The following is a 66,222-nucleotide window of genomic DNA, read 5'->3' as shown; positions in this document are numbered from 1 at the left end:
CGATTTTAGAGGGTGAAAATCTTATCTGAAATATGAGATTTGTGTTTTATAATAAATATTGATATGTGGCAACTGAGAATCTTATCCGAAATTTGAGAGGTGAATTTTATAATAAATATGGACATGTGGAAACCGAAAATTGTATCCGAAAAATTCATTTGAATTATGATATATGAATTTTATAATAAATATTGACATGTGGCAACCGAAAATCTTTTCCAAATTAATCGTTTAAGTAAAAAAAAAAAAAGTTAAAGTGAATAGTATTTGCCCTTTGCCATGGCAATGGATGGAAACATAACAAGCCTTTTGCAAGTTTGTTACTATTCATATGAATAGTAACAGCCATTGCCTTGCCCTTTGCCATGGCAAATGGGTGGAAGTGCTCTAAAGTAAAAGCCCTTAGACATGTTAGTGAGTTGGAGGTCTGGAGTTCGAACCCTACTCCCTCCAACTTTTGCTGATTTTTGGAAAAAAAGACAGCAAGCTCTGGGTTTGGGCCAATGTCTTCTTTTGTTTTCAACTATAAAAAAGCCCACCACTCAAACTCTTCTCTCTCCTTTTCTTTTGTAGCGGTTAATGGCAGAAATAGTCTCCGAAAGACACCGATCGAAGTAGAAATAGTTGGTTTTATAGGCGGTGCGGTGGTGGTTAGTACATTTTCCATACTGCAAACTCGTGGTTGATTGCTGGTTTTGCCTTCTCAAGTTGGTAACCGAACCGATTCCACACCTACATTTCTAATAAGCCAATTTTCTTGTTGATACTTTTAACATCTATTTGTTAATGGTGGAAGAACATATAAGCTTCCTTAGGTAGGGCCAAAAGAATGTGTACTTATATTTAGCCCATCGCACTAAAGACCATTTCATGCTCCACCATATATTTCATCTGTCCTATCCAAAACATATGAGTTTGCTAGTCGTTCGGTTGGGAAAACCTATAAAATTATATTTACTTATTCGTAATGGGTATCGGAATCATTTCAATTTTTTTTTACATGGTTCGTTACTTCTCCTACATTTACCCACACAAGGGCGAACCCAGGAAATTTTATAGGGGTGGACTAGTATTTTTTAATGGAAGATCCATTATATTACCTTTTTTTTCTTTAGGTTTACATGGTTTTTTGATGAGGGGTTTACATGGTTAATTGGCTATACGCAATAGGTTTTTTTATTTTAATTTTTTTATATGTAAAGAAAATGAGTGGTAGCAACTATTTCTTAATTAACAATTTTTATATTTTATGGGAGTACACATAGACGTAGGGAGTGCAGTCTATAGATCTACAATTGCACAATCACAAGCTACAAGCATTCAACAAAACCAAGAGACAACTTAGACTATATAAAAGCAAAGATCAAGTAATGAATAGATTAAATTAGAAAAATGACAAGTCATCAATAAAATCCTAGCAAATTGCATAAGAAAAAAATTCCCAAAATTGAACACCCAAACTCTAAATCATAAAAGGCTAACAATAACAATTGAAATTGGGAATTAAATAAAAAGTAAGAGAGAAACTTACTAATATTAAAGAACCCATTGGATATAGGTTGATACAATTTTAAAGAGGAGGAGACCTACTACTTCTAAGCTCTCAAGTTCAAATATAAAGTTATAGCTTACATGGGTGGGTAATAGAAAAACATGATTTTTGATGCGTGTGGGTGCCTCTAGAGATGAAATCTTACGGTTGTAATAGGCTAATTTCAACAAAAAGAGGTGGACTATTTTTAATTAACTTGGGTTTAACTTATAAAATTAAGGGAAATTTGCATGAATACCACCTGAACTTTTACGCATGTGCGGCATTACCACCTGAACTTTTAATTTTTGTTATTAACCACCTGAACTTTGTAAAGTGTCGAAATTTACCACCTACATCTAACTCCATTAAATTTTCCGTTAACTCAGTTTAATTTATAACTAAAAAACGTTTTAAAACTAAAATAAAATTTTCTTGTTTTTTTGAAAAACCAACCTAGTTATCTCACAACCTCCCCCACTGCCCACCTAGTAGTCTCGTCCCCTACCCTCCCACTTAACTCCCATCCTTACTTCATATCTCAACCAAAGCCAAAAAGATTTATTATCGGTTTTTGAAGAATTGATGGCCAAATTAAATGAATTAGTCTCACACCGCCATGGATGAATTAGTCTCGGAACGTTGATGATTCCCTCCTGGTTCTCTACCTTTAGAAACCACAAAAAACTCACATTCACTTGTTACCTAATGAAAAAATATCCTTATACAGAAAATCCAATATATCTATTTGATATTAAAGAAATGTATTAAAATCTTCCTACAAAATTATAAAAGGCCATGAATCCACGGATATGGCAAATCACAAAACTGCACTCTCACCATTCACCTCACATATATAAAAGGCCATATGAGTCCATGGATATGGCAAATCACAAAATTGCACTTTCACCATTCACCATACATATATATATATATACTGCACAGAGAGAGAGAGAGAGAGAGAGAGAGAGAGAGAGAGAGAGAGAGAGAGAGAGAGAGAGAGAGAGAGAGAGAGAGGAGTTTTTATGCAAAGGGTTAGAGGGTAGGGAGAAGGGATGTGAGGCGATGGGTTTTAAGTGGGGGGAGGAGGCTGCTGCGAAGTAGAAGAGAAAAGTTGTTAGAAGGGGTGGGAGAGGTGGGATAATTAGGTTATTTCTTCTTCTTTTCTAATATTGTTAATTATACTGAATTGACAAAATTATCCTTTAGCAAATAACAGATATGCAATTTGTGACATGACTTAACGGAAATTTTAACAGAGTTAGGTGTAGGTGGTAAATTGCAACACTTTACATAGTTTAGGTGGTTAATAGTAAAAATTAATAGTATAGGTGGTAGTCATGCACATACCTAAAAATTCAGGTGGTATTTATGCAAATTTCCCTAAAATTAATATTAAATTTTTTTCACCTCCAAATTTAGCACTGGGCTAGAGCCCACTCTAGCCCATGCCTAGATCCGTCCTTGTACCTACACATACAGATTTAAAAAAAATTATGAGTTCCATGGTAAAATTTGTAATCAATACCCTCAAGACTAAGAATCAGATGAACTAGGGGCAGTAGTTGATCCAATTCCAATTCCTTATTCCCAAATTCTTAAGTTCCTCAATTAATGACTTCCCCTATTCTTTATAAGTAAACATGCCATAAGTAATTGTTGGTATGACTTGAGCTTAGATGCATATAAAATTGAAGAGTGATGCTAAATGAACCCTAAAATTAACTGAGTACACCCTATGATCTAAGTACACCCTAATATTTAAATCAAAATGTAAAATTAACTAAATACACCCTATTTAACTACACAAAATACCCTTGGTACACCCTAATAAACTATATCACATCTCATTTGCCACGTCATATTTTAATTTCTTCTAAAGCTTTTTTTCTTCACATTAAAAGGAGTCAATTTGAACAAATCTGGTTTTTTTTTGTTCTGCAAATTCCTATATATTTTTTTTTTGTTCTCATCTCAATGGGGTTTTGATTTAGTCTTCAAATAACGAATTTGTTCAAATTGGTTTGACAGCAAGCCATATGGGTCTAATAGCTACTTCAAACTTGATTCAAATGAAAACTAATTCCCAAATGCCTTCTTATATTTGAACTTTAGATCCAACTAATATCTTCAATGATTGTTATGAATAGTTACATGGTCTTCCACTTTCAGATTTGGTCTCTTAATAATTCCCTTAACTTTCATCTCTAATGGAGGAGTTGTTGGGCAGCAATGGAGGGCTGTTGGTCGGTAAAGGAAGGAGCAAAGGAACGAACATTCAACAATACCTCTTTGCACCACCGCAAATGCTCACTGTCGTCAACATCAAGTGGTACGAATACGTTTGATTAGGGTTGGATATGGGTGAGTAGGGTGTACTTATTAAAATTATATTTGTTTCACAATTAAATATACCCTTTTTGGTAATTTTATATTAGGGTAAATTAGTCATTCAATAAATAGTTTGGTAGTAGGGTGTACTCAGTTAATTTTAGGGTTCATTTAGCAGCACTCAAAATTGAAACTCTCTATATATGTGTATTAAAAAAATTATATATAACTTTTTTTTATACACATATAGAGAGTTTCAATTGAGAATTCTCTAAAATAAGTCTGTTCGAGAGACATTTTATGGGGTCCACTCTCTATGTGCCATTGAAATATAGGGAGGACTCTCTATAGAAAAGAAATAGAGTCTCTCTCTCTCTCCACTTGCGCCATCCATAATCCTGTCATGATCTTTGACATGGAACTATTGTCTCAACAATTTAAAATCAAAGATGCAAATTCATAAATGAAAGTTAATTTGCCACAAGTATTGCAATTGAAAATATTAGACGTGCCTTCCAACTAATGAGGAAGGTCCGTGTGTGAGAGAGAGAGGAAAAGAGAGTGAGGGGCAACAAAATTGGCTTGCAGTAGTGGGTCGGGGAGGGGGTGGTTGCTGCGATGGGATTTTTCATTTTTCATTTTTTTTATTTTAAAAGTATTGAATACATATTATAAGGTGCAAATGGTGAGTTTTAGTAATAATACAATTATGCTGAAGTGGACTTATTAAAATTCATTAGATCAATCTCATGATTAGCATTCTTTTAAATGCGTAGAAATGCATCGATACTAAATGCAGAGGTTCGGAATCCGTTTGAGACAATCCAACTAACACCCGTTAGTTAAAAGTTCATAAGTTGACCACAATCATGATTACTAACTAATTATAATGAATTAGCAATAATGAATAAGTCAAATAATTAATTTGATTAATTACGGGACTAAATCATTCTAGTCGTACGATGAGTAATAGTTAATCATCTAACTTAAGTAGGAATTGGATGAATGACTCAATTATTGACTTTACCGTAATCATGCGCATTGGATCACATAGATGCAAAGGAGAATGAGTTCCATTTCGTACTAAAATAGATGCATAAACAACAATATTGCGGATATAGATAATGGGCATGCATGCTTATATATGTTATATGTTAGTGCAATTTATAATTTATTATTATTTTGTAAAAATTTTAAAATTTAAATGTATGTTTGGCCAACTCTGGCTCGAAAAAGCCATCGTGCATATATGTAAGAAACTATATTTGGAAACTGGATGCAATTTCATTTTAAAAATACAAAATCCAAAGTTAGGGGTAAGCTTCTCTATGTGTTTATAAGCTGTAAATATGATCGTAACTTGGCCTCTTCCTGTAAGAAAGCTGTTGAGGTCCAAAAAATCCAAGGCTGAGCCCAAATATATTTCCTGCCCAGTACGACACCTAACTTGGGAATAAACCCAACTTGGGTATGCAAGAGTTCGTCATATGCGCTTGCACATGTGCCACGCCAAGCAAATACGTAACCCACCACGCAGAAAGGTCGTGACAAGCCCGTAAATTGTACTGGCTCTATAAATCTGTGCTTATTATCTCGTCGAGTGCCATTTGGCCCGGCTATAGCCCATTACAATACGGCAAAGCTCGAGCACAAGCACGCCAAATAACACGCAATGCCAAGCGGAAAACCTTTATTTTGGCACCAAGCCACGCTACAAGCTTAAGTGAGCCCAAGCCACGCAAATGTCTGGGGCTTGTTGAGCGAGTTGTGGTATGGATGGTTACGAGTATTCATGAGGCCATTGAAGGTTCAAGGAATGGAAGTTTTAGGCTGTTTTGGAGCACCAAAACTCAAGCCTATTTCTTGAGCCCAAACATATGGGTAAGCATGTGAGAGAGAAAAAGTGGCCCAATGCCTTAGGAAAATATTCAATGGTTTGCAACACTTGGAAAAATCCCACATCAGCCAAAACATCAAGCACCTTGTCAAAAAACAAAGCAAATAAGCTACTTACAGCAGCTTGACCAAACCAAGACAAACTCATAGGCAGCTAGAAGTTAAATACCAATGACCTAATACCTTAGAAAATAACTCATCCCAACAACTTATAAAATATTTAGCATCGTGTAAAATATCTAGCGTTGTCAAAAAAGCCTCAGAACCAAGTCAAATGGTAAGCCATTGCAAAAACCAAAGGAAATTCATATGCACAGGATGTTGGAGAGAGGAATACCCTTCAGACCAACGCCCCTACCCATCTTTCTTTCTTCTGCAAGCTCTAATAGGAAAACCAGGAAGAAAAGTGGGTGGCGCCTCACCCACATGAAGAAGCCTAGCTGCGTGAAAATCTTGGAACTCCAAAAAGCTTCGTGCCTATACGCTCAGGCTGGGAAAGTTTCACCAAATACGATTGAATGAAAGAAAGTGAAGGAAAAGGGAGAGGGTGGTTTGATAGGGTTCCATTGCCTATAAAAGGAGGCACCTTCTACCCAGCAAACAGACGATCCAGGAGCGCGACCAAGCTTTTGTCAAGCGGCTGGAAATTTACTCAAGACACCCCACTCTCTATTTCCATCTCTCTCTCTCTCTCTTCCTTAGCCAAAATCCCACAAAATTTCTCTTTCCCCTTGCTCTGAACCTTTGTTTTCCATAAGAAAAAGAAATCCAAGCTCTTTCTCTCTATTGCTAAACTCATGAAGACTTAGCTCTCATGCCACAAGATTCTTAAGCCAAACCATATTACTAATCTGTCACAATCGTTTGATTTATTGGTGAAAGGAATCAAAGTGTTTTATAAGGCTCCACGAACCTTTCAAAACATTCTTAGGGCCTGGTTCTTGAACTCAAGCACATGGGCAACTTTATCCATCCTCTTTTTACGGTAGCCCAAACCCATTCGTCAAGCTGTTGGAACAAAAAGCCCCCTACAAAAGCATCACGTTTTCTGTACATTTGAATTTTAAAATAATCCTCACTTTCTTTTGAGCACAATAATATAAAATAGTATATGTGTAGTTAATTACTAGGTAGGAACCTTCGTGACATGCAAGTTATTTTAAGTTATTCTATTTTTTATTGAAACGATATTGGAAAAAGGGGATTCAAATCTAAAACTTCAGATTAAAAAATAATTGCTCTTAACCACTTGAGTTACAACAACCACCTTCTAATCTTTACATTTTGTTTATAAGTATAACAACAAAATCTACTAAGAGCCTTGCCCACACCATAATGCTCATTGCTCATTCTCCCCTTCTTAGATTAAGTTGTCACACAACTTATGTAACAAGCCTTATGGGTTGAAGCCCAATAGATCCAAGCACAATGGGCCTAAAATCTTGAAACTCATTTTAAGACCCAATCTAACATCATATGTTTTCTTAATTAATTCCTTAATTAATTTTGACTTAAAAATCAATTAAACCTAATTGACTCCGTTGAGTTAATCATCTTTATTAATATTTTCAAAACTGCAGTGAGTAGTTAGAACTCTTTTTTTATTTTTATTTTTATTTTTTGAATTCAACCGTTTTTTTTAATTCTCCATATTAGTGAGGACTATCATGGTCAATCCTTAATTAAGGTTTTCATAAGTCATGAATAACATGTAACAACATCGCATGGCTGTCAAATATAAGTAGAATGATAGATAACCTATTTAGTTCGAATTGCAATGAAATTCTATATTTCTCTAATTCAACACTACCACGTTATTAGGCACTAGCCTCTCTGCACGCACTTCTGTGCCTGCGAGAGGGTTTAAATTTATTTTAGAATTAAAAAAGATAATGGGTAGTTGTGTTCCATAAAAATAGGATCAATTATCTAATTTTTCTTTTAATTTTAATTTTTTTAAATATGAAAAAGTGTGAATTTACCATATTATTCTCATTTAATTAATAATTTCAATTCTTAATGTTTGCATTAACCAAGGGCATTTTCTGGTATTTTGAATGTTTCACCATTCTCTGCCTTTTGCTTTATATATATAGATGAATAATTCATGTAAAGCCCCTAATGTGACTCCCTAACTTCATATGATTCTTATGATCATGAAAATTATTAGAAACATTCAATACTCGAGCCAGAGATTTTCCGAATCATATTTTAGAGTATTCTCACTCTTCATTAAAGGACAAAAATTCCTTGTTGTAGAATTGTGTGCCTTTATCAATCAATTAATTAATTACTACAACAATACATGAGGCACACCGTTGATGAGAACATATATATTGCTTTATCAAATTAAGATCAGCGACGTAGTCATAGGATTGTTTTGTCTTGGGTCTAAGGACAACTTTCCATGATTGCAACTCAGAGTTCTTGTTTGACAGGTAAGTAAAATGACATGTCTTGGACCCGGGCTACGGTGGAAATCCCGCGGCCGGTACGTGAGAAAATAAAATAAAATAAAAAGGGACGAAACATGGTTTTAAAATAAACTTATCTTATAAAAATAGCTCAAAAATCTTACGAGTGTACTAAAAATAAATAAAGCTCTACCACTCTCATCTAATTCAACCTTAGCTGGTTTAGTCTTTGTCTTGCCCACTAAATCAGTTGAAAAATAAACAGAGTGAGGGATGAGCAACCACCGCTAAGTGAGTAGATTATGTAATATGCCAGTCAAGCAATGTCGTTTTACACATTCTAGAAAATATTATAAAAATATACATCATTCCAGATCATATCACATCATTACTTCATATCTTGGTTATCTTTCATGTCATGTAACCCACCACGTGACCCCTATTGGCCTCACAACCATACGTCCCTGTGTGTTACATCTATCCCTCGAATACCCCAACACTGAGTTCTCATGTTCCATGACTAACACATAGTACTTCACAAATATTCCAATCAATATATATATATATATATATATATATATAGAGAGAGAGAGAGAGAGAGAGAGAGAGAGAGAGATCCCTCAAATAACTTATTTGAGGGACACCCTTGTAGGGCCCACTTCGCATCGTATTCTATTAATCCAAACCATTTATTTTTTAGATAATCATTCAAAGATATCTCTACAAAAAATAACTTGAATCTGATATCATTTGACCACTCAATTTAGTTATTGAAATTTTAGTACTTTCTTGAAGCACCGTGTTCATTGATTTTGTAGGACACAATTGGATGTCAAAACGGTTTCTGATTTGTCTAATTTTTTGCAAGGATGATCTATGAATGTAGACTTAAAAAATAGATGATTTAGATCGTTGAAAAAAAATTCATATAGGAAACCCTAAAGGGTGTCCCTCAATAGAAGGCGACTGTTGCACCAAATTAGACATGCTAGATTTGAAATAGAGAGATATTTGGAAATAAAACAAATCCATGATAATTCATAATTTATCACAAAATAAGAAGTTTTAGAACACATTACATAAACTACTCACCTCGACAACGAGAACCCTAAAGAAATGGCAAAATAACCCATCAACCAATCTCCAGGAATTTCATAACTACTATTTCTCTCTCTCTCTCTTCCTACGCAAGTTACTCCCATCTGCATGTATGTCGACTCCATTTTGGAACTCTCTAATAATTCCTACTTTCTTTCTTCTTTTCCTCTTATTTTTCATGCAAACTGTGAGGCAATTGATGATATGCTGAACTCCAACCTTAGCCGATTGTCCTTCACGTCAACAGCTCCAACTTGGAAAGCCAGCTCAAGCTTGATTGCATGTAACATTGATGCCAACACAAACGCTTAAAGCCACCTCCTACTAAAGCAACATTCACCTCATGCTTCTTTGATAAACTCTTACCAAATGTCTCTTTTAAGCACTACAAAAAAAAAAAGGCTAATTGGCATCGGGGAAAGCCTTTTACTGTAAACAACATCGGTTACTTCAACCCAATTGATGCCTTAAGGGCGCTTCCATCAGTGAAACTCTTGCCATGGCAAGGGGGGGGGGGGGGGGGGCTATGACTGACACTATTCATGTGAATAGTGTCTGCCCTTGCCAAAAGTAAGTTGCACTTCCAGCAGTTGCTATAGCAAAGGTCAAGTACTATTCAAATTTTTGTTTTTTTTCACAAATTTGTTTACCTAAACAATTAATTTGGACAATATTTTCGGATGAGATTTTCTGATAAAATATTTGAATAAAATTTTTGGTTTCAAATTTCAGATAATTTTTTTTTTTCAAATTTCAAATAAATTTCATTTGAATTTCAAATTTCAGATAAATTTCATATGAATTTCAAATTTCGTATAATGATAGAGAAAAATTAAACTTGAAAGTGAAAAAAATATTGAGTAGAAAGTGAATAATAGTTGGAGAAGGAGAAGATGTATGAGGATTTGTTGTTAAAAGTGAAGAGTAGGGATTGGTTTTTATAGAAAAAAATGCAGTATTTTTTTTAAAATTTTCTGAATTTTTTTCATAATTTTTTGCATTGAAAAATTCCAGGCCGTTGGATTGGATGACAAAACGAATCGGAAAGACCAGAAGACGCCACATGGCATAGAGTCGTTGGCGGAAAGCTGACGCGCGCGTTGCAAATTTTTTTAACGTTGGCGCGTCACGCGCCAACAGTAAAAAAAATTCAAATCTTCCTGCTAACGTCATGCTAGCGTCAGCAATGACGTCAACTGCGCCTTCATGCTCGCACTCGGGCTCCCACCGCCTTCGGGCCAGCCCTGGCTCGTGGACCCCACCTCTTGCTTGGGCCAGCCTTTGCTGCTGGAATCCCATTTTGGGCTCTTCTGCCCCCCAGCCCGAGCCTTAGGGGGCTCTAAATTTTTTTAAGGTTGGTGCGTCACGCGCCAACAGTAAAAAAAATTCAAATCTTCCTGCTGACATCATGCTGGCGTCAACAATGACGTCAGCCGCGCCTTCATGCTCGCACTCGGGCTCCCCCTGCCTTCGGGCCAGCCCAGGCTCGTGGACCTCACCTCCTGCCCGGGCCAGCTTTTGCTGTTGGAATCCCATTTTGGGCTCTTCTCCCCCCCAGCCCGAGCCTTAGGGGGCTGCTGGAAGTGGCCTAATTGTTGGTTTTAAAACATTTTTAAGAAGTTCATTTGAATATTAAACATACAATTAATCAAATTAATTGCAGCGGAAGAATATGGTGGTTGTTTAAATTCAAAACAAAACTTCTTCCAAGTATCTTAAGCCATGAACATTGATATGATTTCATAAATGGAAAAAAGAAGAGAAATGATAAGATCTAATTACCCTTGAAGCAATTGTATGAACCAATTTGTGTTTGGTCTTCTCTTGATGATTTCCTCTTTGTTGATCTCCTCTTTGATCTTTGATCTTTCTCCTCCATGTGAGCCACAAAAGGATATGGTCTCTAAGCCTCCACACCAATGGAACCTTGAGATGAGAAAAAAATCTTGAGAATATTTGGATGCTAGTGCAAGATTCTCAAGATTAGTTTCAATCTAAACCACTTTGAAAGATGAAAGTGTTTCACTTTTGAAAACTCTCTTTTATCTCTCTTTGATCTCCCAAACCTATTTGGTTGATGTTGGATTGTGTTTGTGTGTGAATGAGCTTATGGAAACAATTCCCATACACATTCACTTAAGCATTTTCGGCCAAACCCCATTGGGCTTCCAAAATTGGGTCCTATGACACTTAAACCATAATATTTAGGTGTCTTAAGCCCTTGGGCTTGATACCCAACTATTTGGGCTTCCCGTTAACTATTACCGAGGCCCAAATACGTTTTTACACGTAGTAAATCATCAACATCAAATCAATCAAATTGATTTCCTCATTCTCATTTGTATTACTCAAAGTTAACCATTTAAGGTGTGCGATCCATTAGGTTCTAATTAGCAAGGTAGTGGGAAAATATTAAAACTCTTTCTAACCAACTGGAATTAAAACCCCTTTTTAATTCTTCCTTTATTTGGATCGATCACAATCAATCCTAGGACTTCCACAAGCCAAGAGTGACATCTAGCAATATATCAAGGCTACCCAAGCTAACCAGAATAGATGAAGAACCTATTCAGTTGAAATTGCAATGCAATACGGTCCTTCTCTTATACAATGTTTCAAATCATATTATTAGGGTACGGATTGATTATGTCAAACCCCTAATATGATTTATAACCTCATATTATTCAAAAGAACATGATTAAGAACAACTTTCTAAATCAAGCTCAAAATACTTTGGCCAAAGATTTGTTGAATCACATCTTGAAACATTCTCCTTTATCGAAAGTAGAGATTCCTTATTGTACATTCACATGCCCCTATGATGAATTAAGAGATCCCAACAACACTTAAGACAAATCTTTTACGGCTTGCCTTTAAGAGCTATCAAAGATCAATAACGCATCATAGGACAACCATGATGGCTCAGGTCTAAGGACTAATTTGCATTATTGCAACTATGAGTTCTCGTTTGACATATAGATAAATACTCCATACGAGAACTACGGTTGATCGCGTTCAGTGTACTCATTCACTAATGAGCACCCACATACTTGTATTAGTGTCAACTACACAAATGGTTTGAGACTAACCATCCTCCCAATTGAGCATACATAATATGTGCTAATCTTGACGGTTTATCAATGCCCATTTGATAACCTATGATTAGGAACATTTTGGGATGCTACAGTTAGAGATTAAAGGTCTCCTGAATCTAATCTTCTTTAGATTACTTTATCTCTTATTTAGCATACCCTGGACTTTTGTTTCTTTACATGATGTAAAAGATAACAAATTAAGTTTGCCCTTTATATATCATATATGAAATGTATTCTAAGGAGATCACATCAAATATATTGGCTCTTAGGGCACATTTCTAACACTAATGACCTTAAAGTTTTGACTTGCTTCCAAATTATGTTGACTTCCGATGTCTTTGTCGATAACAGCAACGACTCTCTTTGTGTACCACTGATGCCTTTTTATAATAATCACTTCATTTGTGTTTCAATTTCCTATGTCTATAACAGTTTTTGCATCGGTTTTCCTTAAACATTGTAGTGTATTTTTGTTATAAGCATAGCTTTATTTATAGTTTTGATGCCTATTATGGACAACCACTTGCCGATGTCTTTAAGGTATTTAGCATTGGTTATTTTCACACATTGTAGTGCCTAACTGTCATGAGCATCGTTTTCTTCATATTTGCGATGCCTTTTAAGGAGAATTACTTCACCTCATATATTTATTGATGCCTTTAAGGTATTTAACATCGGTTATTTTTCACTCTTTGTAGTGTTTGACTTTTATGAGGATCGATTTCTTTGCAGTGCCCTTGACAAGAACCAATAGATTCAGCAGTAATACGATTATACGAATGTCATATATTTAATAAATTGCTAAATGTTATAATAAATACGATCGAAGCATAAAACTAACTAAATGTAACTCAGAAGCAATTACATTGGTCTCATATACGATAGTTTCTCGTCTACATCTTTTTTTCTTCTTATAACTACATTACACTTCCTCAAACTAAATGCAAACTTGAACCAAATTACATGGTCTCCTAAAGTGCAGTACTTGTTCTTCTAGCTGAAGCACCACCTCTACCATTTTCCTCAAGAACATTGGTGTAAATTCGTAGTTTCCATGAATTTCTATATATTATATGAAAAACCAAAAAGAGTTTAGGCAAAACCAAAAACTGATAGATCTAAAGGAATTAATATTGAAGTCTAACATAAGGAGGTAGATAAAGAGGTAGACGAGGTAGAACTCCCAAGGGTCTAGTAAATGCCCTCTTCATGTGCACATTCTCTTCATGACTAAGCTTCTTCTTCATGTACAATTACTCATATAGAGTCTATTTGGAGGGAATAACTCAAAACTAGTCACTTGTCATTTTCTTATTGGTTCTTAGTGTGTTAAAAAATTTCTAAAACCAATTAAAAAATAACAAGTGGCTAGTTTTGAGTTTTCCCTCCAAATAGGTTCTATATGAGTCAGAGTAACTATATAATATGTCATGCTAAAATAGGCTTATTCCTAATGACATATAATAATAATTAAATATATCATTAAATAAAATAAGAAAATCTATTAAATATTAGTCAAGAAGATAAAACAATATTTGAGAAAAAGAAAAGGAAACGAAAAGAACCACGTGCTCACCTCACGTGGAAAAAGGAAGATAAGTGAAGATATATATCATTAAATACTTATTCTTCAAACTACTTCTTCCTCGCCAGTCAAACACAGAGAAGAAAAACAGAGCACATATCTTTCCATTTTCAGAGCCAATGAGGAAGAAGATGGAGCTCATAAAGGCATCTGTTCAGTTCGATACACTGAAGGTTTAGGTAAACGGAAACTGCAACCGTGACTGAGAGGCATCGGTTCGGCAAGAAAACTGGCGGGTCGATACCAAAAAATCCCGGTCGGCTTTGAAGTTAGTTATTCTCGGTCGGCATCAGTATTTTAGTTGGTTTTGCTAGCCCTATAAGTACATATGATTTCTGCATTGTAGTCACAATTTTTGGGTAAGTAAGGAAAATACTTGCCTCCTTCCCGGGAAGCAGAAACTCCTACTTTCCCTGAAAGTAGGTGTTAACATAATAAGAATCTAGAAGTTTCATGAAGCAAGAAGAGGAAGACTGAGAGAGAATTGTAACTGAGATTTTCTTTTCTTTCATTGAATTAATTACAGAGTACATGTATAAGTCTGTTTTTATATTATAGACTTAACTTCGAGACTAAGTAATCAGTTTAACCACCTAACTAACATAAGAATCTTACACGTGATTTACTACACGTCAGCACAGCTGAATCAGCTGACTAGTCAGTAGGCAAACATCCCCCCTCAATTGCAGTTGGGTGGCCCAAGCGAAGATTGACACAATGTTTGGAGAAGAGTGGACTATGCAGTCCCTTTGTGAACACGTCTGCAACTTGCTCATCAGTAGGGATATACTGCACTGAAATATCTCGGCGTTGAACGCATTACCTATTGAAATGGAAATCAATGTCTACGTGTTTGATTATGGAGTGAAACACAGGGTTAGAACGCAGAGTCAATCAGAGACATTGTCACAGTGAAGTAAAGGAGGCTCAGGTAAAAACTCTTATAAATATGCTAAAAGCTGATGAGTCCATACAACATCTGCAGTAATGTTAGCTAAGGCCCGATACTCAACTTTTGTAGAGCTACGAGAAACAGACCCTTACTTCTTAGATTGCCAGGAAATGGGACTATGACGAAGGAAGACCAGTAGATCGACGAATGAAAGGGTCACCTGCCTAATTGGCGTCACTATAAGCACTAAGCCGCATTGGACCAGAGGAGAACGTAATACCACTATGTAATGTTCCTTGAATATACTGCAAAATCCTTTTAACCAAATAAAAGTGAGAATCTGTTGGATTTGTCATGAATTGACTAACGGTGTTGACATCATATGCAATATCTGGCCTTGTAAAGGTAAGATATTGCAAAGCACCCACCAAACTTCAGTACAGAGTAGGATCTTTTAAAGGTTCACCTTCTATGGGAAGAACTTGAGTGTGAGGTTTGCAAGGTGTTGAACAAGCCTTACATGATTTCACACCAGCTTTAGAGAGGAGCTCCTTTGCATATTTATGCTGATGGACAAAAATAGCTCCTTAGGATTGATAGGAAATCTGTAACCCCAAGAAATAGTTAAGCAAACCAAGATCTTTTAAATCAAACACTGAGGCCAAGTATTCAATTATCTCTTGAATGAGTGTATCATTTGAACCGGTTAAGATAAAATCGTCCACATACAATAATAAGCTAAAATATCAGAACCAACAATTTTGACAAACAAACTGGGATCACATTGAGACACTTTGAACCTAAGAGCTGGAAGATATTTAGAGAACTTAGCATTCTAGGCTCGAGGGGCTTGCTTTAAGCCATATAGGATGTTCACGATCTTCAAATCCGGTTGTCTCATATACACCTCCTCCTCTAGATATCCATGTAGAAACCAAGCGCATTATGGAGCCATGATGGAGGTTAATCACACCTTGCCTGACTTGAATGTTCCTTTAAATACAATCATTGAAGGTGAGGAGACATTTCTCTTTGATATCGCACCTAGTATACAAGGGCATGATGATTTTTCGGTTTAGAGATATTATTGATGCCCAAAATCGGGGGTTAACTTAGGTGGAAGAAGTGTTAAGTCTTCAGCAGGACAAAAGGGTTGTGGACCTTCAGAAAGGAGAGATCCTCCAGTGGGAGACAGAGAAAAAGCAATCGTCAAGCTTAGGGCACCGGTGTGGTACCTGCTGAAGGCCCTCTGATACTTAAGTCATCAAGTGTGGGTTATGCAGTAATTTTGGCAAAGTAACAATAAGGGTGAAAAGTAGTTACCCCTTTTACTTGGGCACTATTTCCCTTTTATGGAAAAGTGAAAGTGGGAGTTTGTACAAAGTTTTGACGTGGGACTTTGTGCAAGTTCTCGTGGTGACGACACGTGTCTAAGGCCTAGGTTCTGTAATTGAGAGCATCGACAATCACCTTCGGCAGGTAATTGCCATGTCAGAGGAAGGTGTCTTTGTTAGTTGAGAAGTGTCTTACCTTCGGCAGGCTATTGGTATGTCCGAGTGCTAGTTCACAGTGCCAAATGCGTTCGGTTGATTATGGTGTAAACAGTAGTCCCCCAAGTTGACGATCAAGAAATAGCTTCTAGATTGGAAACTTGTGAGATGTTTGGATAATCAAGACGAGTGTTTTGGTATAGCTAGTGCCACAAGTCGTTCCCTAGTCCCCTAAGTTTGCAAGCTAGAAGTTGCCTTGATAATGGTTTAACTTGGTGAAGCTATGGAGTTGGCAATTGCTATGTAGGCAAGAAATCGGCATAGGGTCAACCGAATCAAGGGTGGCATGTTACGGTGGAGGGCTGGATTTTTCAGATTGGCTCGTAGCTTAGGGATCAGTAGAGTGTCCATTGAGCGTGTCGCGTGAGTCCCTTGCAGGATCAGCACGCTCTTTACAGATCGGCAGGGCGACATGTTAAGCGCTTGTCGCGCGAGCCCTTTCTAGGATCAGCAGGGTGACTATTTAAAGCTTTTCGCTCGAGTCCCTTGTAGGATTGGCAAGGTCTTTGCCGATCGACAGGGTGACTGTTTAGAGCTTGTCGCACTAGTCCCTTGCAGGATCGGCACAGTCCTTGTCGATTAGCAGGGCGACATGTTGATTGCTTGTCACTTGAGTCCCCTACAGGATCGGCACGGTCCTTACCGATCAGCAGGGCGACATGTTGATTGCTTGTCGCTTGCATCCCCTACAGGATTGGCACGTTCCTTGCCGATCGGCAAGGTGACATGTTGACCGCTTGTCTCCCGAATCCCCTGCAGGATCGGCACAGTCCTTGCAGATTTATAAGGTGACTATTTAGCGCTTGTTGCTCGAGTTCCCTACAGGATCGGCATGGTTCTTGCCGATTGGCAGGGCGATTGTTTAGCACTTGTCTCGTGAGTCCCCTGCAGGATTGGCACAGTTCTTGCCGATCAGCAGGGTGACATGTTAGGTACTTGTCTCGTAAGTCCATTGTAGGATCGGCATGGTCCTTGCCGATCAGCATGGTTACTGTTTAGCGCTTGTCAAGCGAGTCCCATGCAGTATCGGCATGGTTCTTGTCAACTGACAGGGCGACATGTTGAGCGCTTGTCGAGCGAGTCCCCTATAAGATCGGCACTGTCCTTGCAGATCGGTAGGGTGATTATTTAGCGCTTATAGCGCGAGTCCCCTATAAGATCGGCACATGCCTTGCCGATCGTTAGGGTGACTGTTTAGCGCTTGTCGTGAGAGCCCGTTGCAAGATCAGTATGGTCTTTGTCGATCGGCAGGGTGACTGTTTAGTGCTTGTAATGCGAATTTCGATGCGGCCATTTGAACTGTTTTTAGGGTTAGGGTGCGTATGTCAAGGCGTCGACACCTCGAGTGTCTATAAATAGTACTGCAAGGTGAAGAAGGCTAAACACTTGTGAGTTTGAAAGAATTTTCATGGATAGTAAGAATTGATAGGAGGTGATTTCCGAAATTTTTTTTTGTGGTGGGGTGATTTTGGACGAGGCTTATACACGGCGAAGCGATTTGCTTGTTCTTGGTGAGGCAATTTCCGGCAATAATTTTGCAGTAGAGCGATTTTCTAATCCTTCTGCACGGAGGCAAAAATAAGGTTTTTGCTTCTTTTCCCTTGTGTTTTGGATTGAAATGTATGCTTTTGTTGGTTATGTTCATGAACCTTTTGAATGAATGTATGAACATTGAGTATCATTCATAGAGTAAGGAACTCATGGGCGTCTTATCCCTTTTAGTTATCCAGCTTTGATCTTTGCATGTGTATTAGTTTTCTCTATTTTGTGTTTGTAGATGTCTAAGAGTTCTGGTAAAGAAAGTCAGGATCCCCCTTCCTTCCATGGGGAAGAGACTAAAAGTGATGAACGTAGCCTTTCTATGGGTTCCGAAGATGAGAGTGCCGAATCAGAGCATGTTGTAGAGGGTGTGATAGAGAGTATGATGGTGGGATGTAAGGGTGAGAGAGAGGAGCAGTCAGTAGATTCTCGGGAGGCGGATTATAGAGAGATGCAGAGGAACTACAATGTACTAAAAGTTGTAGCCGATTGGGTTCTTGCCTTTCTCCATACTCCTGAGGTGGGGAAGAGACTGAAAGACATGCAAGGGCAATTGGAGGCTTTGGAGAACCCAGGGAAGCGCAAGCGAGGAGATCACGAGATGAGTTTTGCGAAAGCGAAGAAGGTGATCTTTGGAAGCTCAAGTGATGAGCCCTAAGAAGCGGTGCGTGAAAACCCAAGAGAGGAGGTCCAGATGGCCAAACTAAAGTCTCATATTGTGGAAACAGGAAGCGCGTCATGATGATGTTGTTCTTGTTTTTATATGTTTTTTTTTTGCTTTTATTCAAATTTAATTTTTAGTGATGCAGTACCTTGTTTTTTCTTTTTTCTTTTTTGTTTAAAGTGAAATAATTTTTTTAATTAATCAAGGGTCATTGAAGTTTATGGTTCTTTGTACATATTGATGTTGCTTTATTAGTTGCTACCACTTTTTATTAAACAGGTAATCTGTTTAATAACTTGTTTAAGACGACATGAACCTGACACGACACGTTTATTAAATGGGTCGGATTTGGATTGAGCATTCTTGATACGTTTATTATCCTGACACTACACGACCCATTGCCAGCCTTAATATCCAGGAGTCACAATCTAAAACAACTTTAAAATAGAGTGCAATAAACAACGACAACTTATTCATTCAAAAGATGTAGTTGAAATTAAACTAGGCATATTATAAAAGCAACTAATTTAATCTCAAGTCAACGATATGTAGTAAAACTGTTATATGCATCAGATTCAAAATCAATGATGTCAATATACATATATTCCCTACACGGATGCAGACTACTGATGCAAACCGTTTTGCACCCTTTTCATCTTAATGCATGTAAAACATATAGTTTAAGTAATTGATACTAAAATTCAATGTTAAAACGCAAAGAAAACGCAAACACATTTATTTGCTTCCCTGACTACGGGTATTCAAGGAAAGATGCTAACTATCTTTCGTTTCCTCTTCTCAAAGGAAACCCAAACTCAAAGAAATATTTAACATAAACATACAACAATTGTTCCCATGAGTTTAAACAAAAACTAAGTTTACGTCAATTAAAATATAGCAACTAAACCATATATAATTCGTCTTAAGATTGTTAGAAAAAATTGGGTCTAATTGCTATATTTTAATCACACAAAAATTCAAAAATAATCATTCAATTTATGCTTAAAAATTAACACATACTTACAAACATACTGTTGGCGAGTCCTAGTCCTATTCTATTTGGGTTTTATTTATTTTACCTTTTGTGTAGATATTATGTAATTAGGATTCCACTTATTTCCTAATTAAACCCTACTAGGGTTTGTAACATGTATTATAAATACCTCCTTTCGGAGAATGAAATATATCTGAAAATATTCTACCCATATTGTTTGACTTGGCATCAGAGCCGACTTTCTGGTGACCTGTGTGTGTTGTGCCCACCCGTGTTCTACTGTGTGCCCTAATTTCTTTAGGGTTCTTGTGCTTGCGCCTTTGTCGTGTTCCGCTGTGTGCTCTGTCGTGTTCGTGCCTCTATTTCCTGTGCTTTTGCTGTGTTCCGCTGTGTGTATCTGCCTTTACTGTGTTCGTGCCTCTACTGTGTGCCTCTACTGTCTTCGTACATCTGCCGGATTTGTGTCTGTGCTGTGTTCTGTAACTCTGCGTGATTTGTTGGGTTTCTGCTACAATCATGGGTGATAATTCCATTGTTGGTGCTGCTGCTGCTTCTGCGAATTTGCGTGTCTCTGACTCTATTCCAGGTACTGGCTCTAATACTTGGATAATTGACACTGGTGCTTCTGATCATATGACTTATGATGCTAAATTTTTTGATGAGTTGTCTAGTAACACCCGTAACCCATACATAACTACTGCTAATGGCTTGCCCTCTCCAATTATTGGCGAGGGCACCATTTCTCTCACCCCAACTCTGTCCTTGTCTCATGCGTTATTAGTTCCCAATATCCATTGTAACTTGTTATCTGTTGGTCGCTTACTTGATACACTTAATGCTTCTGCTACTTTCTATCCTACCCATTGCTCTTTTCAGGATCTTAGGACTCACGAGATGATTGGGCATGGTAAACGGATAGGGGGGGTTATATTATTTGACATTGCCTTCTGCACCAGTTCGTGATCGTGTCGTTAATACTGTTCAAAGTTGCAGTGTCAAAGACAAACAACAAATTTGGTTATGGCATCGTCGCTTGGGACACCCGTCATTTGGCTACCTTAAGCGTCTGTTTCCATCTTTATTCCGCTCCTGTGATGAGTTCAGTTTTAAGTGTGAGACATGTATTTTGGCCAAGAGCCATCGCACTGTATTTTCTTTAAGTGACAGTAAAGCTGCAAAGCCTATTGATTTAGTGCATTCTGATGTGTGGGGTCCGGCTCGCGTTACTTCGAACGGATTTCGTTGGTTCGTCACATTTATTGATGATTGTACCCGACTTACTTGGGTTTTCTTGCTGAAAAATAAACATGATGTTGTTTCCATCCTTCCAGAGTTTTGTACTATAGTGTCTACTCAGTTTCATGCTCGGGTCAAAGTATTTCGGACAGACAACGGAGGTGAATATGTGAATAATACTTTAGCGTCTTTCTTCCGTACTCAAGGGATTATTCACCAGACGACAACCCCTTTTACTCCTCAACAAAATGGTGTGTCTGAAAGAAAGAACCGACACTTGCTTGAAGTTGCTCGCTCACTCATGTTGGATATGTCTGTTCCCCATCACCTTTGGGGGCATGCTGTTCTGTCTGCTGCCTATTTGATTAATCGTACTCCTAGCCGGGTTCTTGATTTCAAGACTCCGCATGATGTGTTTGGTGATCATGTTTCCCCTGTCTCCGTTTCCAAGTTGCCCCCTAAAGTTTTTGGGTGTGTTGCTTATGTTCATGTCTACTCTCATCAACGGAGTAAACTTGATCCTTATGCTCTGCGATGTGTCTTTATTGGTTATTCTTCTACTCAGAAGGGTTATAAGTGTTATCATCCACCTACCCAGAAGGTGCATGTTACTTTGGATGTGACTTTCCATGAAGAAGTGCCTTATTATGTATCTCCCTCATCTCCAATTCAGGGGGAGAGGGGGAGTGAATTGAAGAGTTTCGGAGTGAAAAATATGGAAGATGTTGGACCTGAAGAAGGAATTTCTGAAGAACATGAAGAAGGATTTTTTGAAGAACAGGAAGTGACCGGTCGCATGGAGGAAGCGACCGGTTGTGAACGAATCTGCCTAGATACGACCGGTCGCATAGAAGTGAACGACCGGTCGCTAACGAATCTGCCTGAAAACGACCGGTCGCACATAGGAAACGACCGGTCGCCTGCCTCGACGAGCGACGACAATGACGATACGAGTGAAGCGACCGGTCGCCAGGAATGTCACCACCGGTCGCCAGGTGATATTTTGAAATTTTTCGAGCCTCTCTCAGAAGGACATAACAGTGATACTAGCGACTCTCGTACAGATGAAATTGATACAAGACCCCCCTCTGCCCTGCCACTGCCTCAATCAAGTTGTGATAATGAGGTACTTTCTAGTGATATGCCTACCTATTCTTTGCCCCCACATACTACCCGTGGGAAACCTAAAGTACAATATTCTCCTGATATACATGCCAAGTCTAAATATCCCATTAACCATTATATGTCAACTCATCGTTTATCTAAGTCATATGCATCATATTTGTGTCAATTATCTAGTGTATGTGTGCCAACTAAGTTGCAGGATGCTCTAACTGATCAAAACTGGGTAGATGCAATGCATGTAGAGATGGAAGCCTTGAACAAGAATGCTACTTGGGAGATAGTTACTTTACCAAAAGGAAAAAAGGCAGTTGGGTGCAGATGAGTGTTTACTTTGAAGCACAAGGCTGATGGTTCCATTGATCGTTACAAGGCAAGATTGGTAGCAAAAGGGTATACTCAGACATATGGAGTGGATTACACAGAGACTTTTGCTCCAGTAGCTAAGCTCAACACTGTACGCGTACTCTTATCCTTAGCTGCTAACCGTGACTGGCCGCTGCTACAATTTGATGTCAAAAATGCATTCCTCCATGGTGATCTCAAGGAAGAAATATATATGGATCCTCCGCCAGGTATCCCTGTGACTTCTAAGGAGGGTGTGGTGTGCAAACTACGGAAATCCTTGTATGGATTAAAGCAGTCTCCAAGAGCGTGGTTTGGAAGATTTGCTGCATCTATGAAGAAGTTTGGATATGTGCAAAGTAACTCTGATCATACTTTGTTTCTGAAGCGTCATAAAGGTAAATTGACGGCTTTAATTATTTATGTTGATGATATGATTGTGACTGGAGATGATCATGTAGAGATACAGAGTCTTCAGAAGTATCTGGCTTCTGAGTTCGAGATGAAATCATTGGGTGATTTAAAGTATTTTCTTGGGATTGAAGTTGCCAGATCTAAACATGGTATTTTTCTATCCCAAAGAAAGTATGTTTTGGATTTACTTGCAGAAACTGGAATGTTGGATTGTAAACCGATTGATACCCCTAGTGAGCAGAATCATAAGTTGGGGATATATCCCGATCAAGTTCCAACTGATAAAGAACGTTATCAACGACTTGTGGGGAAGTTGATTTATTTGGCTCATACTCGTCCAGATATTGCGTATGCTGTAAATATAGTGAGTCAGTTTATGCACTCTCCTAGTGTAGATCATATGGGGGCTGTGACTCGTATTTTAAGGTATCTGAAAGTAACTCCTGGCAAGGGGTTAATTTTCTCCAAGTATGGCCATACAAATGTAGAAGGGTATACAGATGCTGATTGGGCAGGTTCAGCCACAGATAGGCGTTCGACATCTGGGTATTTTATGTTTGTGGGTGGCAATCTTGTTACGTGGAGGAGCAAGAAACAAAAGGTGGTGTCTAGATCTAGTGCTGAGGCCGAGTATAGTATCGGGGAATGGCCCATTGTGTATCTGAGTTACTATGGTTGAGAAGATTGTTGAAAGACCTTGGTTTTGGGCCTAATAAACCCATGGAGTTATATTGTGACAATACGGCTGCGATTGCAATTGCTCATAATCCTGTACAACATGACCGTACAAAGCATGTGGAGGTTGATCGAAATTTCATTAAGGAAAAGTTGGATGCGCAGATTGTGTCCTTCCCCTTCATCCGTTCAGAGTATCAGTTAGCTGATGTTCTTACGAAAGCTGTTTCTACAAGTATCTTTCTCAACTCGCTTGACAAGTTGGGCATGCGTGACGTCTTTGCTCCAACTTGAGGGGGTGTGTTGGCGAGTCCTAGTCCTATTCTATTTGGGTTTTATTTATTTTACCTTTTGTGTAGATATTATGTAATTAGGATTCCACTTATTTCCTAATTAAACCCTACTAGGGTTTGTAACATGTATTATAAATACCTCCTTTCGGAGAATGAAATATATCTGAAAATATTCTACCCATATTGTTTGACTCATACACAATGAAAAATCTCATGATATGGATTAGAAAAACTTTAATAACTGAGTCGAGGCAAGTGTTGGACACTCTGACCTTAAGACGAATTACACCTCACATAGGTGCATATGGTTACTAGCGCTCACCTCCCATAATACAATGACTCCTGTCCTTGTGAAAGAAGCACTACAATTCATAAGGACTCTTTGAACTAGGGATTATGTAGGAAACCCAACCATAATCAGTGACTATAGTAATACTAAGACTCTCCGTATTTAAATGGATATGCATTGACTGTATCAATTCAATTTCTTGGTCGCAAGAAGACTACTATATTTATAGATACTAAAGAACCATTTCCAAAAGGGTACGTCCCAATATAAAAAACCAACTAATGCATCCATTAAATAAACAGGTGCTTTGATACCTCTTTTAAAAATTGACAAAGGATACCATGGTCCAATGAACTCTATTAATTTCCATTCAAATAGGAATATTAATATATGGAAATTAATATTAATAAATATTAAATTTCCAACATAAATAACATCAATCTTGAATATCTTGTACATGACTCGTCAAGTTGAAGACAAAAAATATACAAATTTACATAAAAAGCATTCAGGTTTTAGCCTAAAAGATCTTATTACCCTGAAGTCTAAGTAAAACTCTACTTATCTAAAGTTTAAGGTACAAGCAAAGCTATGGTAATTTAAATTCAAGCAAAGAAGTGTTGGAAAAATGTTGGCTCCTTGGGAGATTCCTTGAAGAAAAGAAAAGTTCAAAGAAATTTTAATTTTCCTACGTAGTTATGTGTTTTCGACCGCTTCAAGTGGCGGTGAACAACCTGAATAGAAGGAGCCTAGAGATCTAGGAGCGCTTCATTGATGCGACCACGAAATTGTCGAACGATAGTTGATGGTTTCCGCCGCCAAACAAATCTTGAATTCGATGCAAGAGGAAATTCAATGCCAGTGAGATCAAATCTAGAAAAATAAATTAATATTTGGTTTAGAAAGAAAGCTAAGTTTATGTGACGTAAGGACTACTATTATAGTATTGACATTAAAACAAGACATAAGCAATGGCGGACCTAGGAATTTTTATAGGGGTAGGCTAAATAATTTTTTTTTGAGACATGATATCCTAACAAGAAATACCAAACACCAAAATTCATATATGCTAATTAATAATTCAAGCTGCAAAAATAAAACATATATCAACAATCTCCAAAAAATTTCACCCAAACCCTAAATCATAAAAACTTAACAACAACAATTAAAATTGGAAATTGAATATATATAAAATAAAAAAATAAAATAAAAAAGAGAGATAAACTTACCGAGATTGAAGAACCCACTGAAGATAGGTTGGTACAATTTTTTAGAGGAGGAGAACTATTTCCTCTAGGCTCTCAAGGTTCAAATATGGCGTTTTGGGTGGCTAGAAGAATTTTTTTTATGTTTGCTCTCTGTGGGTGTAGCCCAATATCAATACGATTAGAATAGGTCAAGTTGATAGAGCCTTAGCGTGAGTTCTACTTCTAATCAAATTTATATAGGTTTGGATTGATGTTTATTATTTCCTATATGCTTCAGGACAGGAGTGGGCTTATTTTAAATAAAGCTATTATTTACTTTACTTAAATTGGGCTATTATTAGTTTATTATATTTATTTGGTGTAGTGGGCTAATATTTATTGGAGTAGGAATAAACTTAACTATATTTAATATTTAAAAAATTTCCCCTAGGCTGGAGCCCACTCCAGCCTAGCTATACGTCCGCCCTTGGACATAAGCCAAAGTCTATGTATAATTTGTACACATGGAATTAATTATTCAAGCAACATGAGTTTTCTTTTAAAGAAAAATATTATCCTTTTAAGAGCATTTCCAGCAGTTGCCTCTTGCCATGGCAGGGGGGGGGGGGGCGGCTAAGGAAGTCACTATTCAAGTGAATAGTGGCTGCCCTTGCAAAAAGCAATGTTGGTTTCCAGCAGTTGCCCTAGTTTAGGGCAAACACTATTTAATTTTTTTGTTTTTTTCACATATTTGTTTACCTAAACAATTAATTTGGACAATATTTTTTTAAAATATTTTTGGTGTGGGAAGTGAAAAATATGACTAAGTATTTATTTTTAAAAAAATCTGAATTTTTTGTTTTTTTTCCAATTTTTTTCGATTTTTTTTATTTTTTTTATTTTTGTTGCTGACGTCAACCCCCTCATTTTGGATCTCAGGCTGAACCTGCCCTCGGGCCAGCCCTTCTTCGTGGCCCCCACCTCGCCCTAGGGCCAGCCTTTGCTGCTGGAGCCCGTTTTTCTCCCAAAACCCCCTCCAGCCCGAATCCAAAACTAGCTGCTGGACTTGCTCTAACTAAGCAAGCATTTTCTTAAATAAGCACCCGAGCGTTTTCTTTTGAATGATTAATAGATCCATAGAGAATTTACACACTAATATCGTGTTCTAAGTTTATTTCAACTTAAACAAACTAGATGTATTAATATAAAACAAGTAGCAAATATTTTGGTCATGGCTCAACATTCATTTATTGTAGTTTTTATTTTTATTCATAATTAGCCATAAAAGGCCACTGACAACAAGGACAAATATAAACACATGAGGGATACTTCAAGAACATCAAGACAATAAATAAAGTATCCCTCCAACCACATCCACAAACAGCCAAAGCACCTCCACTTCATAAAGCCAACAAACTTGGATAAACCAAGCACATCAACAACATAAAGTAAAATTAAACCGAACTCTCACTATAAAGACAACTAACTCATAACGAGTTGTTGCAACTTATTCCGACTTAGAAAGAGTCAAATAAAAAGTTATAACATGACAAACAACTCGCGCAACGACTATGGAGGAGCTACTGTACTTTATCCATCCTTTGGAATTCAAATTCGATACACAAATTTGCGAGCCCTAGCATTATTGTTTCCACATCTTCGAATTTTTTCCTTACTAATTGAGGATCTCTTGAGGAAATTTTTGAACCAGTGCGTCGAGAGTTTTGAGTGTCTTTTCAGTCCATTGTCGTAATCAACATAGTTGATACCAAATCGAACAGTGTATCCTTCGCTCCATTCAAAGTTGTCTAGCAATGACCATGCAAAGTATCCCTGCACATTAGCACCCTCTCTGCAAACACCAAAAAAAGGGAACATAGTTGGGTCACTATAGTGATTAAATAACCGAAATGTAAGAAGGCTAGACAATACATATATAGCCTAAATTTTTTTGTTGACAAAAACTTACATAATTGCTTCTTGGAGGTAACAGAGGTGGCGATAGCAGTAGTCAATTCTATTGCTATCATTAAGGGCTTGCTCAAGGGATATTTTGGGATTATTGAACTCGTCCATGCCTGCAATATAATGCAATATCATATGCATTTAGTACTGAATTTTTCACCCGTATACATATATATGAAACATTATTGATGATGTAATAAATTAATGTTTAAAAGTATTAATTACCATTCTCAGTAATGTACATAATTGGATCATTGTACTTGTTTTTTGTGTAGAGTACAAGATCGTAAAGTCCTTTAGGGTAAACATATAACCAGTCTGAAGCAGCCTGCAATCCCATTTGAAGATTAGCAAGACTTTTAAGAGTCATATATGTACGTGGAAAACAAAAGGGTACTGATTTTCCCACTCCCTTTCCATCCACTTACATTCTATTTTTCTAAACAAAAAGGAGTGTAGGTGGATAAAAAGGGAGTGGGAAAATCATTTACCAAACAAAATATATGTATAAGTATTAATTGTCAAAATGCCAATAGCTTAAGCAAATAATTTGATGTGTACCTGTGGACCAATGGGGACCCCATTAAGCTCCGCTGCCACAACATATATGAATATGAATATTAGTATCACCAATATATGAATAGTAGTATATGAAGAACTTAAATAGTTACTTTAAATTTTCAATTTGTACTCACTTGTAACATTAACATAAGCATCTGTGAGGTAGCTTGGAGGCGTAGGTATAGAATAATCCTCAGGGTAAGCGCTTGCATATCTAGCAGAATAGTAGTTGACTCCAATATAATCATATGACCCAATTAGTGACTTGGATTGTTCTTCCGTGAAATTTGGTAGTCGTTCTTTAACAAGAGATCGCATGCTCTGCGGATAGTCACCTCTTGTCAATGGGTCCATAAACCTATGAAAATAACAATTCCAAGCGTCAACCTAAAGTATTATATAAAGTACTACTAGCTAGCTAGCCAATGTTATAATGCATAAATAAAGCATTTAAATGTGATGATGTATAAAATAATATAATATATATGCTTACCATCCATACATAAAATCCAAAGCTCGAACTGAAGCATTTATATCTTTTTGTGACTCCGAAGCGGGCTCAAACCAATGTGATACAACTGTTATTCCTATCACTCCTTCCTGAGATGCCTGCTCCAGAAATATCATTTTTTTTTGGTTGATTTAGAGTAAAAAAAATTAATAATAATACAACCATTTGTTTATCTGAATATTATAAAGTATTCCCATTTATGTTGTTACTCAATACTAGTTACTCGTAGGACGCCAATATTCAAACCAAAAGAAAAAAATTTAAAGTACCTGATATTTTTCTCTGTACAATTTTACAGCAGCTGCATGAGCAAGGAGTAGGTTGTGTGTGACCAAATATGGTTCAGTACCCGAATCTCCACCAAGGCAGGTTGGGTCATACCAAGAAGAGCATCGTCCTGGTGCGTGGATCCCGATTGTATAACCATGGTTACTAATGGTATATGGCTCATTAAGTGTGGTCCAATGTTTTACTCGATCACCAAATTCCTTATAACAAAGTTCTGCGTATGCTTTAAAATCATAGCTGTGTGTACACATTTAAAAATGTATTTGTTATATATATTAGTATTTATATAATTAAGTGATCAATATTATACAAAGGATAACTTTTGTTCACTTACACAATACGAGGGCTTAACACACCACCATATTCTTCTTCTAAGGCTTGGGGAACATCCCAATGAAAGAGTGTCACTAGTGGTTCTATACCTATATATAGCATGACCAATAAAAGAAAAATAAAATTTCGATTAAATACGTGCATGTATTTATTATATATATATTAGGAGGATTTATGAGATTGATAGTTGTATCACCATTGCGTATGAGTTCATTGGTGAGATTATTGTAGTATTCGATTCCTTTCTTGTTAATTCCACCACTTAGTGTTCCATCTAATAATTAAAACAAAACAAGAAAATATGAGTCAAAACCTACCGAGATATAGAAATTAAATTGAATAAAATATGTTAAATTATAAAGTGATTGGTGGCAATAAATTATGTGGATGCGGATGATCAACTTACTAGGTAACAATCTAGACCATGAGATAGAGAACCTATAAGCATCCAACCCCATATCCTTCATAATTGCTACATCTTCCTGTAATGACACAAAAGATATACATAATTATAAGAAAGAAGACAAAAATTAAGGATCTCATCTTCAGTGTCGTATGTTCAAATTCAAATATAGAAGGTCTATATAATAAAATTATGTGATTTTGAAACCTTATATCGGTGATATTGATCAATAGCAACATCTCCATTACTGCCATCGGTGATTTTTTCTGCAATTAACCAAATGTAATTTTATTTATAAATAAACACACAAATTAATTTAACTATCTAGATATTTAAATAGGAGAATGCTAGCCATCACTCTTACCTTCTTTTTGGAACTTCTCACTTCTTCTCATGCGATGTATTATTCCTCTCGTATTTTAAACAATGTCTTTAATATAGTAAAACCTTTGATTTTATTTTCCATGATTACCCTTATTAAATGGCATAGCCTTATTCAAAATTTTTACAACTTTCTTACGATCTTCTCTGGTCTAATGGAGTTGTCTCCTCTTTGTTGGGTAAGGTCTTAGTTTCAACTCACACAAACGTGAGAACAGCATATATATTTCTACGCAGTTCCCATTCAGCACTTTTATAACACTTCAAACAAAACGGTAAGTTCATTTCCATGAAGTATTGGCTTTACATTGGAAAACGTATATTTAATTGATGTAGTCCCCATAAGAAAAGGCATTCACCAGCATAAAAGGATTTTGGAGAAAACAATATGTAGCAGGGGAAAGAATGACACCAGAGATAGTGAGGTAGAAAACTTCAATTAAAAAAGCAACGAATGAATTAGCTGTATATAATAGCTTTTGAAATGAAGTAGCTAATCATCAATTTAGTCACCTAAAAAAAAATATTTGTTAACTAATTGATTGTTTGATTCAACAGACCTGGATGGTTGTGGGTGAAGGCATCCCATATGCTTGGTCCTCTACCATCTATGTTTGCAGCACCTTCTAACTGAAATGTACATACAGATATAAGTTATATAACATGATACACAGAATGAAGATGGCAATATTCATGCTAGATGATCTGAACGTTGAAATCAAATTAAACCTATGTAACTATATGAAACACAAAATTAAAACAAATTAAAGAGTAACATTAATTAAGCCCCCAGAAGGCACTGACTTGGTAAGATGCTGTAGCTGTGCCAAATGTGAACCCTGGAAAAAGAGTATCGAAATTGGTCCTGTTGAGAGTTGCACAAACAACGGGTGGATCTGTCCTGGCAGCATTGGTATTTGCCAATGCAAAGCCAAGGAGAAGCAGCAGCACACACAAGAGCAAAGAGCGGAATTGCAATGGCATAACTGAGTGGAGGGGTTCTGGTGATCGAGCTAGGTTCGCTCTTCCTGCTATATTGCATAGGCTTTATATAGAGGGAGTACGTAACTTCTACATGTAAAGCCAAGCGGGCTTTAAAGCTATGGGGATGGACAAAGAGAAAAGTTTGGTCCTTCAGGCTTTAAAGCATATTGTGAAAAATGTTGACGTGTCCATTAATGTTTTTTGTCCTATTTCCATCAATTGCTGACAGTGGCTGTTTTAGGATTTAAAAGCCAGTTGGGCAAAACTTATATATTAAACTCGACGGTACGAGTGAATTTCATTAATAAAAAGATACACCTAATTAAGGGGACATAATGAGCCTTACCCGCAAATGCATATCTATCCATAAATAAAAGTTCAACAAATACAAAAGTAAATGCAATGCAATACAAAACAACACTATTTAAATCTAAAATTTAACCCTGTGAGGCTTGGAACTCTTAAGTTCCTCAATTATTGATGCATTATCGATATTATTATCAAACTCTCTTTCAATGTGGAGGATCATACAATAAACAAAAAATTCATCAGCTATGGTGCTTCGAAGTCAATTCTTAATAATTCTTATACATGAGAAAGCTCGTTCTGTTCTTGTTGTAGAAACAGGAAGAGTTAACACCAACAGAATCAACCCGTCAAGAAAAATGTAGTTTTCTGCCAAAGTTGTTTCCACCAATTGTTGACATAACTGAGGAAGATTAGTGGTTTCCTTAAAGCAAGGAAGATGATGTATAACATTTTGAAAATACCTGAGCTTTATTTCTAAAGCTTTCAACTCATGTGGAAGGAAATCATCATGATAGAATTTCTCGGCAAGTTTACATATATACTTAATATTGAATGACTTGAATGAATTACGAGGATCCAATGATGAGCTAAGAGTAAGAAGTTGAACTGTTTGCTCCGGAAATCTATCATTTAACTCCCTCAACATGCAATCTATAATATCATTAAATACATCAACACGATAGACATGGTCAATTGTAATAACATCTTTTTTGTTGACAAGAACAACGTGTGCCCATCATATAATGAGCACCCATATCACGAACATCAATACCATGTAGTTCACAAACTGATACCACCCTAATTAATTTCAACAAAATCCTAAAATTATAATTCATCCCTAATTAAACCCTAGAATACTCAATTTTAAATTAAAACTATAATTAAAGATATATAGCAAAGAAGAGAATGAAAATAATACTTCTTGTTGACAAAAGGAAAGGAGAAGATGTTGTTGCTAAGTTGCCCACCCAAGATAGTAGAAGATTGTTGTGAATTTTAGACAACCTGAAAAATGGAGATTATAAAGATTAGTCTAAACACAAATTATACTCGCAAGTGCACAAGGTCAATTGCAATTTAGTGTGGCAAATACGAGGTCATTCCCAAGAGGATTGAGTTCAACTTCCAACTAGTCTAACCTAATTTACTTCACAAAATACTTTAACTACTCTAATTATATAAACAAGAAATTAAACAGGTAGCATACTCACGTAAACACAAAAGGGGTTTTTGAAAGAATGATTTAATTAACAACGAAATTAAAAGACAAAACAAGTAGAAAGTCACGAAACACAAGATGAGAAATTCAAATTGATAAAAGCACTAGGACAATGAATTCACCACTAGTAATCCGATCTGGCCTCTTATTCACCTAAATATTAACTAACCATTTGATGTCGTCGCTTAGTTTTCCTTTTTCATGAATTACCTATGGTATTTAGGCTAACTCGTATATTCCTACATGCAATTCGCCTATGGTATTTGGGTCAAATATCAACACATTAAGATTAGTGAAAACCTCCAACAAGCATGTAAACCATAGGAGTATGATATTTACCCCAGACGAATTACAAATCCTAATCACAAGAAGCAAGCCTCAAATTAAGTATGGTATTTACTCTAATTTGCATCCCATTAACTTAATTAAAAGTGTAGATGGTGATCAAGCATCAAGATAATCAACCAAGTTATTAAGCACAGTGATTAAGAATACAACATCAAACGACAATCAATAGATAGGTAAAATAAGAAAAGTAGATATCATACTAGGGCTACTTCATGCCCTAGCAACAGAAAATTAGTTACACATAATCATAGAATTCGGCATAAGCAAAAACATAAGGAAGAAAAAATAAAACTTAGCCAATTGGGGTACTCTTCCGGTATCTCCAATTTCTCCTAGTCTTTGCGTGACCCCAGAGGAGTTGTTTCTCATGATTAAATAAAACACCACACGTCTATTCCTACCTTAGCTAGGGATTTACAACAGCCCAAAAATAAAGAAAAACCTAATTAAAACATAAATTCAAAATGGGTAAGTAATTGACTCCTCTTCCTACTTTGACTGGGACAACACGTCAGTTTCTTTGCATGCACATTTGGGGTCGTTCCTCCTCCAAGAAAATTCAGGAAAATATCTAAATTGTAGGCATTTGTCTTATTTTTCCAGCCATATGTCGCACGCCTTGAGGAAAAATCAGGAAAGTCTTCAAATAAACATTCTTCCACAAAAGCACAGTTTTTACGGGATTGCACCTTATGCTGACTTAACTTCAAAGACTGCTCCCATTGGCTACTCCGAAAATTCTAGGAAAGTTCCACAATCATCTTCAAGATCTTAGCTTTCATCTCCAACTAGTCTTGTATAAAAACTCCACCAACTAGTCTTGTATGAATTTTAGACAACCTGAAAACTAGAGATTATAAATATTAGTCTGAACACAAATTATACTTGCAAGTGCACAAGGTCAATCGTAATTTAGTATGGCAAATACGAAGTCATTCCCACAAGGATTGAGTTCAACTTCCAACTAGTCTGGCCTAATTTACTTCACCAAATACTTTAACTACTCTAATTATATAAACAAGAAATTAAACAGGTAGCATACTCACGTAAACACGAAAGGGATTTTTGAAAGAAAATAATTAACAACGAAATTAAAAGACAAAACAAGTAGAAAGTCACGAAACACAAGATGAGAAATTCAAATTGATAAAGGACTAGGACAATGAATTCACCACTAGTAATTCGATCTAGCCTCTTATTCACCTACCTATTAACTAACCATTTGATGTTGCCGCTTAGTTTTCCTTTTTCATGAATTACCTATGGTATTTAGGCTAACTCGTATATTCCTACATGCAATTCGCCTATGGTATTTGGGTCAAATATCAACACATTAAGATTAGTGAAAACCTCCAACAAGCATGTAAACCATAGGAGTATGATATTTACCCCAGACGAATTACAAATCCTAATCACAAGAAGCAAGCCTCAAATTAAGTATGGTATTTACTCTAATTTGCATCCCATTAACTTAATTAAAAGTGTAGATGGTGATCAAGCATCAAGATAATCAACCAAGTTATTAAGCACAGTGATTAAGAATACAACATCAAACGACAATCAATAGATAGGTAAAATAAGAAAAGTAGATATCATACTAGGGCTACTTCATGCCCTAGCAACAGAAAATTAGTTACACATAATCATAGAATTCGGCATAAGCAAAAACATAAGGAAGAAAAAATAAAACTTAGCCAATTGGGGTACTCTTCCGGTATCTCCAATTTCTCCTAGTCTTTGCGTGACCCCAGAGGAGTTGTTTCTCATGATTAAATAAAACACCACACGTCTATTCCTACCTTAGCTAGGGATTTACAACAGCCCAAAAATAAAGAAAAACCTAATTAAAACATAAATTCAAAATGGGTAAGTAATTGACTCCTCTTCCTACTTTGACTGGGACAACACGTCAGTTTCTTTGCATGCACATTTGGGGTCGTTCCTCCTCCAAGAAAATTCAGGAAAATATCTAAATTGTAGGCATTTGTCTTATTTTTCCAGCCATATGTCGCACGCCTTGAGGAAAAATCAGGAAAGTCTTCAAATAAACATTCTTCCACAAAAGCACAGTTTTTACGGGATTGCACCTTATGCTGACTTAACTTCAAAGACTGCTCCCATTGGCTACTCCGAAAATTCTAGGAAAGTTCCACAATCATCTTCAAGATCTTAGCTTTCATCTCCAACTAGTCTTGTATAAAAACTCCACCAACTAGTCTTGTATGAATTTTAGACAACCTGAAAACTAGAGATTATAAATATTAGTCTGAACACAAATTATACTTGCAAGTGCACAAGGTCAATCGTAATTTAGTATGGCAAATACGAAGTCATTCCCACAAGGATTGAGTTCAACTTCCAACTAGTCTGGCCTAATTTACTTCACCAAATACTTTAACTACTCTAATTATATAAACAAGAAATTAAACAGGTAGCATACTCACGTAAACACGAAAGGGATTTTTGAAAGAAAATAATTAACAACGAAATTAAAAGACAAAACAAGTAGAAAGTCACGAAACACAAGATGAGAAATTCAAATTGATAAAGGACTAGGACAATGAATTCACCACTAGTAATTCGATCTAGCCTCTTATTCACCTACCTATTAACTAACCATTTGATGTTGCCGCTTAGTTTTCCTTTTTCATGAATTACCTATGGTATTTAGGCTAACTCGTATATTCCTACATGCAATTCGCCTATGGTATTTAGGTTAAATATCAACACATAGAAACTCATTAAGATCAGTGAAAACCTCCAACAAGCATGTAAACCCTAGGAGTATGGTATTTACCCTAGACGAATTACAAATCCTAATCATAAGAAGCAAGCCTCAAATTAAGTATGGTATTTACTCTAATTTGCATCCGATTAACTCAATTAAAAGTTTAGATGGTGATCAAGCATCAAGAAAATCAACCAAGTTATTAAGGACAATGATTAAGAATCCAACATCAAACGGCAATTAATAGATAGGTAAAATAAGAAAAGTAGATGTCATACTAGGGCATGCCCTAGCAACAGAAAATTAGTTACACATAATCATAGAACTCGGCATAAACAAAAACATAAGGAAGAAAAAATAAAAATTAGCCAATTGGGGTACTCTTCTGGCGTCTCCAATTTCTCCTAGTTCTCATGATTAAATAAAACACCACACGTCCTACCTTAGCTGGGCTTTTACAACAGTCCAAAAATAAAGAAAAACCTAATTAAAACATAAATCCAAAATGGGTAAGTAATTGACTCATCTTCCTACTTTGACTGGGACAACACGTCAGTTTCTTTGCATGCACGTTTGGGGTTGTTCCTCCTCCATGAAAATTCGGGAAAAATATGTAAATTGTAGGTGTTTGTCTTATCTTTCCAGCCATATATCGCACGCCTTGAGGAAAAATAAGGAAAGTCTTCAAATAATCATTCTTCCACAGAAGCACAGTTTTGACAGAATTGCACCTTATGCTGACTTAACTTCAAAGACTGCTCTCATTGGCTGCTCCGAAAATTCTAGAAAAATTCCAAAATCTTCTTCAAGATCTTAGCTTTCATCTCCAACTGGTCTTGTATAAAAATTCCACCAAAAAGTCGTATTTCTGTTGAAAACCAATGACTTGCTCTGGAAAGCTAAAAATTGAGAAAATAAAGTAATAAGTCCTTTTGAAATCAAATTCTCCTACAAATACTAAGTATAAAGAGTACAAAAATATGTAAATTTATGGACTTATCAAAGATGTAGCCAATAGAGGGAGAATTTGACCTCAAAAAAAAATAGAGGGATAAACTTGCTGCTATCGGGTAACAAAGATAGAGAGAGAAACAAGAAGTCTAATAGCCGAAAGAGAAGGAAAGAGAAGATATGGGACCACCTAGATGGGCAGCATATGAGTAGCATTTGCTTTTAGTTTTTTTTAAATTTTGGAATGGGCTTATAACACATGTAAGTAATTTATTTTTTTTGGGGAAAAATTTGGGCTGGGCAGGCACCCAGCTTGCCCTGTGCATAGCACTGCCCTTGATTGCGGAAAACAAATTTCTCTCTCATGGAAGCTCTTGCTCATCTTTATGGGCGAACTCTTGGTCTTTGGTTCCTTAGAAAGTATTTATCTCTCATCGTTAATTGCTCTTCGATGCAAAATAGACCTAAGATTGTTGAGAGTGTGAATCTCACTCATTGCTAATCAATTTTGAGTTGGATACTCATTGCTAAAATGACTAATTAAACGGCTTGAAATTTATTTGCAAGAGCTGTTCATCACCAAACTTATCAACAACAATGAAGAAAACTATAAACAGTGCTTGTTTTTTTGCACTACTGTGAGCAATTTGAAACTTCTGTGGATCAGCGATGCTTAATTAGGAATCAATGATTTGAAGTGTTGACTGAATGCATGCTATTGACTTCTGCTAACTAATTTGTAGATCGCCTCCTTTGTGCAATCTCCACCAGTTACATATAACCTAACCATGAGCAGGGATTTCCATGGGAGAGTTAAATATTTTTTGACCAAGAGAAATATATAAATCATAGACATTACATTTAGATTGAAATTTACACTGTTAAATTATTATTTTCTCTCATAAGAAATATGACAGGCAAAGGCTAACCATGAATTACATTCTTTAACAAATGCCATAGTCATAGGAGGTACGTGAGGTTACACCATGACCAGTGGCGGATCCATGAATTTTTCAGGGGAGGTGCAATATTTAAAAGGCTAAAAATTCGCAAAGGGCTCAAGCAAGGTTATGGGTTCAAGTCCTAATATCCGTGTAGTGTGTAAAAAAAAAGACTAAAAATTCAAAAAAAAAATTATACAACCAAATGCCCTTAGAATTTAAACAATACTAATGGCACTCATAATTAAAACAAATAAGAGTTTTACATCTACAACTAACTAATTATAGTCTATATGGATATCAATTAATATGAACAAAATTCTTGTCATTGACACAATTAGTTTACCAAAATTCATATAAAATATGAACAAAATTCACGTCAATTACATAATTAATTAATCTAACAAAAGTCAATACCAATTAATCTAATAAAAATTTACCAATTAATCTAACCAAAAGCATATGTAAATTGGAGGTCATGAAATAAAAGTATGCGTAATTAAAAGTTTGGGGTAATTTTTGGTGAATTTTTTGGCACACATGAGTTTTTAATGAATTTTTTAAGTTAGGCCAATTAGAAATAGACATGTGTCGGCTTGCTATTGGACGATTTAAAAAAGAATCACAATCAGAAGCGCTGACGCGGAGGAGTCTTCTTCTTCCTTGAACTGCCTCTGCAACTTAACTTCAAATATTCTAGAAAAATTTCGAAAATTCATAACTTTGGCTGTAGAGCTCCGATTGATGAACCGTTTTCTCCTACATGCTCGTGAGATCGAGCCCAACAATATAAGGTAAATATTCAGGGTCTCACACAGCAGCAAACAATACAACGTCTTTGAGGCATTTAGTCGAACAATTGGTGGGCACTAGCAAAGGGGCAAATTCCGGCATCCCCAAGGAAGTTTCCGGCGAGGGGAGGTGCAGCTGCACCTCCTTGCGCCTCTGTGGATCCGCCAGTGACCATGACTATCCTCCCCTTGAATCTCTAGTTGACTTATGCTCTGTACATCACACCTCAATTAAATTAAATTTGAGAGCTTCAGAGTTCACACATCGCAATTTAAATATTAAAAAAATAACAATAACACTTTGCTTCACAATTCCAAAGTGAAAAAGGACATTGACTTGTAGTGGTCTCAGGTATAAACTTACATGGTACCTTGGCAGTGTGTGAGAGAAAACTCTCCTCTCTCAATATCGCTTGTATAAAAAAATATATTATTAAATATTATTATTATTCTTCTAAAGTGTGAGGAAATCAGCAATCATCTTTGTAAATTAACACAAGTACATAATAGTCTAAGAAAGATTGTGGACTAAAAGGATAAATACATCAAGGTATTAAGGGTTTGTTTGATAGGGAGGACTAGACAAGACTAGACTAGAAAAATGCCTACATTTCATGTGCATTCAAGGCATAATATGGATATGTTCCCTAACTTAGAGAAAGAATGGGGACTACCTATAAGAGGTTGGTGACTAAAACTTTACCCCTTAATCCCCCCTTGAAATTGGTGGGATTATGAGGGATAAGTTTTGGTCATCAACCTCTTATGAATATTTCTCCTTCATACACCAAGTTAGACAACAATATCCATGTTATATATGCCTTGATTGCACATAAAATATAGGCATTTTGCTAGTCTAGTCTAGTCCTCCCTAACAAACAAGGTCTATGTCTTTCTAAATCGGACACCCGTGTTTTTTTGTTCTTTGTTGAACCATTAATTACTATACCTTCTATAAAGCTTTCATATATAATAAAAGATGACGTCGTTATATCTTTCTATATAACTAACTCTCAGGATTAGGAGAAGGGTTTTGGTATTATTCTCCGTTGTGTTGTTACCATGTGGTTATGTCATTCCACTCCAATCTCTGTCCTACTTAAGCAGCTGTTTGGAAATTACAAGTGACTTAGTTGATACTGTTATATATTTTCCATGAAAAGAAAGAAAATGACTTCGTCCATAAGCAATAAGTCCTTTCAAGGTTTGATAGTTTTCCAATTTAATTAGGATACTGTTACATTCACATTCTCACATGCCCCGCATCCGCCTATGCCCCCACCTATCCACCCAACCCCAAGCATAAAGAGAGAATGTGATTCTACCCTGTGTGACTTAAAAAAACCTAAAGAGAGAGGGAGGGGGTGGGGGTGGTGGTGGTGGGTGGGTGGGTGGGGAGGGGGATATGCTGCACCAATCTTTATCTACTCAGAATTTTCTTTCCGATGATTAGACAAATTTGCTATATAGGAAAAAAGAAAGTAGATTCAGATTCTTTCTATGTCTTTCAACACAAAAAGGTAGAGAGGGGGTTAAATTTTTATTTTTATTTTCCAAAAGCCCATATATACGCTGCACCAATCTTTATCTACTCAGAATTTTCTTTCTGATGATTAGACAAATTGAAAAAACTGATATGTTGAAATAACTAATTTGTAAGAGTGCCTAAAGTATTTATTTGCTTCACTACTAAAAAAATCTCACACTAGGTACTAATTTTTATTTGTTCCCTCAATTGAATTTTGGGACAATAAATTGTCTCCACTAACAATAGAGACTATGCAGCCACCATTGTTTTATCAGTTTCCTAGTTTGGTGTGGCTATTGCTTATAGTGTACCATTTAGGGAGTCAGTCCTTCTCTATTTTCCCTTAAACAAATACCTAATTTCCAAGCCATTTCAATTAAGTCAAGCCATGTTGAATGGCTCCAAGGCTTGCCTATTGATATTTGAAATGGTGTCTACCTTATTAGGGACGCATCGTGATATATCAGTATGCAATTGTATAATGATGAACTAATACAGATCAATATGCATCATCTCATATTGATGGTCCAACTATTTTATCACTACTACAGAAATTGAAATAGACGACGGGAATTCACCGTCGTGTAGCATGTTTTAAAACCGACGTGAAATCGACCGCCATCTTTTAACACATAAAATAACGACGGAAATTAACCGACGTCGTTAATATATTACACGTCATAAAAAATACTAAAATCGACGTCTAATTCATACATAAATAGCTTAAAAAGACAACTTCGACTATATTAGACGACGGTTTTAGTAAAACACAGACGTTTAAATAATGTTAAATGTCAAGAACAACTACAAACCCGTCGTAAAAATGATTATCAACGTCTGTAATATAAATAAAACCGACGTATAAAACATAGAAACCGTCGTAGTTAATATATACTACGTTCACCAAATAAAAAAACTGACGTCTAAAACATATAACATGATAAATTAGACGTCACTTTTATCAAAAAAAGTGACGTTTGAAAGCTTTAACATGGCACATATATTTACTTGGACCGACATAAAAAAAAAAAAAACCACGACCCTTTAGGTCACCACAGACGTTGAAAATGATTTTGACGGCTTGAACAGAGAAATAAACGACGTGGATTTAATATTGCACATCGGTTAATTAAAATATCTGTCATGTTTAATCCATTTACTATGGCCTAAGAGTCACATTGTAGGACGTGGTTAATTATTTACAATGTCGGTTTGTATAGGCTTTGACATGGTTGGCATTTTAAAAGTCTCTTTTGTGATCCACTTAGACATGTGTAATCTCTGAGACGTCATTGCTTTTAGCCTAACCGTCGTTAAGAAGTAAGGAAACGCCTTGAATTATGGATTTGACGTCGGTTATTGTAAAATAAAGGTCGTGGTTAGAGCTTTACTATGTCCCAAGAATCCAATTAATCGATGTTGTTATGTAACTTACTACGTTGGTGATTTGTTTATTCCATGACGTGGCTAGTCTTTGTTAAGTCTCTTTTATAACCTTTTTGGACGTGTGTATTCTTCGAGACGTCAATTGTTTTATTATAACTGACGTGCAACATTGTTTTTACGACGGTAATCATCAATCGATGCTATCCTTAAATTCGTCGGTTTGAGCTCTTCCGTCATGTTATTCTTTATTGTACGTCGTTGATTATTTTCTTTACCGTCGTAGTTATTGATATTTATTAACCGTGCTCAATTTAATTTTAATTAACCGACGTGTTTTCTTTTTCAAATGGCGGTTTTTATTTAATTTTTGCATTGGCATTCCACGTCGTTTTTGAAAATCCGACGTTGGTTATTTTTTAGACGTCTCTTTTTGCGATTTTTGTAACTTGACCATCGTATTTTCAGCTTTAACCCATTATTTTTAATTTTTGATTTGTCGTGCCCAAAGCCTGCAGAATGAAAATGTGATCGGAATTAAAATGATATACAGAGCTATTAATTAATGTCATACAATTAACTGCATAACTAATGTCATACATTACAACAATCAATCAATCCATATATCTTCACACCCATCTCTAATATTCTCACTCCCAAACTCACCCACTAGGTCATCAAATGTGTCAACATTTGGTATCCCTCTAGTAAATGGCTCACACTCAATTCTAATATCACCTAGCACATCATCACCAATAACATCATTATATTCTCTATTAGGCATTGATAACACTACCGACCAACCACGATGCATTGGGTCGTCAACATAAAATACTTGTTTGACTTGAGAAGCCATAACAAATTGGTCATTCCTATGTCCAATTTTACTCAGATCTACAAGGGTAAATCCAAGTTCGTCGACTACAAGGCTCGAAGTGTTATCCATCCAATCACACCTCAAGACTGGGATTCTAAACTGAAATTGGTACTTAGGTGAAGAGGGGTAAATTAAACACCAATCTATCGGACTCAACAATATTCACACACTTTTAACTTCACCAGAGACAAATATGACTAGTCAACTCCTAGTCATAAAAACTAGCAACAAGCACACACACATGGCATATCAATATGTACCTGCAAGCCTAGAGAATTACTAGTGACAACCTAAGCACTCAGAAGGACCCGTCAATCTAGGCATCCCCTGTGCTAACAACAACTATGGTGGAAGTGTGTGAAATCATCATAATCAAGTAAACACCAAACAACAGATAATAATGACTAGTCAACCACCAAGAACACAAACCCAGAATTCATACGATGACTAGTCAACCACCAAGAACACAAACCCAGAAAAATTACAGATATGCAAACCAGATTTTGTTCACCCAGAAACCCACCATTGGGAAAAAAACTGGGGGTCATCAACCGATCAGGCAATCCACTGAGTAGAAAAAGATTCTTACAAAGGAATACAAGCAAGCTCAAGCAAAACCTAGATCTATTTAGGAAGATGAGCTATACCTCTTTTGTGCAATCTTCTTCTCCAACTTAGCAAAGCTTGAAGCTCAGTTCTTCATGGCAATGGCAGCTCCTTCTCCAGCTCGTTCATTCCATGGCACTAGCTTGCAAGCTCCAACTCAAACCGAAACCATAATTTGGATTCAAAGGAGAATGAGCAATTTCTTCAAGAAACCATACTCTTGAAGAAATCGGTCTTGAATCTAACCTAGATATAAATGATAGAGTGTTTTAATGAGCTAGATGTAGATTCGAATTTCAAATGCAGTTTTTCAAAAAGAAATCAATTTGGAAAAACTCATAGATGAAAATGAAATGGTTCTCTCATGAGGAAGAAGAAGAGAAAGAGCAACTAAAACTTTCCAAAACTTCCACACGAAAGAGACGGCTGCCAAATCTTCCACACGAAAGAGACGGCTGCCAAATGAGGAATTACTTGGCCTTTACACACAAAATTTCCCTAGGTCAAAATCGACACATGGCAGCAAAGAGAGAAGAGAGAAGAGAGAAGAGAGAATAGGACAAAAAGGTTGGTTATCCAGCTGGAAATCCTACAGAGTAAGGATGACTAGTCATACGAGAAACAGATGACTAGTCATCATTTTATTAAATCAATTTAATGCAATGATGCAATGCACAATTTACCTTTGTCAAATTGCATGAGCCTCCATAGGATAGATGTTAGTTAAGAACACCTAGAGAAACTATTCTTAATCTAAACTTGAGCTTGAGAAAAACAATAAAAATCCTATTACAAAATTGTCAAGGGAAGCCAAAAGAAATACTCAAAATGCATACATTAACCCCATAAAAACCCATATTGGAGACAATAGGGTTTTTATCCTTGGCACTAGCAACTTGCATAGTATGTGCAAGTAAATAAACTCCACTATTTTGGACAGTTCGCACATCATCTTGTGCCTTGGTGTTAAATTTGACACCATTAATAAGATAGCTCCTATATGATGGCACTGCCATGCTTGGACCAGCTGCTAACCACCTCAAATTTTCTGATACGCCATTACTGTCTTCCCCATTAAGTTCACTTTGAACCTGCAAATTAAACATATATCTTAATTCAATCTAACAAATATATAGAAAGAAAGAAAATTAAAAGTTCAATATGTCATTCAATAACATATATACCTTAAAGCGTAGCCATTGAATGAAAGTGTTATTGTGCTTATCTTGTAGCCACTTTGTTCTCTTTCTAAATTTTGGATAAGTGGTCTTGATGTGGATCATATGTTCCCTACAATTGACACGAAAAAATCATGCATTACGGTCCCTTGTATATAAGATAAACATAAGGAGTAATAATATTTAAAATGGCTGCATATGAAAAATTAAACTCATACGTACTCGATATAAGGTAGGACTTCCTCCGTATTCTCCAAGACATATAGATGTGCCTGGTTCAACAAGTCCAGATCAACTAAGCTCACTGTGCAACCTGATAATGGCTTTGAAACTCCCATATTCTGGCTTGAAGGCACTCCAACTGTACTAACATCAGATAAATGCTCGGTACAAAACTCTATAGCTTCTTCAGCTATATACCGCTCAGCAATGCAACCTTTAGGACGAGTACGATTCTGAACATACCCCTTTAGCACTTTCATATATCTTTCAAACGGATACATCCATCTAAAATATACTGGCCCACATAGACGAACTTCTTTGACAAGATGTACTACTAGATGAACCATGATATCAAAGAATGAAGGGGGAAAGTACTTCTCAAGCAAACACAAAGTAACTACTACATCTTTTTCCAACTTATCTAGCTGTCTTATGTGATTGAAACATCCTTTTAAACCTTGGAATTGGAGGAAAATACCACACCACCTTCGCTGCCACACCCTCTTTCAAGAACCCATCTTTGGTTTCTTTCCACCTTGAGATACCACAAGTAGGACAATTAGTTGCATCCCCATACTCCTTCCGATACAAAATGCAGTCATTGGGACATGCGTGGATTTTCTCATAACTCATCCCTAAAGCAAACAAAGTCTTTTTTGCCTCATACATAGAGGAAGGTAGTGTATTTCCTTCTGGAAGAAATTCTCCTTGAAGTATCAATAATTCTGTAAAGCAAACATCACTCATCCCATGTTTTGCTTTCAAATTATATAACTTCACCAAAGCCGACAACTTCGTGTACTTACTGCAACTAGGGTACAAGGGTTCATCGCCATCCCCAATCACATTGGCAAACTCATAAGGATCAGATCCAATATTAGCAAAATCATTATCATCCATCCCTAATTCTTCAGAAACATAACTGAACCTACTTTGCTCATCTTCTTCCACATTTCTACTAGCATTGGTAGTCCATTCCCAAGGTTCTCCGTGCCATGTCCAAATCTTATAGCTTTGGTCAATTCCATTAAAGTATAAGTGTTCCCTTATAATTCCAACCCCAAACAATCGAATATTCCCACATTTAACACATGGATAACGAATCTCAGTTGTATTTCCAAGATTTTCTGACGCAAAATTCAAAAATCCTTCCACCCCTAACTCATATGCCTTTGATCTTCTATCCACATGCATCCATGACTTATCCATCTCACACTCTATAAAATTCATATAAATATAAATATATATATATATTAAAGTGGAAAGACCAGCAATGAAACACTACCTCATTCAAATAGTAGAGAACAAAATGAAAATTAAATATAAAACATGGACAAGACGACGGTTTGAACAAAATAATCGTTGTTTAATATAAATTCAGACGACGACATCTATAGTCACCATCGTCATTAAGATACCCAAACCCAGAAATTTGTATGGGGTTCTGGTAGCCTAAAGACGACGTTTAATGGAGAAATAGTCGTCTTTAGGCTACCAGTTGCGGCTTAAAACTCAGACGACGAGAGTAAAATGAACAACCGACGTATAATAAACATTTGGACGACGGTTTGATCCGTCAACCGTCGTCGTAGTTAAAAAAAAAAAAAACAGCTTAAATCTCCCATCCCCATTCCTTTTCCAAGAACCCATGGCCAAACAAACATAAAAGAACCCAAACATAGAGTAATTATTACAAGAATGCAAACACCAAAACATAAAAGAACCCTAATATAGCTACCAATTAAGAACCCATAGCTATCGACGAAAACATTTATGGATTTAAGAAGAGATTAGGGTTAAAGGGACTAGAGTTGTACTTACATGGATATTGAGAGAGAGCTGCGAGAATATAACAACTGCTTGAGAGATAGCTTGGAGAATCTACGTACCCAATGCTTTGAGAGAGAGCTGAGAGAATATAATAAAAGCTTGAGAGAGAGCTGAGAGAATTAGGGTTAAAGGGACTAGAGTTGTACTTACATGGATATTTAGAGAGAGCTGGGAGAACATAACAACTGCTTGAGAGAGAGCGAAAACTTTCAGACAAATTTATGTTGAAGAGAGAGAATGAACTATTTGAGGGTTAAAGGGAAATTCTGAAAATTTTAGGTCGCGGTCAAAAATTTTAAAGTACCGCGTTTTTCAACGACGACGGTCAATACTTATATGGACGTCTAATTCTTACTTACAACGGTGGTTTCTACACAAGACCGACGTTGTAAACATAACGGACGTCGCTATTTAATAACCGACGTCGTAGACCGAATTCAATTAGTCTTGGTTTATGTAGTTGACCAAAAACAGCGGGAGAAAACCGGCGTCGTTTCAAAAAACCCTAAACCCTAAATTTTACAATAATTTTAAAAAAATACACAAGTATGAGAAAAATGAACCGAAAATTTCTATGGACTCCTTACAACAATGCCTTCTACAATAGTAGGCTAAAATATGGATTTCATAATTTTGAATTTATGGGCACCAATGGATCACATAAACTTTAGGGTTATGTTATGTAAAGTATAAGGAGTACCGTGCTTTGTCTCTAAATTTGTTTGAATTTTGTTATCATTTGAACTTTGAAAACTAAAATTACATTTTTCAGGCCTTAACGGGCAAGATATTGTCTCAATCAGTGCATAGAATTTGCCGGTATATTTTTCGGATTTTGTTTTGAATATATTATTAATATTAGTAATTAAATACAATAAAAAAATATTTCTAAAATTATATTTTTTTAAAGCTTTAGGATAGAGACAATATTTCAATGAGTGCTTGGTAGTTTTCAGTTTAATTTTTGGATTTAGTTTTGAATTTAATATGGAATTAAATAAAATATAAAAGTCATTAAAAATTAAATGAAAAATGACCTATCCGACGTTGTATCCTTTTACAACGACGTTAAACATCACAAACTAACGTCATAAAATTATTAGACGTCGAAACGAATAGAAAACGACGTCTTTTTTTGGATAACCGACGTGGATTATTGTATTACCACGTCCTTTTAGTGTAGATAACTGACGTTGTTTATATATACAAAGGTGGATGTTTAATAATATCCGCCTTTGTATATTATTAAGACGTCGATAAGGTTATACTAACCGACGTAGTATATCAGTACAAAATTCATCTATACAAGATGAATTAATTATAAACTGTCGTGTTTATGACTATTACATGTCGTTTTTAAGAATTGTCGTCGATGTTATATTTCCAGTTACAGCAAGACGACCTTTGTGTACACATATGAGACGTGTAAATTAGAATCAGACGTCGGTGTTTGGGAACTAAATAAGTTTTAAAAAAAAATTTAATTTTTTTGATGTTTGTTCGCTTGATTACAACAAAATATTTATGTACATTTTAAATAAACTAAAATAAACCTAAACATTGTTCATAAATATTTATGTACATCAATTATCCTTCGGTAATAAGTTGTTCACGAATTCTGCCCATTCATGCCTAACTTCATCAATATCCTCTTGTTTATATTGAACTTTATCTTTTTTCTTCTCAAACTGCAAAATAAACCAAAAAACTGACGTGTTATAAAGATACAAACGACGGTTTTAAACAAAAATCTGACGTAGTAAAATAAAGAAAGTATATCTAAAATTTTGCGTTTTACCTTCTTCTCGAAATTTAGTTTTGGATCATGAATTATATCTCTCATGAATCGCATCACGTAATAGCCACACTCTACACTTGTTGGTTGTTCAGGAGTGCCGTGTAGATTTTTCCAAATGGCCTGCTGTTTACGTGAATTTTTGTTTATATGAATGTTAAACATTTTGATTGACCTGTTACAAGAAAACAAAGGTTGTTAATGACAAAACAAAAAATTTAAATACAAATAGTAACCGTCGTGGTAAATCAGTCAAAATGACGGAGTTTTAAAAAAAAAAAAAAGACGTGATATTTTGTTTCAAACAGCGGTAAAAACTTACCGTCGTTGTGTAACATTATAACACGACGTGGTAGTTAAATTAACACGACGTTTTTAAGAAAATACTGACGTAATAAATTATTTAAAACGTCGGTAATAACTTACCGTCGTTATATGTTCATTATAACGTCAGTATTATTAAAAACCGTCGTATATTTAAATACTTTAAAGGAAAAAAAATCTTAGATCAGAAGAAATCAACTTACGTATTCACTATATTTTTCATGTCGTCGTCAACCATGTGTTTTGGCAGTGAATTCATGTAATAGGCAGTCTCCGTTGCTGGTCTCACAATTACCATCACCCAATGACCCCTGCACATAATGATTCATATAGGTTAAATAGTACTACAAAGAAAAATATTACAAGCTTAGGAAAATACTTTAAATGGTACTAACCCTGGATTATAAGGGACCAAGAAAAATTGATTCCCATCTGCTGTTTTCAAGCGGTTTGACTGGTTTTTTATTCGGTCTGATATTGATCCAGATTGAGAGCTCACTAGCCCAGGGTCCACCAGGCCAACAAGGTTTACCATATTTGCCATTTTTAAATAGTCAAATAGGAACCTAAATATATGAAAGTCAATTAAATGAGATTTTAATTTAAAAGAAAGGGAAATGTAAAACAAAATGGGATTTCTAGAATTACCTCGTGTATACTGATATCATTGTGGTTCCAATCTCAACCATGGAACCAAATTGCAAAATATCTTCAGGTAAGAGGAAGGTCTCATGCTCAATGCCAAACACTTCCTTGGGCATGTGAACTGTCACAGCCTCCTTAGTAGGCAACAACTTGGTCTGGACATGTTGGCATAAGGCTAACAGAGGAGGTGGCATGTCTAGCTTTGAGAGATCCTGTTACAAGAAATAAATAAAGAAATATAAGTTAGTTTGTGTGTGAACTAAGATAAACGACTCTAACTAAACCCAAAAAACAGACGTGGTATATAATATAAATGACGGTTTCTAGTAAATACTGACGGAGGAAAGGTTATAGACGTCGGTAAATACATAACCGTCGTTGTGTGAAATTTATAACGTCGCTATACTAAATAAAGGTCGTCTAATTAAAATGCAGTTAATGACATCATGAAATAGACGACGGTTTATAAAGAGTTAGACGACGGCAAAAAACACAGTCGTTATTTTTAATGTAAAAATAATTTGCAAAACAAGTAAAAGCGTCGTGGTATTTAACTAAACACGACGCTTCTTGTAAGAAACAGACGTATATACCGTCGTTATTTTAACATTTAACGTCATATATTAAAAAGAGCGACGTCTATTTAAAATTTAAAAGGCAGAAATAGAAAATAGCAGAGATTTTACCGTGTCCTCTTTCTGTTTTCCAGCAGTATCAGCTTCAGGCTTTGGATCTTCTAATTCCAAAGCTAGGGGTCTGATACCAGTGGCCCCAGAGCAGCTTGCCTTATCAGACATTGGATTTTTTGGGCTTTGATCTTAAGGGGGTAAAGTAATTGGAGTAATTGGAGAAATTGGGGTTTTGAGCATCTGGCTGGGATCAAAATTAGGAACTAGTGTACGGAAATATGCCAACATAGCCTCCCTCTCTGCTCTTACTGCTTCCATTATAGTTTCCCTTGACTTCGCCTCAATCCTCAAGGTCTCTTCTCTGACTGCCTCCCTCACACTTTCCTTCAATTTGTCACCAAATTTCACTCTGCTGTTTCGGCAAATTGAAGAACTGAGTTGGGGAAACGCCAGCACCAACTCCTCTGACTCTCCCACCATGCTCCGGGGTTCCCAAAGCAAGAGTCAAGACATCATTGGTCCCGGAGACAGTCAGAGTGCCTTCGGAGACTTGCTTTTGCAAATCATCCTAAAAGAGAGAAAGAGAGATTGTTAGAAACTGAGCAGGGTGTAAAATAGATAAATAAACCGACGTTGTAAATTATAAACAACGACGGTTTTATTAAATTACTGACGTAGTATTAATTTAACACGTCGGTATTTAAATACCATCGTTGTTTATAATTTAAACGTCGGTAGATAAAAAAACGTCGTATATTCAAAATAAAACAGATTAAAACATAAATAAAAAATCGTCGTAGTATTTAAAGTAAGACGACGGACTATTGAACAAACAGACGTAGGACTTAATTTCATACGGCTGCACAAAATTACCGTCCTTGTATAAACATTCTAACGTCTAGATAAGATAAAACCGTCGTAAAGTTTAATGAAGAAGTGAAAAAACTCGATTGAAATATGCATTCTTTTCCAGAAATTGTGCACCACAAATTTCAGTGAAATAGACAGAGAGAGGGAGAGTGTGTGCGTGAGTAAACTTAAAACAAAAATGCAGTTCCTAGAGGAATTTAATCCGTCGTATTAATTCTATCCAGACGTCTACTTTATTCAAAAACCGACGTCCTATTCATTTTTAAACGTCGGTAAATTAAGCCCGTCGTGGTGTTTATTTTATAACGTCGCTTATTTAAACGTACGACATCCATACCAAAATAAAACACTCTGTTTTTCAAATTTAGAACAGAGTTAGTGAGACTTACGATTATTTTTGCCTTCTCTGCAACCTTTGGATCAGGGATGTTTCCTGTTTTATCTTCTCTTGCCTTTTTCCATAGAACAGCTCGATCGATTTCTTCAATATCGGGCATGGTTTCTACCAATTGGTCCTCCAAACCAATATACCCTTTTCTAGACAACCTATGGTTGTACTCCAATTTCTCCCTCCTCTGTTTCTGCTCAGTATGCTTAACCAAAAAATCTGGGGTTAACCTTGAAGCTACAAAGGCATCCCATTGCGATTTCTCTATGAACTTATAAAGCGTAGGGGTTTCTTTTAACTTCTCCTTGTCATGTGCGAATGGAAGGATATACTGCCTAATTACGTTATACTTGAAATCCTTCCATTTTTTGGCGGCAGACGACAGGACCATCTTCTTCCACACATCCCCAATAACATAGGCCATTTGAACAGCCTCCCAAATCTGCTCCTTCACGTCCTTGGGCAATTGAACCCATTTCTTGTCCACAAGAGGGACTCTAGTGCGTGCCAAAACACCAATGTAAGACTGCATCTCACTAGCAGCCTTGCCATATGGTCTGCCCTTTTTATTGAACTCAATCACAGGCTTAACCTTCTCAATTTTCCTCTTCACAACATGGCTCATTGTGCTGATACCGCGACCGGATTTTGGCTCCTCAACAAAAGTGGCTGTGCTCTAGTCTTTCTCCGAGGTTAAGGAAAATCTCATCCTCTTCGAGGGTTTGCTTTGAGTTGATTTTTCTTCTTCCACTTGAGCCTTTGAAACTGATTTGGCTTTATCCCCTTATGCCTTTGAAACTGATTTGGCCTTTGACGCTTGAGCTTCCTTGTTTTGAGATTTCGAAACCATTTTTAATTAATCTGCAAGGAAAACAACGTCGGTTATTAAAAAGAAACGACGTAATAATAAAGAAACAACGTCCTAAAAATACAGCCGTGATATCTCATTACGACGACGGTTGTAAAACAACACCGTCGTCGTAAATAGAACACCACGACAGTAACACTAAAACAGCGACGTCCTATTAAACAGTCTCTGAGACCATGTATGGAAATAAGACGACGGTTTTATATATTTCATGACGTAAATTTGTATACACTACGTCGGTTACTCATCCTAAGAACCGACGTGGTTTAAAATTTACAACATCAAACACAAAACGACTGTTCTTCTCCCACAAGACGACGGTTTTATCTTGTTTCCGACGTATTAATTGTCACACCATGACGGTTTTTAAACACTGTCGTGCAGTTTGCATTCGGTAGAATTTAACGGCCGTCGTGGTGTGTCCATTCTATCGTCCCAAACAAGATAGAACTGTCGTCTTTTGGCGTCGTGAGAATATGGACTTATGAATTTAATCAAAACCAGTGAAAGATTTCCTCAATTTGACAGAATCTTGTTTCCAGACAACGACGGCATTCAAATGAAATGTAAAAAAAGTGAAGAGAGTGAGAAAAAACCTTTGGCATGCAAAGAAAGTTTCCTTCCGACGAAGACGAAGACGAAGATGGTGATTTGGACATGAAGACGATGATGCTGCTTTTGGGAAATGAGAGGGAAACTGCGATATTTTATCAGTGAGAGAATCGTAGAACATTAGGTCAGGTGACGAAAAGTTTATATATTTTCCCATAGTTCAATATAACGACGTTTTTATTACTAAACCGCCGTATTATTTAGTTATAACTACGGAAAATAATTCATACCTGACGTGGTTATCACAATTGCCGAATGACTTTTGGAATTCCGATGTGGTTATGACGGCGCTTGTTTATCCACTACAAGAAAAACACCATTTACTGACGGTTAAAAAGCGTCACTATAGCCATTAGATGACGGTTCCAAAAGCTTCAGGGATGCCACTTTCAGGAAAGGGTACCACCATACTTGACACTTATTATCCGTCAAGAAATAGTGTTTCCTGACGGGTAAAAAGCGTCACGGATTAGTGAAAAAGCGTCAATGAAAGCTTCTCTTGTCACTTAATAGGTATATTTCCTGACATTTAATAAATCTTTCTTGACGGTTTTTAGCCATCAAGAGATGTATAACTAAAATTTTAGAAAACAAAAAACAAAAACAAAGAGCTTCTTAGACAACTAAAGTTTCAAAGAATTTATAGTAGCTAAATGAATATATTAAAAAAATAACAAGCTGAAATTTAATATCCACTAAAATAGAATATTTAGATACAAACATTCAAAAACTCGTAATAATGTTAACTATCTTGAGAAATAATATTAAAAAAACATTAAAAAAATTACATTGAAAACAATAAATGCTGAAATAAACCAAGCTATCTAGTACGGTAAAACGTAAAACTTCTAACTTAGAAGCTTGACTTTCCGTAGCACTTGTCTTTGTAGTTTAAGCCTCCATGAACTCATCAATCTGCCAATAAAGGTAAGACATGAATTTAAAGAATTAAGAGATACAACCAATGACCAATAGAGTCTCATATCATGCACATATTCATTACCAAATACAAATGCCCACTTCTTTTGATTCAAATGCAGAGAATAACTTGAAGTCAACTATGCACAAAATATGACTAGAGACAATCACATTTCAACTTTACAAGAAACAATCACATCTCCTCAATTTATCAAATCTCTCTTTTACAGAGCCCACTGCCTTCGTTAAAAGAAGAGGAGATCCAAACAAATCTTTGAAGCCAAAACTTGCCATATAAATAACAGATTAACCAATTTCTACCCAATCTGTGTTGTTTAGAAAGTTATTTGGAATTCTTTAAAGAGAGGAAACTCAAAAGTCTAATCAGTGAGAAAAATTATCACCACAATTAGCAAAAAGCATAAAATCCAATTCCAAGACCTGTTTTCTTAAAGACTACCTTCTGACCAGCACAATAAGAAAATCCCTAAAACCAGCATATAAGATCCTTCCTAAGCATTTAAATATAAAGCAGCACTTGAGTGATACTCAAAACATCGTCTGCATTAATGTAAGCATCATCATCCTCATCATCTAAAACATGTAAAAAACTAAAATAATAAAATCTTTATTGTTTCAATGTAGGCTCTGGGAAAATATTCACCTGCAAAGTTCCAAGAACATCTATGATCCAAACTATTCAAGCTAGCCTAATAAGTGCAACAACAAATCTGATTATTAAACCAAATCAACAACTATCCAAAAGTATTACAAAATGCTTACCTTTTTCTACATATGCTTTGTCCAAATAAAAAAATGACAAACTGAAAATCTGCAAAAATCACAGCCTAAAGATTAAAATCTCAAACTGCAAAAAGCACAGCCCATATTTGACAATATGGGTCGAGACCCAGTGGGATGAAATGAAAGACGGGGCAGCATGTAAATGTTGAGGAAGCGATTGGAGGTTCTTTGAGCTAGGAAATACCGGGGAGGTAGAAGAAGACGACTTCTTGATGTCATTATTCGAAACATCTACCAAGTCAGCACACTCATTGTAATATACAATCAATTGTTTTGAGGGAGCAAAGACCCAAATGATATTCAAATTAAGATACAGAAAGAACCTCTTAATAATTGTCAGTAAAAGATTTAGAAAGTAAAACTCTTATTCTAGTAACCAAACAGAGCATCATCATTGGCATAGATGAATCTTATTCTAGTGTTGTGCATGACATATAATCAACTTAGAGCGAACTACCACCTGAACTTAAATTCTAAAATGTGTAGAAACCAGAACACAGAGCACAGGTTCTTATTACTTTAGGAAACCAAAACTAAAGTAGAGAAATGAATTAAAACTAAAGGCTTTATGCATTAGGCACTGATTTCAATAAAAATCACTAATTACAATGAAGCAAGAGATAGGAGCACATATCATCAATAATTGTTCAAGAACCAAAGATTTTAGAGCAAGAGAAACAACAGAAAAGACAATAGCAACAAAATACAAACATAACCAACACCAATAGTGCAGGGGAAGCAGAACCAAAGGCTAAACCAAGTGTCACAAAGATTATGAAGAAAGATGACAAGGCTGGACTATTACCTCTGTCACACTCTGTCTTGCCAACAAATATTCAAACAATAAAACCTTAAATTAGAGCAGGGCATCACTTCGAACAAAAACCATGGGATTAAATTCTAAAAAAAGATTGCTTCAATTTCATCACATCCAAAATAAAATAATCAAATACTCAAACGTAACCCTAAAATCAAATAGAAGAAGTCAAATTTCTTTACAAGGAAATAAAATCAGCGACAATAATCAAATACCCAAACAAAATCCTAAAATAAAATTGAAAAAATGGGAGTTCTTTATGAAGAAAAATAACCAACAACAGTTACCATAACCCTAATTGTCACAGATTTAGGAATAGATTTAAAGCGGAAGAGGAAGAGAATAAAAGAGTTTACCTGTCAGACTGTCACAGTGGCGGCGAAGAGATTCCAGAGAAGATCGAGCTTGGCTAGTGACGAGGAAGAGCGACTGTGCCAACGGTGAGAGGAGTCATCGTGCGAGCGCGCTAGAGACAAGAATGGAAGAGCAGGAGAGAAGAGGAGCGAGTGGGGAGAGAGGCTCAATGTGTTTGATTTCTTTTTGGGTTTGGTGTAGCGCCATCGTTGCAGAGATGGATGAGTTAGAACTTAGAAGCTGGTGTTGCAGAGATGAAGAAGAGAGAAGAGAGATAGATCAATATAAACCTACAGGTTGTATTTCCGATTTCAGAACTTTTTGCTCTTTTCATTTGTATTTCCAATTTCACACCTGAAGAAACAATGGAAAACCTAGGGCTTGTGATTTTGGGTTTTGTAACGTAGGATAAGGTGGTGACCAATATAAAAAGAACGAGTTCCGCCAAAAACAAAAGATAAGAGCGATTAGGGCGGAGAACACTTGGAACGAAATATTGCGAACCACAGAATAAGTATTGCCTTTTTTTTCTTTTAAATAAGCGTCAAGTATAACAAGATCACCTTGACGGTTTTTAAGAAGTGTTAAGTATAAAGGGCTTTAATTGACGTTTTTTATAAAATGTCACAAAACATTGGTATATAGTTGACATTTATTAAAAAGTGTCAAGTATTAGCAGAATAGTTGATGGTTTTTCAAAAAGCGTCAACTATGAAGTGTCAACTAAGGCCTATTTTCTTTTAGTGATCTAAACTGACGTTGTACTTCGAAATTCAACGACCATGTATTTTAATAAACCGATGTGGTTACTTTGGGGTTCTGAAAACGACGTCGTTCTCTTTTTAATACGCGCCAAATGACTTTTGGATTTCCGATGTAGTTATGACGGCGCTTGTTTATCTAAAATGACGTTGATTATTCAAATATGACGTCGCTATGTATATTAGAACCATGGTCTTAAATATCGAAGGTATCGGAAATATCGGAAGTCAAAAAATACGAAAATATCGCTGGAAATATCGGGATATTATCGGTATCGGAAAAAATTGAATAAAAACCACGGAAATTGTAAGAAAAACTTGGAAATTTTTATTGAAACTTTGCAGAATGTTTATTTAGTCAATTATCTATTAGTTTATCACAAAAAATTGGAAGGAAATGCATTGCATGATGGATTTAACTGATTTAAGTTGATTATATAGCGAACTGGCAAACACCGTAAGTGTAGAAAATATGTAGTAATTAATGAAAGAAGATTAAACACACCATAATCATTTATATATAATGAATTACTACAATATTTTACACTTTATACATTGCATGGTAAGATACATGAGTGACTTAGTACCACATAGAGTTCCTATGAGGTTCAAAATTTTCACTATCTTCATCATCTCTATGTGTAGAGTAAGTATATTTTGAAGAGTAGTCATCAAATGATAAATCCCCAAAATAGTTTTGCATGTAATTGTTAACATGCCACCCATATGCCACCCATTTGAATTAATTGAATGAAGCTTATCAGTTTTAGCTTCAGTCTTCTTCCTTCTATTTTTCTTCTGTGTCTGTGTGAGAATATTTTGCTGCTTGAGCATTGAGAATCTGCGTGCTTGTTGTGTTGTTTGGTTTGTTTGTTTGTGAGTTTGCTGTTGTGGGTTTTTTAGTTCTCTACATTTTTTGGGTTTTATATCGGGATATTATCGGGATATTATCGATAATATCTCGATATATTGCCCAAATCATTCATAAAAATGTTGAAAATATCTTCCCGATATTATCGGGATAATATCGATATATTGACGATAACACTATGGTTAGTTGTTAAAATATCGAACTCCCAAAAATCAGATATTATCGGGATAATATCGGGGATATTATCGATATTTAATACCATGATTAGAATCGACGTGGATATTTACGATAATTTGTTTAAATATGATTTTTTCACGCGTTTTTTAACTCTCAGTTTTCAATTAGGGTTCCAACTTCTTCTTGTCCTTTGCTCTATCCCATCAAATTCTAAAAAATTGTCTTTCTGAAAGCAAATGGGTTTGCAGAATGATTCCTCACAAGACCAAGCATGGGTATGCAGCCGCACTTGCCCGTTTGAAGGCATACGAGGGTGTTCCTGATGCTCCTTATGATAAGATAAAGAGGATGGTCATTCCTGATGCTCTAAAGTGAGCTTTTCACACTTTGTTGATTTTGATTTTCTGAAATTATTAGATATTGATCTATGGCTGTGCAGGAGCTTGAGAACAAGAGGAAGGAGAGGGCCCAGCTTGCATATGAGAGGAAGAAACAGTTGAACAAGCTGAGGGTGAAGGCAGAAAAGAAACCACGATGTATTTGCCTAATTTGTGTACATATATTGTCTAAATATTGATCAATATTTAACACGAAGAGATTTGCCTTTTAAGATGAAAATGTTGTTGAGGATTGAGAATTAAATTTTGTTTAGTGTTAAGAAAGATATTACCAAAATAAAAGAATAATTAATTAATTTTAAAAAGCTATAAAAATAAGATGGCGGTTTACAGAGATGGCAGACGTATAAATAGAAAAAATACGACGGTAATTTGAACTTAGGACGTGGTAAATAAATACGACAGTAGTGTTGTAGGTACCGTCGTAGTACACTCCAAAATAATAAGTCGATAAATTAATCTCTCGCGTCATGGTATATTATTTAACATGTCTTTTTTTTGTAATATACCGACGTGGATTACATTACATTATACGACGTGGATTCCATAAAATTATACGACATGGATTCCATTAAAGAATAACCGACGTGGTTTTTTACAATTACACGGCGGTATGTCTATAAGGACCGCCGTGATTTTAAAAGATTTATTTTATAAATTTGACTCTTTCTTTCAGTTTCAGTTTTCATTTAGGGTTCCAAGTTCTTCTGATCACACATACATCATCACTCTCTCTCACATCTCAAAGACAATAATTTGGATGTTAATGATGTATGCGTTTTGGTGTATCTCAAAGACACCAAAACGCACACATCATTAACTTTCAAAACATTGTCTTTCTCAAAGTTTGCAGTGGTCAGTTCAGTTCTGGTTTCTTTTTGGATTTTGTGTATTTAAAATATTGTCTTTCTCACTTTGGTGGTTCGATTATGATCTCAGGATCCAAAGATCTCAATGGTAAGATATCATACCTCTTGGGATCTCATTTTAATTTTCGTAGGCCACCAAAATTAAAAAATAATTAAATCTTAAAAAGAAAATAAATTAAGACGGTGGTTTACAGAGAAGGCACCGTTGTAGTATACAGCCGTAGATTCCATTATATTATACGACGCGGACTAAGAACAGTTGGTCGTGTTTAGTTAGGAGTTAACACGGCAGGTTTTTTGGTGAACTATCGTCTTTATGTTCTACGTCGGTGGATTCATACCTGCTGTCGTTGTTTTTTGGTCAGATTTTAACTCTGAAGAAAACCTTTTTAAAAAGACGGCGCTTTTTTATTTGTGTGCGTCGTCTTTTAAAAATATTCAACAGTACCTCCATTTTTTAGTTGTTTAAGGCACTTATCCACGACGGTTTTTTTGTTACCGTCGTCGTTTTAAATACAACGACGGTTTTATGTTATGCCGTCATCTTTTTCTGGTCGTTTTTTTTCACTTTTTGTAGTAGTGACTACTTGAAACCAATGGGATTCAACGTTTTCAAGCCAGTGAAAAATCTTTAACATGCATTGCACACCTTAAACTATTTGACATAAAAAATGAAGCATGCATCAATTGTGTACTGCATCATATTAGCTTTTATAATACAAAAGTCCACAATACCAGTCAAAACACCCTCAAGCATCTGAAATTCTCATGAAATCAAGTTCTACAAGAAAAACAGTGCTTACTGACGGCTAAAAAGTGTCAGGAAACATAATAAGTGACGGCTAAGGAGCCGTCAAGAGTGCCGGAGGGTACCCTATTCCTTGACGCTTTTTAAGCGTCAAGTAAAGGATTCTTTTGACGGCTAAAAAGGGTCACGTTTCTGTGAAAACTGTCAACTTATATAGTCAACTTTGACGCTTTTAAACCTTTTGTTGACATTTATGAGCTATTTTCTTGACGGATTTTAGCCGTCAAGAAACAAAAGTGTAATATTAAAGAAAACTATTAGATAACCCAATATATATATACATATAATAAAAAATAGGAAATTGTACATCCACTCTAATAATATAATTCGATAGAGTAATTTAACATACAATGAATGTTACACATTAAAACAAATAATATTGACATTAAAAACATAATAATATTGACAATTGAATCATTTTGAAGTACAAAAATACTATAAAGACATAGAGTGGATGAATACCCAGAGTTCATCAGGTGGCCATCTTTAGATCACCTTGGTTGGTAAGTGCTGACCATTTGTTCCAGGTTCACCAAAGTCAATTTATCCATACTCAGAGGGAAGTATTACACAACATCAATTGATACACCCTTGCCGTTATTTTCAATGCTAACCTACATTGCAAAAAAAATTGGAAGGCATAAGAGCAATTAATACAAAAAAAGATATTTAGTCATATACCCATTCTTAGCACTAAAATTATAAATAAATCCTACACCATTTAATTTCTATAAACAAACTCAAAAAATGATAGTTGGCCCTATTGAATTTAATTTTGATTATTAAATTACTTTGATGCCCTATTGAGTGTTTTGAGCTTTTTTATTATATTTTGGGATTGGATTTGTTCTGAGAAATCAATGGCAGTTTTGTAATTTAAAAGAAGTTAAAAGCCTTTTTGTTATATTGTAAATGAGCTTTGGGTGTGTTTCTAAAGCCCATTTCATATATGGTTTTTTATAATTTGAGTTCTTATATTGGGTATAATAGTGAATCTCTCATATGTAAAAATTCAGATAAAAAATAGTATAACCTTGCCTGCTAAATATGCGTGGTAAACTTCTCCAATGCTTGGGAGTAAGGTAAGATAGCGTAAGGAATAAGCAGCAAGAAGTTAAAAGACAAAGTTGATTGATTGTTATAAATAGGCTTAATTACTGTAGCACCCCCTGAAACTTCGGTCAAATCTCACTTAACCCCCCCAAAGTTAAAATGGCCCACTTTACCCCCTTGACCGTGGTTTTGTGTTCCATTTAACCCCCCACCGTCAACGCCATCCAAACGACCGTCAAAAAAGCTGACGTGGCAGGGGCATTATGGTCCAATCACCCACGGTGCCCAATTGCTGACCCTATTCAGCATCCTATGTGGCATAGTGGACCCCACATGCATTGAAAATCCTAATCTAAGCGACTGAGTTTGTATAGTCTATTGACCCAAAAAAAAAAAAACAAATCGAGTTTGGCAAAAGAACCCCCTTCTCAGTCGATATAATTTGGGGATTAGGGTTAGGAACGTATAATCGAAGAGAGAGAGAGAGAGATTCGAAAATCTAAGAAGAAGCGAATATTGTAGGTGAGTGAAATCTCTTATCAGTCGATATAATTTGGGCATTAGGGTTTGGACTGTATAATCGAAGAGAGAGAGAGAGAGATTCGAACATCTGAGATTGCTGTTAAGCTCATAATTTCATACATATACATGCCCTAATTACTTACTTCTTTTGCTTAGTTTCTTAGATTTCTAAGTTATTTGCCTCCCTTTGTGTGTTTTGTAGGCAAATAGAGCAAGAGAGCATAATTCATGCAATTCAAGCATGTTAAGGCCTAATTTGGATGAATGGATGAAGAGCTTAAAAGACAAACTCATTTTGGCTACAGCCCCCTGCCAGTCCAGTTCCGTAGGTCATATTGCAAGCTTTGTTTCAGCAACCTACACAGCTCGGATGAGGCAGCATTCTTCATGAAAGTTGTTCCAATGGGTGTGTACTATAACATATCCAAAATTCAGCCCCATTGGATAAATATGGAGTCTGTTACCTAGCAAACACAGAGCCATGCTCAGGATGGATTTTATCAGCGCGCAAAATGAGTTAGCAATTTGTTTTGGCCTTAACTTCCTCCTCCGACCTTGGATTGGCCCAAATGATATATGTCTGGAAAGAAGACATTCTGAACTTCAATTTCGAGTGCTTAAAGTCCTAATTTGATTAAGAGAAGCCCAAGTTGTAAGCCCTTGAAGTTTCTGGTCATGCTGACCTCAGCATGTGCTGGTTGGATGCTTGGTCATGGTGAGCTAGGTATGAGCTATCATTTCTGGTTGGAAGCTTGGTCATGGTGACATGAAGATGAGCTAGGGCTGCTGGTGGGATCTATTGGTGAAGTGCATCAACCAATTCAAGATTTTCTAATACAAGTGCATCACCCAATTTAGATTTTCTAATACAAGTGCATCAACCATTTCAGATTTTATAAAACAAGTGTTGTATGCATTAGCCATATTGAATTCAGATTTTCACTTCCCCTAGGCCTATAAATAGGGAGGTTCTCTAAGCTTGTAAACACACCCCAAGGGGGGGAGCTCTCAAACACTTCTCTAAGAGCTCCCTTCCCTTCTCTCCCTCAAATTCTCTTAGTTTTCCTTTCTAGTTCTCAATTGATTGTAACAAAAATCCTTTTACTAAATTTTCCTTTAAGTCTTTCCAAGTTCTACTTTAATTTTCATTGTTATGTAAATTCTTTTCTTTAGTTTCAAGTTTGATTAGTTTCCAAGTTTCAATTATGGTTTTTGTTCTTATTCATTATGCTTATAAGTTAATATGCTAGTTTGAATGATTGATCACCATTTAGGCTTGCATGTTATCTATCTTGGTTTGAATTAAGAGTATACACCATGCTTTAATTCGAATTGAACTATGAATAGGAAGAGTATGTATGGACATTCGACAACAGGGATTAGATACATGCTTGGTTGTTTAAATTGTTCTTCTATGCTTAATGGGTTCCTAATGCTTAATTTTAGGTTAGACAACAAATGATCAAATTAGGGAATTAGGAACACAAGGTTATGACCAAACACCATGGCTTAATCATACTTTAGCTAGAATCAATCCGTTAATCTAATTGAACTTGGGAACTTATTTGCTTGAGTTAGTTATTTCTTTCTTCCTTGTTTTATTTATTTCCTTTCTTTTTCATTTCTGTTTTGTGTAGGGAAACTAAATTGGATCATTCAATCACCAATCCTCGTGGGATCGACCTCGCACTTGCATACGCTATACTACCGAACGGCTCGTGCACTTGCGAGTATCACAAGTTGAGGATGCAACTGAATCCATTTTGGTGCAGCTGAATCTACGCAATAATTGCAGAAGAGTGAAATCAGAACAATCGACATCTTGGGTACTGCGCGAATATTGGTAAAGGACAATGACGGTGCCGAGAGAGAAAGGAGGTTCTCAACCCGAGTATGGTAAGTGGCCCTTTGCTTTTGAAATGGATTCGACGAAAGCGATAGATTGTGTGGTCCAGGTTGAAACTTCTTTATTGTCTGCTTGCTTTGTTGGGTTTGATTAGCCTGGAATAAAAAAGTGTTGTGGTCCCCTATGCGTTGCTGTTATGTTTTGTTGTTTACTAGTAGTTTAAAGGTTGTTTTAGTGCTTTAAACATGTTAGGTGCGATTGAATCTTGTTCCATGTCTGTTTACTGTTAGTTTGGTGGTTGTGTTGTCCTTTTTAAACTATACATATGACTAGGCAGTGGTTAAAGTATATTCCAAGCATGAGTAGGCAGTGGTTAAAGTATACATATGAGTAGGCAATGGTTGAACTATACATATGACTAGGCAGTGGTTAAAGTGTGTTTTTTTATGTTATGTTGTGCAGATGACAAAGCAATAGTCACCTTTGAAGTACACCATGGAGGTAGAATGGTAAAATCCCCAAATGTCAATGAATGGTGGTTTTATGTGGGGGGGTCTGTTGATTATTTGGACTGGTGTCTTCTGGACTACATAAATTTGCTAGAGATATATGAGTATGCAAAAGAGCTTGGGCACCATGACCAAGTGGTTGTGACAGGGATACAAAATGGTAAAAAGGTGTGTATAGATAGTGATGCTCAGCTACTTGATTGGTGTCATTTGGTGCCTCCTAGCTTTCAAAGAGTCATTGTCATTTACTTGGAACACCCCACTGTTATTAATGTGGACGAATCTGCAGTGGCTTGGAGGGAAAGGGATCCTATTGCAAGAAACCTAACTGCTGAATTTGAACAGCCTGGTTATGAGGGTATGTATGAGGAGGATGAGGAGGATGGCATTGCTGTTGATGAGGAGGAAGAGGGTGATGAAGGTATTATTCCCGTGGGTACAAATGTGGCTGAGGATAGGCATGAAGGCACCGTTCCTGAGGGTATAAATGTGGATGAGGATGGTGATGAAGGTACTGTTCCAGATGGGATCAACGTGGAGGATGAGACTATATATGAAGAGGGAGAGAATGACAACCGGGCTGAAAATGAGAGTGAAGACAGTGAACACAGTGAAGACAGTGACGACAGTGAACACAGTGAAGCCAGTGAAGACAGTGAATTTTATGATAGTGCGTATGAGCAGAGTGAAGATGAACATCGCTTGCTGGAGAAGGATGATAGAGCATTTGACAACTATGTTGACCACAACGCTCTAGATATTGATCCAGCTGCAGATGAAGGAGAGAAGTCAGATGATATGGCTGTAAGTGATGTTAATAGCTTGGATAGTAGCTCATGTGATGAGGTTGATTTGCGTATGAGAAAAAGGAAGAGGAAACTGCCCAAGTTTGAAGATTTTAGGCCTGAAACAGATTTGAATAACCCAATATTTAAGCTTGGTCTTAGATTTCCCAGTGTCTATGTATTTAGGAAAGCAGTGAGAAACTATTCAGTGTTCAACAGAAGGAAGATTAAGTTCTCCAAGAATGATAAAGATAAGGTTAGAGCAGTTTGTGATGGGATCAAGAATGGAAAATGTCCATGGTTTGTTTATGCTTCAGCTGTAAATGGAAGTAGCATGGTTCAAATTAAGAGTTATGAAGAGGAGCACACTTATGGGACTGTTGAACGCAATGTCCATGCTAACTCATCATGGTTAGCAGAGCGATATGCTACACAGTTGTCTAGAATAATCAATTGGGATATAGGAGCTTTTAAGGAAAGGGTGAATGAAGATCTATGTGTCATAGCTTCAAGATCACAAATATACAGAGCAAGGCAAAAGGCAACTGCTGTAAGTGAGGGCACTTACACAAAACAGTTTGAGAGTCTTTGGGATTATGTTGAGGAGCTAAAAAGGACAAATGTGGGAACTACTGTCAAGATTAAGTCCAATTTGGAGGGTGACAAATCCAGATTTGAAAGGATTTATATATGCTTGGCAGCTACAAAGCAAGGATTTATTGATGCTTTGAGGCCAGTTGTTGGTTTGGATGCTTGTCACATCAAAGGGCAACACCCTGGGCAATTACTATCTGTTGTTGGTGTTGATCCTAACAACGGCATGTATCCAATAGCTTATGCAGTGGCAGAGGCTGAGAATTATGCAACTTGGACTTGGTTTTTAGAACTTTTAGCTGTTGATCTTGGCATTGAAAATAGCAATGGATATGTGTTCATTACAGATAGACAAAAGGGCTTAATTGATGCAGTGGGTGACATGTTCCCAAACTCTGAGCATAGGTATTGCCTTAAACATCTGCATGCCAATTTTATACTTGCTGGGTATAGAGGATTAGTTTTGAAACAACACATGGAGGGTGCTGCAAGAAGTACAACTATACCTTGGTTTCAAGCTGAGATGAAAAAGCTCCAAGATTTGTCAGGACCAGCTTTTGATTGGTTGTCACGGCTTGATCCAATGCAATGGTGTAGATCTCACTTCAGAACACACTCAAAGTGTGACATTCTCTTGAATAACATGTGTGAGGCATTCAACGGTTCTATCCTTGATGCTAGAGACAAGCCTATTATAACATTGCTTGAGAGGATCAGGTATTACATCATGTTGTTGATGGCAACTAGACGAGAAGCTATGGAGAAATGGCATCATGATATGGGGCCAAGAGTGTTTGCAACTCTGGAGAAGCTTAAGAAGCAGTCAGCCTGGTGCATTCCAAGGCTTGCTGGGGAGAGCAAATATGAGGTCAAGTGTTTTGGAGGCACTCAGGTGGTTGTTGATTTGAGGAACAGAAGTTGTTCATGTAGGCAATGGGATCTAACTGGGATCCCATGTAAGCATGCTTGTGCTGCCATTGGGCAGTTAAATGGCAATCACATTAGCTATGTCCATGATTATTACAAAAAGGAGGCCTTCATGAAAGCCTACAAACCCATGGTTCATCCAATGCCAAGCCAAGACTTGTGGCCTAAAACAAATTTCCCACCTTTGCTGCCACCTAAATTTCATAAGCAGCCAGGGAGGCCAAAGAAATCTAGGATAAGCTCAGCCGGTGAACCATCTTCAAGCTCTAATCCTAAAGCTAAACACTTGCCAAGGTATAATTTGGAAATCAAATGTTCCATATGTAAGCAAGCAGGGCATAATAAGAGGAAATGTCCAAGGGTAAATGAAGCAGGGAGTAGCAGCCAGGTATATTCAACAGCATGTGATTTTAAAAGTTTTGTATGTTTGGCATTCTGATATGGATTTCCCAGTGATGTTTGTTTGCCAGGTACCATCACAAAGGCAAAAGAAGATAGCACATCAAGGCAAGAGATCAAGTCAAAGAGTTACAAGACAATCAAGGCAGAAACAACCAGTAAGTTGGGATACTTTTATTCAATTAACATTATGGAACTCTTCATTTGTACATATTAATCCAAAAGCGGCCATGTTAATCTAACTCTGTTATGTTTTCAGTTCATATCAAAGGCTAAAAAAAGGACCAATCATGACCAAGCTCCTCAACCATCTCATCAACCACCTCAACCATCTCACCAACCAGCTCAACCATCTCAACCATCTCAGTCTAACCAAGCTCAACAACCATCTCCTCAACCAGCTCAGAGGAAAGCCTTCCTGGGAAGGTTTAAGCCATGGAGATATTGAAAAACTCACCTTTGTTTTGATGTTTTGCTGTGTGTTGGTAGACGCATATGTTATTGGGTAGAAATGTCTGTTTGGTATTTTATTGTCTACTCTTTTTTTGGGTTCAAACTATTTGGCATTTCCATGGATTAAACAGGTGCATATGAGGTCTTTTGTAACATGTGCTTAGAAAGTATTTTGAGTTATGTGCCTAAAATATATGTTCAAGACTCTGTACAATTTATGTATTAATCAATGGCACTTTAAAAGCTCTTAAATGTTTGCAGAATTAGTGGTGCTTACAAAAGTCTCTAGTCTTAACCATTACAAAAGGGCTTTGAAACCATTACATTTGCAAAATGCTACAGCCATTACATAAGGCTCTCATCTCCAACTTGCCATTCAACTACGTACATTACACAACCTTACCTAACTTTCAAACATACCACATTGCCTAACTTTCAAACATACTAATTGCCTAACTTACATTACCCAACATTGCCAAACCAAACCATAAACACAAAGGCCCAAGAAATAAACAGAGCAATCCACAACTTCTTCTCTCTTGCTCTCGCACGCACAATCTGATCTTCAACTTCTCTCTTTGTCCTCAGCAGCCAAGCCATCAGAGCTCTCTCACGGCGAGGCATTTCAATATCAACCCATACAAAAAACCCACAACTGTTTTTCCCCCTCTGCATTCAAACAACAATTCCATCACATTCTCAAAAAAAAATTGTCCACTTTTCGATAAACTAGCAAATC

General features: G+C 36.4%; 3 protein-coding genes and 1 long non-coding RNA gene across 4 annotated transcripts; 1 reads left to right on the top strand and 3 right to left on the bottom strand.

Moving 5' to 3' along the window:
* Positions 1 to 26,523: 26,523 nt before the first annotated feature.
* Positions 26,524 to 30,682, bottom strand: LOC110750143 (beta-glucosidase 13). Its single transcript, XM_021950416.2, has 13 exons — positions 30,397 to 30,682; positions 30,153 to 30,222; positions 29,419 to 29,477; positions 29,215 to 29,290; positions 29,005 to 29,082; positions 28,810 to 28,897; positions 28,457 to 28,712; positions 28,170 to 28,285; positions 27,811 to 28,034; positions 27,677 to 27,708; positions 27,341 to 27,443; positions 27,120 to 27,228; positions 26,524 to 27,002 (listed from the first exon to the last, which is right to left on the bottom strand). The coding sequence occupies exons 1-13, from the start codon at positions 30,574 to 30,576 to the stop codon at positions 26,759 to 26,761; spliced, it is 1,635 nt and encodes a 544-aa protein (XP_021806108.1). The 5' UTR covers positions 30,577 to 30,682; the 3' UTR covers positions 26,524 to 26,758.
* A 9,631-nt stretch (positions 30,683 to 40,313) lies between these two features.
* LOC148293970 (uncharacterized) lies at positions 40,314 to 42,689 on the bottom strand. The gene is made up of 2 exons (XR_015836741.1): positions 42,299 to 42,689; positions 40,314 to 41,286 (listed from the first exon to the last, which is right to left on the bottom strand). It is a non-coding gene; the product is annotated as an uncharacterized LOC148293970 (long non-coding RNA).
* Positions 42,690 to 47,070: 4,381 nt separating this feature from the next.
* On the bottom strand, positions 47,071 to 55,030 carry LOC110771606 (uncharacterized). Its single transcript, XM_088254669.1, has 10 exons — positions 54,514 to 55,030; positions 51,849 to 52,533; positions 51,603 to 51,703; positions 50,140 to 50,999; positions 48,938 to 49,448; positions 48,255 to 48,463; positions 48,002 to 48,172; positions 47,810 to 47,917; positions 47,286 to 47,457; positions 47,071 to 47,175 (listed from the first exon to the last, which is right to left on the bottom strand). Exons 5-10 carry the CDS (start codon positions 49,046 to 49,048, stop codon positions 47,071 to 47,073), a joined length of 876 nt encoding a protein of 291 aa, XP_088110795.1. The 5' UTR covers positions 49,049 to 49,448; positions 50,140 to 50,999; positions 51,603 to 51,703; positions 51,849 to 52,533; positions 54,514 to 55,030.
* Positions 55,031 to 64,478: 9,448 nt separating this feature from the next.
* Positions 64,479 to 65,931, top strand: LOC148293969 (uncharacterized). The gene is made up of 3 exons (XM_088254068.1): positions 64,479 to 65,019; positions 65,102 to 65,188; positions 65,290 to 65,931. The coding sequence occupies exons 1-3, from the start codon at positions 64,483 to 64,485 to the stop codon at positions 65,476 to 65,478; spliced, it is 813 nt and encodes a 270-aa protein (XP_088110194.1). The 5' UTR covers positions 64,479 to 64,482; the 3' UTR covers positions 65,479 to 65,931.
* The last annotated feature ends 291 nt before the right edge of the window (positions 65,932 to 66,222 follow it).

The sequence above is a fragment of the Prunus avium genome, chromosome 6, assembly GCF_965620075.1.
Source record: "Prunus avium chromosome 6, drPruAviu1.hap1.1, whole genome shotgun sequence".
Taxonomy (NCBI): Eukaryota; Viridiplantae; Streptophyta; class Magnoliopsida; order Rosales; family Rosaceae; genus Prunus; species Prunus avium.
The sequence above is the reverse complement of the archived record's forward strand: the minus strand, read 5'-3'. Positions and strand labels throughout refer to the sequence as shown.

Coding starts and splice junctions, on each gene's coding strand:
- LOC110750143 (XM_021950416.2), bottom strand. CDS start 30,576: ATGCCATTGCAATTCCGCTCTTTGCTCTTGTGTGTGCTGCTGCTTCTC. Junction 28,286..28,456: donor TGTACAGAGAAAAATATCAG/GTACTTTAAATT, acceptor TTTCTGGAGCAG/GCATCTCAGGAAGGAGTGAT. Junction 27,709..27,810: donor TGCTTATGTTAATGTTACAA/GTGAGTACAAAT, acceptor ATGTTGTGGCAG/CGGAGCTTAATGGGGTCCCC.
- LOC110771606 (XM_088254669.1), bottom strand. CDS start 49,048: ATGTCTGATAAGGCAAGCTGCTCTGGGGCCACTGGTATCAGACCCCTA. Junction 48,464..48,937: donor GAAAACAGAAAGAGGACACG/GTAAAATCTCTG, acceptor TTCTTGTAACAG/GATCTCTCAAAGCTAGACAT. Junction 47,176..47,285: donor AACTAAATTTCGAGAAGAAG/GTAAAACGCAAA, acceptor TTTATTTTGCAG/TTTGAGAAGAAAAAAGATAA.
- LOC148293969 (XM_088254068.1), top strand. CDS start 64,483: ATGGGGCCAAGAGTGTTTGCAACTCTGGAGAAGCTTAAGAAGCAGTCA. Junction 65,020..65,101: donor AAGCAGGGAGTAGCAGCCAG/GTATATTCAACA, acceptor TTTGTTTGCCAG/GTACCATCACAAAGGCAAAA. Junction 65,189..65,289: donor AATCAAGGCAGAAACAACCA/GTAAGTTGGGAT, acceptor TTATGTTTTCAG/TTCATATCAAAGGCTAAAAA.